The sequence below is a fragment of the Entelurus aequoreus genome, linkage group LG16 (genome assembly GCF_033978785.1).
Source record: "Entelurus aequoreus isolate RoL-2023_Sb linkage group LG16, RoL_Eaeq_v1.1, whole genome shotgun sequence".
Classification (NCBI taxonomy): domain Eukaryota; kingdom Metazoa; phylum Chordata; class Actinopteri; order Syngnathiformes; family Syngnathidae; genus Entelurus; species Entelurus aequoreus.
In genome coordinates this window covers 35,180,663-35,252,751 of record NC_084746.1, presented here as the reverse complement: position 1 = coordinate 35,252,751, position 72,089 = coordinate 35,180,663, and positions in this window count along the sequence as shown.

Below are 72,089 nucleotides of genomic sequence, written 5' to 3'. Positions count from 1 at the left end.
CCAGGGACATAGTTCCTGAGTTTATAAACATAATATACATTAAAAAAAAATAAAAAAAATATTTTGTAATGCTAAAAAATATATATATAAACAATCGACTAGATACGCTCCTGTACTTGGTATCATTACAGTGAATGTCAGGTGTAGATCCACCCATGGCATTTGTTTACATTGTGACGGCGGTGAGCTATTGTATCCTCCTACGGTGTGTAGTGAAGCATGTTTAGCTATTCCTCGTCCTGCAGGGATGATACTTGTAAGAAACTTACCTTATTTGTCGCCATGGAGGCGAGGATTAGTGATTTAGAAGTAGCTGGACTTTAGCCGCTTGCTAGATAGCCATGTCTTAAAGCACTTCTTCCTGAGGGCGTTTCAGTGTTATAACTTCACCTTTATCGTTAGTTTTTAGGCCAAAATGCGTCCATTCTCCCTTTTCTGTCTACACACTGTGTCTGCTTGTAAGTACTCCGTGATTGTGCGCTACCGAACATGCTCCTCTGCTCATAAACCCAGCAATGTCATGACGTGACTACGACGGGGGGGTGGGCGACCGGTGTTTTTTAGAGGCGGTATAGTACGGAATATGATTAATTAGTATCGCGGTACTATACTAATATCGGTATACAGTACAACCCTAGTTTACACAAATAAAAATGATGCTTGATTAACACAACCCATCATAATATGCAGTACTTGGACGACACACTAATTGAGACACAGTGTCGATTGGAATGGAGGCCAGGTTTTTGAGTAACTACAGTATTTGACCTTCTAATGCCCAGTGGTCTTTTATGAAAAACCAACAAATCAGCTTTCGAAATTCAAGATTATATTTAACTTTAAATCATTTACCTCTGTCCAAAATATGAACTGCATCAAACGTAAAACAATCGTATTTAAAAAAACATATTTTTGTTGACTTTTAATATTTTTAATTACATCTTCATCTTCATCCGCTTATCCGAAGTCGGTTCGCGGGGGCAGCAGCCTAAGCAGAAAAGCCCAGACTTCCGTCTCGCCAGCTACTTCATTCAGCTCTTTCCGGGGGATCCCAGGCGTTCTGAGGCCAGTTGGAGAGACATTGTTAGGATCCGCTGCTCGGATCACAGTTTGTTTACTTTTTAGTGTCACGTGTGTTTTCAGCACCTTGTTTTTGTTTCTGTTGCCATGACGGCAGATTGTGCTCACCTGCCTCTGGTTAGCGTTCGGGACGCGCACCTGTTCCCCGAGCGCTAATCAGAGGGCTATTTAGTCTTTGCCCGGGCCTCACTCGGCCTGGCTTGCTAATTTGCTTTTACGCAACAGCTAACGACTACTTTGATTCCTGCTAGTTTTCATGCTATGCTATTTTGCTTGCTAGCTCCCACGCTAGTCCCTTTGTTTTTTTGTCTTCCGTGCTATGAGCACGTTTTTGTTTCTTCCCTGCTATGATTTATTTGCTTAAATAAATCATTTTCCTACCTGCACGCTGTGTCCGAAGCCGTCTGCATCCCTGGGAGAACACCTCGCACCACGATGCGACCCAGTCGTTACAATAGCAAGCCAGCAAGAAAAGGTTCTCCCGCAGCGAGCACGATGGAGGAGATGGACGAAGGTGCGTGGATGGAGTTGCGAGCGATGGAGGCGGAGACTCTTCGCTATTCCCCCTCGGAGCGCGAGGACCTGTTATGGGGTCCTAACGGAAAGCTGATCCCAATACACTCCGTTTGGCCCGAGGACATTGCCACACCTCCGCAGTACCGGACGCGTCAGCGAAGACGGAAGCCGCCCAAGAGGTCTTCACTTCGCTGCCAAGACGCGCCACTCCCATAGACTCCTCCACCGGTACCGAAGCACGCTACATGCTGCCCAAGCTTCCCCTCAGATGTTTGGCAACCCTATCGATCACTTCGCCAAACACTTTTCCGACTGGGCTGTCAGTCACATGGACAGCGGCAACAATGACGTCATTCCATTTGCGCCCCCTGATGAGGTAACTCCGCCCACTTCAGATGACGTCAAAATTCAAGATTATTTTTTTCCATCTTCTACTCCTTTTTGTCAGCCGCTTCCCAATGACGTTAATTCTAAAATAAAACATTATCAGGACATTTTTTTACAAACCCGCTCACCAGGTTTGTCAATGTCCTCCAGGACTCAATCTCCACCCCCAGTGACTATTGCTCCGCCCACTGCGCAGAATTTTTTCCCCTGTGTTTCCACCCAATCTCAAGTGGGGTGTGAGAATGGACATTTTGGACATTTTAAAGGGGAGGAGTATACCCCCCTCCTGACCTCCCTCCACCCACCCTTGAAGACGGTTCCAAACCGCAAGGAGCGCGTCTGGTATCCGCTTTTTGAGGGGGGGGGGCTAGTACTGGGAGCTGTGCTAGTGGGGTGTCACAACTACGCTCAGCCAAGCCACAACCTCCTGCCCGGCCACCGCCACCAGTTTTTCGGCGTGCTAAGCCGCAACCTCCTGCCTGGCCACCGCCACCAGTTTTTCGGCGTGCTAAGCCGCAACCTCCTGCTCAGCCACCGCCACCAGTCCTTCGGCGGGCTAAGCCGCAACCTCCTGCTCGGCCACCGCCACCAGTCCTTCGGCGGGCTAAGCCGCAACCTCCTGCTCGGCCACCGCCACCAGTCCGTCTGCGTGCTAAACTGCAACCACCTGCCCGGCCACCACCACCGGTTTTTCGGCCTGCTAAGCCGCAACCGCCTGCTAGGCCACCTGCGCCTAACCTAGCGCCAAGTCTAAGGCTAGCACTAGCTCCACCACGTCAAACTCCACCACAGGTTCCAGTACCTGCACCTCGGCTGGTTCCCACACCAGTACCTGCACCTCGGCTGGTTCCCACACCAGTACCTGCACCTTGGCTGGTTCCCACACCAGTACCTGCACCTCGGCTGGTTCCCACACCAGTACCTGCACCTCGGCTGGTTCTCGCACCAGTACCTGCACCACGACTGGTTCTCGCACCAGTACCTGCACCACGACTGGTTCTCGCACCAGTACAAACTCCTCGGCTGGTTCTCGCACCAGCACCTACTCCAAGTCTGGTTCACGCGCCAGCACCGACTGCCACGACAGCGACTCCTGCTGCCACGACAGTGACTCCGGCTGCCACGACAGCGACTCCGGCTGCCACGACAGCGACTCCGGCTGCCACGACAGCGACGACGACGCCACCTCCTGCTCCGGCTGCCACAGCAACGACGACGCCGCTTCCTGCTTACACGGCGACGGCGACTCTTCCTGCTGCCACGGCGACATCTGCTCTCTCCTCGTCTCCGGTGGGCCTTCCCAGGGCGCCGCCACCTTCCTAGCTCTTATTGTCGTCTCTGCGACCTCGAGTGGTCCAGCTGCGCCCTCGAGGCCAGTGAAGGGACGCCAGTGGCGCAAACAGCAGCGACACCCAAGACTTTGTTGCAGGACTCAGAGGCTGCTGAACTTCTGGCGCCACTCACGCCCACCTTCTCGGCGGCCACGAATGTGGCCTTTCCGTGGTCGCCTGCCTCGCCAGCGGCCACCTGACCCTTCCCCGGTGGATTCGGGGACACGTGGCCTGGCGACCCACCACCAAGTCCTCCCTCCGCCCGCCCTTGACTCGTGAACTATTGCTTGTTTTTTTGGGTTCCAGTTGTTTTTTTGTTTTCAAGGGACATCTGGAAACTGTCCTTTTAGGGGGGGGGATGCTATGCTATTTTGCTTGCTAGCTCCCAGGCTAGTCCCTTTGTTTTTTTGTCTTCCGTGCTATGAGCACATTTTTGTTTTTTCCCTGCTATGATTTATTTGCTTAAATAAATCATTTTCCTACCTGCACGCTGTGTCCGAAGCCGTCTGCATCCCTGGGAGAACACCTCGCACCACGATGCGACCCAGTCGTTACAGACATAGTCTCTCCAACGTGTCCTAGATCTTCCTTGTGCACTGTAAAAACTCATTCAGTTATAATTCTTTAAACTTAATATTGTGCAATTTTTTTTGTATCGCAAATTAAAAAGTAGATTTTTTTTTGTGACTATTTGTTTCATAAAGTCAAAATATGTTTGGTTATTCATTTATTTTTTACTGATTTTTGGCTCTTTTCAACATTCATTTGACAACACAACAGTGTTTTTCTTCCATCGCTGCATAAATTAATTTGAACAAACTAAATGTTATTGCCTAAAAATGTGTCAAGGCCTTGTGATAAGAACTTGTGACGCCATCACGTCAAAGAAGACGAAACACACGGCGCAAGTTTGATTAACACACACACACACACACACACACACACACACACACACACACACACACACACACACACACACACACACACACACACACACACACACACACACACATACACAACCTCAACGGAGCGTTCCTGTGGCGAGGAAAATCGACAATAAATGTTTTGTCCACTTAAATGATCAATTCACACTGTCTGTGTTGTGTAACTGTGTTACCTAATAAAATATTACGTTTATAAGTTATTCTCAATTAAATGTATTTAAGCTACAGAGTATTGTAGCAAGCTATCAAAGCTACATCTAACGGCATTCTATCTTGGTCTTGTCTTGTCTGGAGAACGACTTGCCATGGCTTTGGATCTGAGATTTCCATAAGGTCCCCTTTTCTTGGTGCAGTTCTGCTCGCTATTTTCGAGTCTGTGGCTCAACAGTAACCAGAAGCCATTACACATGTCCCCAAACTACAGGACGGGGCAGAGGGTAATAAACATTATTCGCACGTTAAAAAAATGATCGCTTTTAAAGGAACTTATAGTTAACGCGTAATTATCGTGTTAACTTTGACAGCCCCCCTTCTTTTCTTTTTTTTAAACAGGGTAACAAAGGATAGCCGGTACAGCTTTGCTAGAGTATAAAACCCAAAACCACTGAAGTTGGCACGTTGTGTAATTCGTAAATAAAAACAGAATACAATGATTTACAAATCCTTTTCGACTTACATTCAATTGAATCGACTGCAAACACAAGATATTGAATGTTTGAACTGAGAAACTTAATTTTTTTTGGAAATAATCATTAACTTGAGAATTTAATGGCAGCAACACATTGCAAAAAAGTTGTCACAAGGGCATTTTTACCACTGTGTTACATGGCCTTTCCTTTTAACAACACTCAGTAAACGTTTGGGAACCGAGGAGACCATTTTTGAAGCTTTTCAGGTGGAATTATTTCCCATTCTTGCTTGATGTACAGTTGTTCAACAGTCCGGGGTCTCCGTTGTGGTATTTTAGGCTTCATAATGTGCCACACATTTTCAATGGGAGACAGGTCTGGACTACAGGCAGGCCAGTCCAGTACCCGCACTCTGTCTTGCTGAAATAAGCAGGGGCGTCCATGATAACGTTGCTAGGATGGCAACATATGTTGCTCCAAAACCTGTATGTACTTTTCAGTATTAATGGTGCCTTCACAAATGGGTAAGTTACCCATGCCTTGGGCACTAATACACCCCCATACCATCAAAGATGCTCCGCTTTTGAACTGTGCGCCTATAACAATCCGGAGGGTTCTTTTCCTCTTTTTTCAATCCATTTTAGATGAGCTCGGGCCCAGCAAAGCCGGTGGCGTTTCTGGGTGTTGTTGATAAGTGGCTTTCTTTTTGCATAGTAGAGTTTTAACTTACACTTACAGATTTAGTGACAAACTGTAGTTACTGACAGTGGTTTTCTGAAGTGTTCCTGAGCCCATATTGTGATATACTTTACACACTGATGTCGCTTTTTGATGCAGTACCGCCTGAGGCAGGGAAAGTCCGTAATATCATCGCTGACGTGCAGTGAATTCTCCAGATTCTCCGAACCTTTTGATGATATTACGGAGCGTAGATGGTGAAATCCCTAAATTCCTTGCAATTGCTCGTTGAGAAATGTTGTTCTTAAACTGTGGTGACCCTCGCCCCACCCTTGTTTGTGAATGACTGAGCATTTCATGTAAGCTGCTTTTATACCCAACCATGGCACCCACCTGTTCCCAATTAGCCTGTTCACCTGTGGGATGTTCCAGATAAGTGTTTGATGAACATTCCTCAACATTCTCAGTCTTTTTTGCCACTTGTGCCAGCTTTTTTGAAACATGTTGCAAGCATCAAATTCTAAATGAGCTAATATTTTCAAAAAATAACAAAGTTTTCCAGTTCGAACGTTAAGTATCTTGTCTTTGCAGTCTATTCAATAGAATATAGGCCCAAAAGGATTTGCAAATCATTGTATTCTGTTTTTATTTACCATTTACACAACTTGCCAACTTCACTGGTTTTGGGTTTTGTGTGTTGAGTACGTAAAGCCGATGCCTTAAGGGATGGTCAATGAGCTGACAGCTTGGGCTTTTAGTTCCCTCAATCCGTTCACCTTCCCAGAAGGGTTACATGAGCATAAACAAAAGATGTCAGCATGTTTCACCAAAGCTTTACCAACGGAGGTTATTTGAAGACATTTCAACAAACGCGTTGATTGAAATAAGTTGAGTCATCGGGCTGCCACGTCCCAGACTGAGGGAAAATATGACTCCCACACTATTTGTTGTCCTTTATTCCCGCGACGTGCATAAGAAAGGGGACGAGCCAACGACGTGATATCTCTTCATGAAGGAACCCCCCCCCCATATCGGCCCCCCCACCCTCTTAAGAAAGTTTAAAGCGTCTCGCTCAGCTGGGTTCCCCCTTTGTACATCCAACGTTCAAAGTGTTACACCGCCACTAATCATCCGTGTTACAACATCTCGAGCAGCGAGGGTTCTCGCTCGCAGCGTCATGGTGCCACGGCCTTGAAGGAACGCTCCACTTTGATGTCCTCCTCTGAGAGCCGTGGAGACATCCTTCAGTCTCTCCGCACCCCTCCTCCATCACCACGCTCCCTCTGGTGAGAGACTTTAAACAGTAGGCTGGAGGCGGTTATTTTGGGAGGGATGAAGAATAATATGTTGTACTCCAAGACCCCCGGCCCATCAAACCAGTAACAAATGTGGTTAGACGGCCATGAGGGACGGAGAAGAAGGACGAGCGGGCAACACTTTTTTGACACAGTTTCTCTTCTTCTCGCTCAAGTCGCATTTAAACTTTCCTTTAAAGACGGACAGGGACAGTGATATGTGTCTTATGCACATATTGATATGATATATGCACAAATCATGCATACCGTATTTTTCGGACTATAAGGCGCACTTAAAATCCTTTCATTTTTTAAAAAAATCGACTGTGCGCCTTATAGCCCGGTGCGCCTAATGTGCGGCATGATTCTGGTTGTGCTTACCGACCTCGAGGCAATTTTATTTGGTACATGGTGTAATGATAAGTATGACCAGTAGATGGCAGTCACACCTAAGAGATATGTGTAGACTGCGATATGACTCAAGTAAACAACACCAACATTTTATATGTTCCATTAAAAATAAAGAACATTACACACGGCGCTCAAAAATCTGTCAAAATGAGGACCGCAGAATGGCAACTATTAGCAGACATATTATCTGGTGTTTTGTTTCACAATATTATGCAAACCCAACTTTTCTTAACTTCTGGTACCTGCTGATGTGTATTTGGAATCTGCATAAGTCCTGAAAATTTGCGCACGCCCGCCTTTGTAGTCCGTGCCGATACCGTAGTCGATAAGCTTCTTCTTTTTCTCTATCTTCTTGTTATGGGACATTCATCCTCCGCTGTTGCCATTTGTAATATAAAGTAGTGTAAAGTTCTTACTTATATCTGTCAGTAAACTCGCCATGAAAGCGCTAAAAACTACCGGTGTAGTGAGTTCACATTATTTACCCAAAGAACTTTAATTAGAGAGTTACGGTCGGACGGTTTTTCACGGGAAACATTTCCGGCGTTGTTGTTGCACTAGTGAGCCACGGATGAGGAGATGCTGCTTCGTTATTGATTGAAGTAAAGTCTGAATGTCATTAAAATAGTTAGCTCCTTCTTACTTCTTCCACTCCCGTCCTTGCACGCTACACCGCTACAACAAAGATGACGGGGAGAAGACGCTGTCGAAGGTGAGCCACGTAAATAAGACCGCCCACAAAACGGCGCATCCTGAAGCGACTGTCAGAAAGTGAAATGAAGATGATCTGTAAAACATAATCTATGCAACATTTTGACCAAAGAACCACCATTACATGTTATGTAGACCACAAAGCAGTGTTTTACATTTAGAAAAAAATCATAATATGACCCCTTTAATGCGCCTTATAATCCGGTGCACCTTTTGTATGAAAAAAGACCTGAATAGACCCGCTCACCAGCCGTGCGCCTTATAATCCGGTGCGCCCTGTGGTCCGGAAAAATACGGAACATATTGATCCGATATGATATATGCACAAATCATGCATACTTAATTTTTGTACTGTGGAATGTTGGAAACAGAACTCAAACAGAGAACACTAGCAGGTATGAAAGTCACTAACCTAAATAAAGTTATGAGCCGAGTTTTATGAAAATTTCAGGAAATGTCCTGAATGGGAAAAGGAAAAACTGATTTTAGACCTGATCCGAATCATTCTAATACGGTACTTTACCTTACATGTATGTTTCTGCATGTGTGTGTGTGTGTGTGTATGCTGGCGGGCCCCCAGAGACAAAGACAGTGGATGATTGACAGGAGGGTTTACTCAGTTATATCAGGCATTATTAGACACATTGCATGTTTGGTTTAGGAGTTATGTTTGACTAAATGTTTTTCAGGATTCTAAGAAAATTACTGTCATATTGAGTAAATAACACATTTTTGTGTTTGCAAACCTTACAAAAGCACATGTTTCTAGTAAAACTCACAAATATACATATATTTTTCATTTTGCTATACTGTGGATAGTTAAAAAAATGATGGGCACATTTTGATTACACTATGATCAAATGTCAAAAATTGGATAAGGAACAATTGATTACATTTTGGAGGTGATTCAGATCATCGCCTGGATTGAGGACTTTTTTACGATTAGGAGGTCGAGGTTGGTTCTCGCTGAATGTTTTCCGAGCTATTAGTTTTTTAGTAATGTCTTCTTTTTGTTGCCGTATGCCTTGTTTTCTTGTCTAATCATGCTTTTAGAATGCAGCACTGTACTGATTGCAAATAACCCATGAGCTGCGCATTTAACGCCCCTGGTGTAATAAATCTGCACAATATGATGTTATATTTGTGTACTGTAAGTTTCTGTAAGTTAATATGTTTGCCCTTAGTAGGGCCAGTAACAACATTTGGTTATATAGACCTGAGTTGAACAACAGCCCATACACTCTACCTTTAGGCAGTAGAACCACATGATTCCTCCAAGCCAATCAGTGAAGAAAGGTAATGATAACTTTATAAATACAGTATAGTAAAAACAAGCATATTTTAGTCTTGTAGTAGTAAAACATGTTAAATCTTACTTCAGTAAAACGTTGTATAACATACTTTTTTTCAGTTGCTGTGATTTTGACCTGAATTGAGTTGAAGACATTTTAAGTATTTCAAATCAAGTTTTGGTGTAGAGGACAATGACAACAAATATATTTTATTGTTTCTATTTAAATTTAATTTAGCAAATTTCTGTGAATTATGTTATTTAAGAAAAATACAGATTGCATACTTCACCTTCCATTGCTCAATAGTCCTAGCACATTCTTATTTGTAATATAAACCATGACATGACATTGAGCTATTGAAAACAAAATATATCTGTGTGTGTGTGTGTGTGTGTGTGTGTGTGTGTGTGTGTGTGTGTGTGTGTGTGTGTGTATATTACAAAAACATTCAATGTTGTTGTGATGTATATATATATATATATATATATATATATATATATATATATATATATATATATATATATATATATATATATATTATATATGTATTATTTTTTTAATATATAGATATGTATGTTTTCTATATTTTTTTACATATATTATTGTTATATATATATATATATTATATATGTATTATTTTTTTAATATATAGATATGTATGTTTTCTATATTTTTTTACATATATATATATATATATATATATATATATATATATATATATATATATATATATATATATATATATATATATTTATATACCTATATATATATATATATATATATATAACATTCCCAGTAAACCCTGCATAGTGTAATATTGCTTGTTTATTTCAAAACAGTTTTAATGTATTTTTTAATCCTTCCATCCATCCATCCATCCATCCATTTCCTACCGCTTGTCCCTTTTGGGGTCGCGGGGGGTGCTGGAGCCTATCTCAGCTGCATTCGGGCGGAAGGCGGAGTACACCCTGGACAAGTCGCCACCTCATCGCAGGGCCAACACAGATAGACAGACAACATTCACACTCACATTCACACACTAGGGCCAATTTAGTGTTGCCAATCAACCTATCCCCAGGTGCATGTCTTTGGAGGTGGGAGGAAGCCGGAGTACCCGGAGGGAACCCACGCAGTCACGGGGAGAACATGCAAACTTTAAATTGAAATAAAATATTAAACATAATACATAGATTTTGCTTGTTCTGTATTATATTAAATTGAAAACATACCATTAAAATAAAAACATATTTCACAAAGTATAAGTAATGGTGTGTAAGTATGTAAGAGTATGAGTAAATGAGTATAAAGAGCATAAAGCAAATGTAAACAGTTGTGGTCAAACTTTTGTAAATATTTAATTGTTAATATAGTTATGTACTTTGTGCAAAACTTGTAGGATTCTGCGAAAAATGTCCAAGGAGATGATAAAATCTCATGAAATTCGTGCATAATCTTAATTTATTGTAAATTGTGTTTTGTTGCTTAGAAAAATAGATTGCAATTATAATCTGTGTATAAAACCAGTGCTTGAATTATTTGCCATCATGGCACTGCTGTGCATTTTTTTTTTTTTTTACAGTTAGTCCTTGTTTTTGTTTTTTTAATATTACTAATGACAGATCAAGTTTTTGTGCAACGTCAGTTGCTGCTCAATCTCATTTTCAGCAGCATGTGGATGCCACTAACTTTATTACAAGCACAAAATGTGTTATTCCAGCCTACAGGTGTCAAACTAAAGCCAGTTCTCATTTTATGTGGCCCACGAAAGCCTGTAAAAAATAGGTTTCAATAAAATACTTATTATTAAATTTTTTTTACTAATTCTTTCAATTTTGACAGAAAAAAAATGAATATTTTAAACTTTAATATTATCTGATCATGCCAATTATGTTTGGCATGATCAGATAATATACTATATTGCAAAACTATTTTTGTGAGATAAAAACAAATAGTTAAATATCTGCTTGTCAACTTTATTTATGATTCAAAGCAAGTTATACATTAAAAAAATGTAATAATCAAATGCTTATGCTTTTCGATTAATCATGATTAATCACAGGTTATTACCCGCATGCATAATGTAAATACATTTTAAAAAGTAGACCTCAGAAAGCAGCCATTACTGCGATGTGGCCCTCAATGAAAATACGTTTGACACCCCTGTTCTAGGAATAATTCTGGTTGCGTGTACTGACCTTGAAGCAATTTTATTTGGTACATGGTGTAATGATAAGTATGGCAGTCACACATTAGAGATACCTGTAGACTGCAATATGATGGCAGTAAACAACACCAAAACTTTAAATGTTCCATTGAGAATATAGAACATTACACACGGCACTCAAAAATGTGTCAAAATGTTTTAGTATGACTTTGAAGCCGCCACACCGCTTGATGGATTGTCGGCCCATTACGGCTACAAGAGATACAAGTGTTACTATACTGTTCTAGCCCAACCACATGTTTATTTTCAATGCACTATTTATTCATATTAGCCTTAGTCCATGGTCATATTTTACATGTGTAATGTTTACTTGTGTTTTATTTTGCAGTAGACTGAGTTGTAATGTTGTTTTGTTCTGATCTCCCAAAGCCAATAAATGCATTTAAATGAAGTTTAATGAACGATTCACGTTTCAACTCTTCTGCCATTTTTCCAAACCTCATCTTTAATGACTCTTTTACTCTTTCTATGTGACCCGACTCGACCCCCCCTGTCCCGTCTAACCCTGCTCAGCTGATGAAGTACAGTTCACTGACCAGCCAGATTCAGCTGATTGATTCGCAGCCAGATAGGCGCCTGTGTCGTTCCACTGAGGGCAGCAGGGAGGATGGCCGGGCGCAGAGCATCCCATCTCACTAATTTAACTTGTTACCTCCCACTTTCCCCAGACCGTTTGACTGCACTAAATCACTGAACTCAAACAATATCAGTGAACCTTCTGTGCATTTACACAGAATAACATATAATAGACCGAGTATGTGAAATGAAATGTTATTTAAAGGAGCCGGATGGCTTTTTCTGCGTGTTTGTGGTGTTGAAGCTGAGCCACACTGTCTAGGATGAGTGCAATAAACTCCATATGTACATGACATGGACATGCGCTCTCTCCAACCACAACATTAGGGACACTGACAACCTCTAAAAATACATTTTCTACCTAAAGATAATAACACAGTGTTTTGAATGACACTGCCAGAGAAGTAATTAAATGCTTGTAAGTTTGCAGTTACTACTAAATAAAGTAGCCAACGCATTATAATCATGCTTTTTATTAATAATAGGGGACAATGATGTATATTTTCTGAATTTTACACACAGCAAATAATCAATAAATACTGTAACCGTCAAATAAAGTGCAAACTAGTGTCCATTTTTGCTTCAACACAGATCTATTACAAAACTCAAGTCCAGTGAAGTTGGCACGTTGTGTAAATGGTAAATAAAAACAGAATACAATGATTTGCAAATCCTTTTCAACCTATCTTCAATTGAATAGACTGCAAAAACAAGATATTTAATGTTTGACTTGAGAAACTTTATGTTTTGCAAATAATCATTAACGTATAATTTAATGGCAGCAACACATTGCAAAAAAGTTGTCACAGGGGCATTTTTACCACTGTGTTACATGGCCTTTCCTTTTTTTTTTTTGACTTCAAGCAGCATGCAAAATTAATTACCGAATGAACAAATGAATGAAGGGTCTGTTCACCGAGATATTTTACACATTCGTAAACGGAAAAGGCAAATAGAGGCATTCGTAAATCGACGTCCCTCTGCACAGAATATATGACAGAACAAAGAAGGACACCATAATGAATACGGTAAATACAAAACCTAAAACCAGTGAAGTTGGCACGTTGTGTAAATGGTAAATAAAAACAGAATACAATGATTTGCAAATCCTTCTCAACTTATATTCAATTGAATAGACTGCAAATACAAGATATTTAATGTTCCAACGAAAAGCTTCATTTTTTTTGTGCAAATAATCATTAACTTAGAATTTAATGGCAGCAACACATTGCAAACAAGTTGTCACAGGGGCATTTTTACCACTGTGTTACATGGCCTTTCCTTTTAACAACACTGGAATTATTTCCCATTCTTGCTTGATGTACAGCTTAAGTTGTTCAACAGTCCGGGGGTCTCCGTTGTGGTATTTTAGGCTTCATAATGCACCACACATTTTCAATGGGAGACAGGTCTGGACTACAGGCAGGCCAGTCTAGTACCCGCACTCTTTTACTATGAAGCCATGCTGTTGTAACTTGTGCAGAATGTGGCTTGGCATTGTCTTGCTAAAAATAAGCAGGGGCGTTCATGAAAAAGACGTTGCTTGGATGGCAACATATGTTGATCCAAAACTTGTATGTACCTTTCAGCATTAATGGTGCCTTCACAGATGTGTAAGTTACCCATGCCTTGGGCACTAATACACCCCCATACCATCATAGATGCTGGCTTTTCAACTTTGCGCCTAGAACAGTCCAGATGGTTCTTTTCCTCTTTGGTCCGGAGGACACAACGTCCACAGTTTCCAAAAACAATTTTAAATGTGGACTCGTCAGAACACAGAACACTTTTCCACTTTGCATCAGTCCATCTTAGATGAGCTCGGGCCCTGCGAAGCCGGCTGCGTTTCTGGGTGTTGTTGATAAATGGTTTTGGCTTTGCATAGTAGAGTTTTAACTTGCACTTACAGATGTAGCGACAAACTGTAGTTACTGACAGTGGTATTCTGAAGTGTTCCTGAGCCCATATGGTGATATCCTTTACACACTGATGTCGCTTTTTTGATGCAGTACCGCCTGAAGGATCGAAGGTCATAGGCATTGCCGCTTACGTGCAGTGATTGCTCCAGATTCTCCGAACCTTTTGATGATATTACGGACCGTAGATGGTGAAATCCCTAAATTCCTTGCAATAGCTGGTTGAGAAATGTTGTTCTTAAACTGTTGGACAATTTGCTCACGCATTTGTTCACAAAGTGGTGTCCCTCGCCCCATCCATGTTTGTGAATGACTGAGCATTTCATGGAAGCTGCTTTTATACCCAATCATGGCACCCACTTGTTCCCAATTAGCCTGTTCACCTGTGGGATGTTCCAAATAAGTCTCAGTCTTTTTTGCCATTTGTGCCAGGTTTTTGGAAACATGTTGTAGGCATCAAATTCCAAATGAGCTAATATTTGCAAAAAATAACAACATTTCTCAGTTCGAACATTAAATGTTTTGTCTTTGCAGTCTATTCAATTGAATATAGGTTGAATAGGATTTTCAAATCATTGTATTCTGTTTTTATTTACCATTTACACGACGTGCCAACTTCACTGGTTTTGGGTTTTGTATTTTTATTGTTTAGTTAAAAAACGCTCATTATTAATTTAGTTTATTTATTTTAGCACAACATAATTGTATGCAAATTCATTTTCTGTCAGTTATTTTTAAGCCCCTAATTTGCAGTATATCTGTTTAGTACTCATTCTTCTAATCGCCCTGACCTAACCCTAAGGTTTATGTGTTAACCAAATAATAATCTTTGCAACTATGCAACTATGCAACCATGGTTTCATATCATTTGACAGGGTCATAAACTGTGAGTAGGTTAGATATAATTATTGAACACGCTTAAAAATCAAGAGTGAGTCATAATTCAGTGTTAATATTTTGAGAGGGGCCCCAGGGCACTCTGTAGTGGAAAAGTTGGGTTCCGAGGTCAAGAAGGTTGAGAACCCCTGTGGTGAATGATTATATTTGCATCTTCTCCTCCCTATTGTGTGTGTTCTGATAATCAGCATATAATCTGCATATACATGAATGCAAACACACTAAATGGATTGTGCTCTCTATCATTTAAGACAGATCTGGGCAAAATACGGCCCAGCTAAATGTGTATACCGGTATATCATTTATACACACATACACATTGGCCCCCCCAGACACATTTTTTCTCTCAATTTGGCCCCCCCGAGACAAAATACTTGCCCAGCTCTGATTTAAGAAATGCAATTTTTTTGTGTGCGAGTTTAGTGAATCAGTTCTTCGTATCAAGTTGGCACGTCTTTTAATACACACAGACATTTCGTAGACCTGGCCCCTAGTGTATTATAAATGTTTCTGCAAATATAATGATAGTAACACGATGACAAACAGAAATGTGCATTCACCATCCATCATTTGATAGCATTTGGTCCGAAAATTTAAAATTTCTGTGATTTTTACTTAAGAATGATAATATTGAAAATATATGTACAGTTGTGGTCAAAAGTTGACATACACTTGTAAAGAACATAATGTCATGGCTGTCTTGAGTTTCCAATAATTTCTACAACTCTTATTTTTTTGTGATAGAGTGATTGGAGCACACACTTGTTGGTCACAAAAAACATTCATGAAGTTTGGTTCTTTTATGAATTTATTATGGGTCTACTGAAAATGTGACCAAATCTGCTGGGTCAAAAGTATACATACAACAATGTTAATATTTGGTTACATGTCCCTTGGCAAGTTTCACTGCAATAAGGCGCTTTTGGTAGCCATCCACAAGCTTCCGTGGACCGGATCATGTTTTGTTTAGTCATGTTCTGTTTAGTTTTGGACTCCCTTAGTTCCTGTTTTGTGCACCCCTGGGTTTGTTTTGGTTACCAAGGGTGCTGATTGGTCTCACCTGCCTCTGATTAGTGTTCGGCATGCTCACCTGCTGCCGGGCACTAATCAAAAAGCTATTTATTTAAGTTGTGCGCCACACTCGGTCTGGCTTCATTGTTTGCTGTATGCAACAGCCATGTAGGTTTATTTCTTGTTTCCTGGCTGAAGATTCCTGCGCTACGTTTTTGTCTTAGCTTCCGCGTGTGATCGGCACGCACCCCTTTTGTTTGTTCCCTGTATTTTGTATTTCATCGAAGGATTTATGGACAATAAATGCTTCGTCCGGAGTTCCGTCTGCATCAACAACCAACACAGTAAAATGCGACCCCGACGTGACACTGGCAAGCTTTTGGTCTTATTTTTGACCACTCCTCTTGACAAAATGTGTTGGTTTTCTGACATGGACTTGTTTCTTCAGCATTGTCCACACGTTTAAGTCAGGACTTTGGGGAGGCCATTCTAAAACCTTAATTCTAGCCGGATTTAGCCATTCCTTTACCACTTTTGACGTGTGTTTGGGGTCATTGTCCTGTTGGAGCACCCAACTGCGCCCAAGACCCAACCTCCGGGCTGATGATTTTTGGATGTCCTGAAGAATTTGGAGGTAATCCTCATTTTTCATTGTCCCATTTACTCTCTGTAAAGCACCAGTTCCATTGGCAGCAAAACATGCCCAGATCATAATACTGCCACCACCATGCTTGACGGTAGGCATGGTGTTCCTGGGTTTAAAGGCCTCACCTTTTCTCCTCCAAACATATTGCTCGGTATCGTGGTCAAACAGCTCAATGTTTGTTTCATCTGACCACAGAACTTTCCTCCATAAGGTCTTATCTTTGTCCATGTGATGTCTGTATAAATAAATAATCATTCATTATCAATCTTTATTTGGCCTGATGACAGGTGAGGCTTTTCCTCCCCATGCCTCTCCTAACCGCACTTTACACATAAGTTGTTGTGACCTATGATCATGTGTAATGATGTTATGCTATCACATGTCCACAACATGGGCAAGGCTTAGGCACAAAAACAGTTGGTTGGATGTGGTTTGGGTCTACACTTTTCTAGGGATGGTTGTGGTTTTACAAAAAAAACCCACACTACTTTCCAGAAATATTGTACTGTTCCAGCCTTATCAAGCCGCCTCAAACTGACAACATCTGATTCCCTTCCTCTGACACTTGAGGAAATGTGAGCGCTCCAAAGCGCCAGCAGAAACGTATACGTCCGCTTCCTCCCTGGAAAACAAATCAAAATGAAAGACTCTACTGTCGGCCCGCCATGTCTCCGCTCGTACGTCACGCCAGCGTCACTCGGACTCGGCGGCCACTTCTTGGCGAGGGAGCGAGGCAGCAAAGCGTTGTGCGGTGCAAGCACAGGCGTGACCCCGCTCTAAATCACGCTCTGAGTGGACTTATCAGCCCGGCCTGCTATTGCCATTATTTACAGTGGCTCCACTCGGCTTGAAGGGTGCAAAGTGCTTCTAATAAACGGTTTAGGGTTTCCTCATCTGCTTGGCAGCCACTTTACAATAGGCGCTCTTTACTACTGATTGTTTATGAGTGAGGAGTGAGGGGGGGCTAGACACTTCTTCTTGCATTAACTCTGACTGGAGGGTGTTGTCTATAAAACACCTGTGCTATCTAATGAGGGGCAATAAACACTTCATCATAAATATGCCTTTACGTCCATGATAATACTCACTTTTAAGGTGTCCATTTAGAAGGGAAGTGCACTTTCTTGGGAATTTTGCCTATTGTTCACAATCATTATGAGAGACAAGAACACACATGTCTTTTTTTTTTTTTTTAGGATTTTAAAGATGATAAAAAAAAAACACGCTTGCAAGATGCGGCTAATGGGAGCCACCGTATATATATATATATATATATATATATATATATATATATATATATATATATATATATATATATATATATATATATATATATATATATATATATATATATATATATATATATTAGGGGTGTGGGAAAAAATCGATTCAAATTCAAATCGCCATTCTCACGTTGTACGATTCAGTATCGATTCTCATTTTTCAAAAATCTATTTTTTTTATTTTTTTTAAATTAATTTTTTTAAAATTATTATTATTTTTTATTTTTTATTTGTATTTTTATTTTTTATTAAACAATCCAACAAAACAATACACAGCAATACCATAACAATGCAATCCAATTCCATAACCAAACCCGACCCAGCAACACTCAGAACTGCAATAAACAGAGCAATTGAGAGGAGACACAAACACGACACAGAACAAACCAAAAGTAGTGAAACAAAAATGAATATTATCAACAACAGTATCGATATTAGTTACAATTTCAACATAGCAGTGATTAAAAATCCCTCATTGACATTATCATTAGACATTTATAATAAAGAAAAAATCATAATACATAAAAATTAACAATAGTGTCACAGTGGCTTACACTTGCATCACATCTCATAAGCTTGACAACACACTGTGTCCAATATTTTCACAAAGATAAAATAAGTCATATTTTTGGTTCATTTAATAGTTAAAACAAATTTACATTATTGCAATCAGTTGATAAAACATTGTCTTTACAATTATAAAAGCTTTTTACAAAAATCTACTACTCTGCTTGCATGCCAGCAGACTGGGGTAGATCCTGCTGAAATCCTATGTATTGAATGAATAGAGAATCGTTTTTGAATCGGAAAAATATCGTTATCGTTATATATATATATAAGCCCACCTGTGAAGTGAAAAACATTTAATGTGACTACCTCTTGAAGCTTATCGAGAGAATGCCAACAGTGTGCGAAAAAGTAACGGAGCAAAGGGTGGCTATTTTGAAGAAACTAGAATATAAAACATGTTTTCAGTTATTTTACCTTTTTTTGTTAAGTACATAACTCCACATGTGTTCATTCATAGTTTTGATGCCTTCAGTGACAATCTCCAATGTAAATAGTAATGAAAATAAAGAAAACGCATTGAATGAGAAGGTCTGTCCAAACTTTTGGCCTGTACTGTATAAATATATATATATATATATATATATATATATATATATATATATATATATATATATATATATATATATATATATATATATATTAGGGTTGTACGGTATACCGGTACTAGTATAGTATTGCGGTACTAATGAATCAAAAACGGTACTATACTCTGTTAGAAAAGTACAGGTTCCCGGGCATGGCAGCGTGTCGTCACGTCGTGACACATCTGGTTTTACGAGCAGAGGAGCATGTTCGGCAGCGCACAATCACGGAGTACTTACAAGCAGACACAGTGTGTAGACAGAAAAGGGAGAATGGATGCATTTCGGCCTAAAAACTAACGATAAAGATGAAGTTATAACACTGAAACGCCATCAGGAAGAGGTGCTTTAAGACATGGCTAGCTAGCTAGCAGTGAACATCCATTTACAGTCGGCAGTGTTTTAGCTACTTCTAAATCACTAATTCTATACCGTAAACCGTAGTAAGAGTGCCATATTTTCAATAAGTCTAAAACCTTGCACACTATAAAAATGGTCAGCTTTTTAATGCACACTCGGAGAAAATGCACAGGTCGCTCCCTAAATTTCCACATTAACGAATGAGTTTGCACGTAAAATTTAAGACGCGAGCTGCAAATGAATCGTCAAAAACATCCAGTGTCAAATCAGGAAGGAAAAGTGCCAAAGTGCCGCTCAAGCTTAAGCACATAATGATGCCAACCAGGGAAATACGGGTCTTGAGGGAGCGCATTTATGAAAAGTCAGGATATTGTTCACCTGCGTGTAGCCTCGCTGGTGCTGAGGTCACACCCACATGACATCACCGTCTCCAGAAATGGGAGCGAAGGGCACAATAGTGTGCCACACAGTCGCAAGACTTCATGGCCCCCACGAGGAGGAAATGACTTAATGTCCTCGTTTTTTTGCACTGGGCTTACTTACCACTTTTACCCGTGGGAGGCGGGTATAATTATATCAAATGTAAGTTACCAAAAAAAAAGTGGTCTCTTTGGGCTTTTTGTGAGCTCCCTCACAGCCCTCCAGGCACCTGTATTTTCCTTGCAACACCTGGCTGTTTGGGAACTGGAAAAGTTCCACAGAATCTTGTAAAAAATGTACAGCATTTTTCAGAGGCATACGTGTCTTTTAAAAAAAAAAAGTTTGCTAAAGCTGTCGTCTCCCGATCCTGTAAACAAACATTAATGCTGTGCATAAAAAAAATTAAAAAAACACCTCTGAATAATCCAAGCAGAGTTGAAAGGAGGGCAGCTAAACTCTGTGACCTACTACGTCTGTGAGAATTTACAGTATTGTTTATACGGTTGTACGGTATACCGCTACTAGTATAGTACCGCGATACTAATGAATCATATTCGGTACTATACCGCCTCTAAAAAGAAATAATAATAATGGATTAGATTTTATATCGCGCTTTTTTATTATTGGATACTCAAAGCGCTCACAGAGAAGTAGGAACCCATCATTCATTCACACCCGGTGGTGGTAAGCTACATTTGTAGCCACAGCTGCCCTGGGGTAGACTGACGGAAGCAAGGCTACCAGTTTGCGCCTACGGTCCCTCCGACCACCACCTATCATTCATTCATCATTCATTCACCAGTGTGAGCGGCACCGGGGGCAAGGGTGAAGTGTCCTGCCCAAGGACACAACGGCAGCGATTTGGATGTCAAGAGGCGGGGAGCGAACCTGCAACCCTCAGGTTTCTGGCACGGCTGCTCGAACCCATTAAGCCATACCGCCCCTAAAAAGTATATATATACATATATATATATATATATATATATATATATATATATATATATATATATATATATATATATATATATATATACATATATATATATATATATATATATATATATATATATATATATATATATATATATATATATATATATATATATATATATATATATATATATTAAATACTTTTCTAATTAAAGGGTACCACAAAATTTTTTATTATTGGCTTTATTTTAACAAATAATCTTAGGGTACATTAAACATATGTTTATTATTGCAATGTTGTCCTTAAATAAAATAGTGAACATACAAGACAACTTGTCTTTTAGTAGTAAGTAAACAAACAAAGGCTCCTAATTAGTCTGCTGACATATGCAGTAACATATTGTGTCATTTATCATTCTATTTTTTTGTTAACATTATGAGGGACAAGCTGTAAAAATGGATTATTAATCTACTTGTTCATTTACTGTTAATATCTGCTTATTTTCCGTTTCAACATGTTCTATCTACACTTCTGTTAAAATGTAATAATCACTTATTCTTCTGTTGTTTGGATACTTTACATTAGTTTTGGATGATACCACAAATTTAGGTATCGATCCGATATCAAGTAGTTACAGGATCATACATTGGTCATGTTCAAAGTCCTCATGTGTCCAGGGACATATTTCCTGAGTTTATAAACAAAATATGATTTTTTTTTAAACGAAAAAAGATTTTGTGATGCTAAAAAAAATATTGATGTAATCATAGTTATATCGACTAGATACGCTCCTGTACTTGGTATCATTACAGTGGATGTCAGGTGTAGATCCACCCATGGCATTTGTTTACATTGTGACGCCGGTGAGCTATTGTATCCTCCTATGGTGTGTAGTGAAGCATGTTTAGCTATTCCTCGTCCTGCAGGGATGATACTTGTAAGAAACTCACTCTATTTGTCGCCATGAAAGCGAGGATTAGTGATTTAGAAGTAGCTACAACACTGCAGACTGAGGATGGACTTTAGCCACTAGCTAGCCAGCCATGTTTTAAAGCACCTCTTCCTGATGGCGTTTCAGTGTTATAACTTCACCTTTATCTTTAGATTTTAGGCCAAAATGCGTCCATTCTCCCTTTTCTGTCTACACACTGTGTCTGCTTGTAAGTACTCCGTGATTGTGCGCTGCCGAAATGCTCCTCTGCTCGTAAAAAAACGGCAATGTCACGACGTGACGACGACGAGGGCCAGGGGATGGTTGACCGATACTTTTTAGGGGCGGTATAGTACCAAATATGATTCATTAGTATCACGGTACTCTATCAGTACCGGTATACCGTACAACCCTAGTAGGGACAGGAGTGCACAAACGTTAGCAACATGCTAGCTACATGAGAGGCAGTGCTATTATTATCATGCTAGGATAGCCAGAGGATAGTTGAAGAAATGCGAAATGACCAAATTCACACCCACTGACATATAGTTGTAGAACACCAGGGTTTACTTTTAAGACATGTAGCGAAGCCTAGCTCAGGGCTGCTTAAATAAGTAATATTTTCACTGAGGGTGTTGTCGGCCTGCAATGTTGTCTTCTGGCCTGTGGGGAGCTCACAGCAGGGGTGGTCTCAGAAAGCGCCGTCCATCTCAAAAAGACGTACATGTCCGATAAATCGGAATTCCGTGAAGCTTTAGTTTGGCGGCTGACCCAGAGGACTGTAGTGACCTTAAACAAATGAGCTGCGGGGTTGGACCAGGATCTCACAGGCGAGAATGCTTTGAATTCTGACTGTGAGGCCTCTGGACTTTCTCTCATGAGTTGATTTGTGGTTCCGACGGCTTTTTAATCTCCACGATTTCATTCCTGTTCGAAAAGATCCTACATTTCATCGACTGTAAAAGAGCTTGTTTGGGTTCATTTAATCGGGAAAATAAGCAGGGTCTGTATATGCGCGGTGCTGAAATCAGCAGGATCTCAGGTCCAGGGCCCGAGAGTCAACACGGTCACAAGCTATAGACAAATAAAGTCACAAGAGCTCATAAACGCACACAAACACACAAGTTGAGTTCACGTACGGTACATGCCCACTTTTTACCACCCAGCGGGAGCGTGTTTTTCTAGATCATTTGAAGCCCAAATATGTGAGCTGCATGAGTCCGCTTATGAAGTTCTGCCAGGAGGGAACACAGAACTGCTGAGAACTTCGGACAAGGCAAAAATTCCCAGAATCCAGCAGAGCCAAAAAACACCCTTTTTTTTTTTTGTTCTATCCCAGATAGTAATACTGCACACAGGAGACACAAACAGTCCGACTTTACGTCACCAAGTGACTTTTAGGGGTCAGCAACACTTTCTTTTTTCAACTGTGGACGATCGCCCGAAAGTAAAAGTACTCACTTCTGTCATTTACGTTCTCAGGAATACTACTTTAGCATCTCGACAACTTGTTTTGCAAAATAACACTCACCTGAATGGATAACATGTCAAGTAGGAAGCATTTCTCCATTTAGGATACAATAAAGACCTCAACATAACCAAATAATATCATAACAAGTATATATATTTTTTTATTTATTTTTTATTATGGAAAATAATTATATATTTAATTTATATTTATTTTATTGTATTTTTTTATTTTATATTTAACAATTATTTTTTTTAAATAACATCTATATTTATTTGTTTGATTATATGATTTGTTTTTCTGTCATTTTGAAAATATGCTCGATTTATTCCAAATTTTAATGTAACATTTTTTATTATATATTGTATTGGGGGATGAATGACAAATCATATTTTTAAGTCATATTTATATATAGTTATATTGTTATTTCTTTCTGCCGTGTTACAATATATCTGTGCCTAGAGTATATATATATATATATATATATATATATATATATATATATATATATATATATATATATATATATGATTCACTTTATGTACACAACATATTATATATACACAATACGTGTTTATATATATATATATATATATATATATATATATATATATATATATATATATATATATATATATATATATATATATATATATTAATTACACAATATCTATATCATAATGATGTATAAATAATGTATATTAGGTAGAGAGAAATGTGTTATATTTAAGGCACCTACCGTAGTCTAAACTTACACCTTATAATAATATTGATAAATAATCATATTAACAAATACCTATTTGGAAATATGATGAAATAAATGTTAACCACTTTAATTTATTTTGTTTCATACTCCAAAAAGGTGTATTATATACGTGTAACCTCTGAGGTGGCATCATTGTGAAATGGTTTTTAAAATGTCTAACCAATCATGTGCAATCATGTGTCTGGTTGTCACTCATCATAGCTCTTGCAGACCTAATACCAGATCTTCAGTCAGTGGGGACTGTGTGGTTCCTAAGTTTCTAAGTCCACCTTTTCCTTCTTCTAACAGTGAATACTATTATTACACCTTTTTTTAATGCATTTTATTAGTAGATTTAAAAAATTTAAAAAAAGTAAAAATAATATGGTAAGTTGCAATCATTTCACCTCAAATTGTAGTGTATATTACTGTAAATGGAAAAACAGTACTGCTGTTTTTATGGTAAAAAAAAAGGCAGCTCAGTTGCCAGAATTTTACTGTATAATTTACATTTGTGTTTTTACTGTAAATAAAAAAACTGCAATTTTACAGTAACATTTTGGCACCTGAGCTGCCAATTTGTTCGTTTTTTTTTTTTTTTTTTTTTTACCATACCGCAAATCAACAAGTGTAGATTTTTCTGTGTATTACTGTAAATGCCAAAACGGCATCACAGTTTATTACAGTAAAAAAAAGTACTGTTTCAAAGTACATAAATCAAACAAAGCACCAATTTGATTCACTTTAAGAGACTGTTCAAACTACAAGTGTTCACAAAGTACACAGAACAATAATTATGATGAACATCTTGAACCCTTTTTTTTTTCTTTTGAGATAAAGATTATTTATGTATTTAATATTTGTTTACTTACTATGGTAAATTATTTATGTATGTATTATTTATTTATTCACTGTTCTGTTAAAGAGAACAAGGAAATGGGACAAAATTGCTAGGGTATGAAAAGAGGTAGGATTAAATAAGCTCAGCTTCTTTCAAACAACTGGAAATATGTGATGCTTTACATTGTATCGTATGCATGTTCCACATAAACTGAAACTGAACTGAACTGAACTTCTCCAGTTCACCGCTATTACTAATACTTTCTTTCACTTCCTGTATTCAATTGGAAACATTAATACATGAAAATAATGATAGAATCATTCACACCAATAAACGTTATCAAAGAGTTGTTGTACACATAAGCAAATGCATATATAGTTGCATAAGTCTGATTTATTATAAACAACATTTTAAGTTTGAACAAGTTCTTAAAACGGACCATATTAATACGTATGCTTAATCCCTACGTGTGACAATGTCAAGGCCCGCGGGCCAGATCCGGCCCACGAATGAATGATCTATGGCCCCCAGGATGATATTTGATTAGTATAAGAACTGGCCCACCGTTTTGCATGCACCAATACTCCATCAGTGTTGGCGCTAGGAATTTTCTAAACGGAAACGTAAACACATTTTTACGCATATGTAAATGTTTTCAGTTATAAACATTCATTCACTTTCTTCTTTCCTTCATGGATCTAAACATGCGGCCCCTGAGCTAAAATGAGGCTTTATCCATTCCATAATTGAATCCCTACATATGTAGTTACTGTAAATCGGGGGTGTCAAACGTACGGCCCGAGGGCCGGATCAGGCCCGCAAACAGGTGTTATCCGGGCCGCGGGATGAGTTTCTTAAGTATAAAAATTTACCTGACATTTTTTAATGAAAGAAACTGCTGTTCTAAATGTGTCGACTAGATGTTGAAATAGCAATTATTTGTATCTTTGTAGTTGATGCTACATATGTAAAAAATAAACCACATGATGTTAGTACATCAGTGGAGGAACATTCTCAAACTACATAAATAACATTCTGTAATTTGATTTTGATATCATTTTTTTTATCTTCATAGATTGAAAACTAACACCAATGAGTTGACTGATGAACATTATCACATCATTTATTCAGAAAATAGAAATAACGACAAATAAAGATAAAATACTATTAACCGCAACATGTAAGTGTAAAAAAAAAACCCCAACAACATTATGATTTGTACATTTTTAGAATGTGCTTGTTCTATTTTTAAACAAAGAAAAACAATCTGAAGTTGTCTTTATTTTTAAATTATCGTGCCGTGATTTTACCAGTCCGGCCCACTTGGGAGTAGATTTTTCTCCATGTGGCCCCCGATCTAAATTTTTTATGTACATTAATATGTCCATTAATGTGCTTTTTTTCTTTTTCTTTTTTTTTTACTGTGAAATCTTGTTGTTTTATTGTTTTGTTGTTTTTTGTTTTTTAATGTTTTAGTGTCTTACTGTATATGGAAAAAAAACAGTACCAAAGTTGATTTGACTGTAAAAAACTCAGTCAATGGAATTTAACCCTAAAAATCTATTGTCAATTTTACAGTATTCAATTTTATTGATAATTTGTTTTGAAATCACAAGTAAAGCAGATATTTAGGTACAGTATTTATCTTTATTTATTTATTTATTCATTTATTTAATATATTTATTTTAACAAAAAATATTTTTGGAATACGTGATAATATAATATTTTGATTGTGATACTATTGAATTTGAAAAGATATGCAATTGCATGCAGTGCATGATTTTTAATGTCAAAAGGGAAAGAACAGATATATTTAGTAAGAAAAGATTAAGCATTTTATTAACGCATATTATTTCCAGGCTTTCGTGGCCAAATAAAATGAAGTGGCCGGGCCTTGAGTTTGACACCTGTGATTTATGCTATGTGCTTGAAATAGCTGATTTAATTTCTGCAGTAGTGGTTCAATTGTATGATTTATGCTTACAGCGCATATTTACAATGTCGTACAAAGGTCAACATGTCCAAAAAGGAATAAAACGGAACAATTGTTTATTTATTCCGACCTTAAAATATAACCTTAGAGGAAAATGTAATTTAAAACATTTGTACGCACGTACAACACTTGGACAAAGATAAGACCTTATGGAGGAAAGTTCTGTGGTCAGATGAAACAAAAATTGAGCTGTTTGGCCACAATACCCAGCAATATGTTTGGAGGAGAAAAGGTGAGGCCTTTAAACCCAGGAACACCATCCCTGCCGTCAAGCATGGTGGTGGTAGTATTATGCTCTGGGCCTGTTTTGGTGCCAATGGAACTGGTGCTTTACAGAGAGTAAATAGGACAATGAAAAAGGAGGATTACCTCCAAATTCTTCAAGACAACCTAAAATCATCAGCCCCGAGGTTTGGTCTTGGGCGCAGTTGGGTGTTCCAACAGGACAATGACCCCAAACACACGTCAAAAGTGGTAAAGGAAAGGCTAAATCAGGCTAGAATTAAGGTTTTAGAATGGCCTTCCCAAAGTCCTGACTTAAACGTGTGGACAATGCTGAGGAAACAAGCCCATGTCAGAAAACCAACAAATTTAGCTGAACTGCACCAATTTTGTCAAGAAGAGTGGTCAAAAATTCAACCAGAAGCTTGTGGATGGCTACCAAAAGCACCTTATTGCAGTGAAACTTGCCAAGGGACATGTAACCAAATATTTACATTGCTGTATGTATACTTTTGACCCAGCAGATTTGGTCACATTTTCAGTAGACCCATAGTTAATTCATAAAAGAACCAAAATTCATGAATGTTTTTTGTGACAAACAAGTATGTGCTCCGATCACTCTATCACAAAAAAATAAGAGTTGTAGAAATTATTGGAAACTCAAGACAGCCATGACATTATGGTCCTTACAAGTGTATGTAAACTTTTGACCACGACTGTATGTAGTTACTGTAAATGGAAACATCATTTTATTGGAACTGTTGTCATAGCACATAGTGTATGTCTAATATCCTAATACACAACTCAATGTTGCGTTTTCAACAGTAAATAAACAAGTAGATTAATAATTCATTTTCTACCACTTGTCCTTAATAATTTTGACAAAATAATAGAATAGTAAATGACACAATATGTTACTGCATACGTCAGCAGCTAAATCAGGAGCCTTTGTTTGTTTACTTACTACTAAAAGAAAAGTTGTCTTGTATGTTCACTATTTTATTTAAGGACAAACTTGCAATAAGAAACATGTTTAATGTACCCTAAGATTTTTTTTTAAAATAAAGCCAACAATGCAATTTTTTATGGTCCTCTTTATTTAGAAAAGTACCGAAAAATATCAAAAGAATGTTGGTACCGTTACCAGTATAAAAAAAATTGGTATCGGCACAATACTACTCCCTACATGTGTAGATACTGTATATGGAAATATAATTTTATTGGAACTGTTGCCATAACACATAGTGTATGTCTAATATCCTAATACACAACTTAATGATGCGGTTTCAGTACAAAATCATGAGGAAAATAAGTCATGTGCAAGAAAGATGGTGTGAAGAGTTCTACCTAATAATCATGTTGATCTCCATAAGAGGTGAAAATAAACATCTCAGTAAGATGCAGCGCTGCAAAGTCCCAAGCCGGAGCGGTGAAGCCGCCTCGGGTGAAACGTGATCTGTGTTTAAGCTGTCGTGCAGTAAACCTCTGGCCGTAAAGTAAAAGCCTCCCATGTTGATGGGCAGTTAAAACACGTGGGGTCTCAAACGTTTGCTGTCAAACCAGCTTTGTCTCCAAATCCAGCACCTGGACGACAGGAAGGGCCGACAGATAAATCATTCCGATTTTTTTCTCCCCCCCCCCTCTAAAACGGGGTCTTCTTTCCCAGAAGTGCCATACCTGGAATGACTCCATATAGAAGCTCAGAATGTCACCATGTTATTATATATATATATATATATATATGTTTTCTCTCCATTGAGGCCTCCCTTAGTGAAAAGTGCCGTTCTCAGCACCGGCCTGTCTGGCTGGTGCTTCCTGTCCCTCACGTCTCCCGTGCTCCATGTTATTAGGCCCACCAAATGGCCCCGGTGCACTGGTGGTCTCGGCTAATAACGCCCACTGATGGACGGCCTTGGGCTTCACGAGACATTCAGCGTTCGTCGCCGGAGCGCCCGTGCTTAACTGCCCGTAATTTGAGCATGAAATAAACCGTAATGACTTAAAATGCACCCAATTAACAGAAACGACGAGGGGTCCGCCAGTTGCTTTGAGATACTGGGGTGGGTTTCCTTAATGGGCCTGTGGAGGGACGTTAAGGGGGAGAGAAGGTAATCCGATCCGTTGACTTAATCTGGAAGAGTCAAGATGTGTTTACACCCTAAACGAGGCCTGAATTTTCTCCTAGGTGTGCATGTCTTCTACACTGCAGACCCCAACAGCCATACCGTTTAAATGTCACAATTTTCTTAGAAAAATACCCGAACTGAAAAGCTGGACAGGACAAAAACAACAAAAGAACAATTATTCACACAGAAATAATTTGGAAATATTTATTTACATATCTTAATTTTTTTCCAAACGGTTGTCTGTAACGCGGCAGTAAAACGGATGTTCAAACAAAATAGAAGTCATCGTCATGGACCCACTAGGACGGAATCTGGCTCTCCAATTAGCTAAACAGACTCAATAACTCCACGGTGACATTTTGGTGAGTTTACTGGGGAATTTGTGAAACTGAAACAATACCAAAAGAATGACATTGTAAGTTAATAATACCGACACCAACACTTGTGCTTACGGTTAAAAGCACTAAGCAGAAAGAAATATACCTGCTATGAGCGATCCCGTCCTAAAGATGGCGTCACAGCACAAACAATAACACACATTTGTAAAACTGAAACAATACCAAAAGTATGAAATTGTAAGTTAATAATACTAACACAGACACCTGTATCGTGTTTGCATTTTAGCTAATGCTAGCAACGTTAGCTTCATTATATTACAATAGCGCGTACACATATGCATGAATACACTCCAGACATCACACATGGGATGGTTTAGTAAATATGAATAGTTTTAGTTATATTGTAAAACTTACAAACATTGCTTTGAGTGATGAATGAAGGACCCAAATGAGTAGAAACGCTATGGATGATTAGAAGACGCAAAGACACTCGTGCTTCATGTTAAAAGCACTGAACAGAAGGAAATACACCTGCTTTGCGCGATCTCGTCCTAAAGATGGCGTCATAGCACAAACAATAACACACATTTTCACTGTCTTTGCTTGTGTTTTATTTTTTTTCAAAACTGTTTGTATTATTGTCGTCGGCGAAGACAAATCCATAAATTAGCTGCACCATTTTATAAGCCACAGGGTTCAAAGAATAGGTAAAAAGTAGAAAAAAAAAAAAATACTACTATGTAGACTTATACAACATTGGTGGCACCACATATGGTTTTTGCTCACAATGCTTTGAAGGACATGCTAGCACACGTGTCAAACTCAAGGCCAAATCCGGCCTGCCACTGCATTTAAAGTGGCCTGTGAAAGCCTTGAAAAAAACATGCGTCAATCAAATATTTTATATTTCGGTACTAAATGTATTCGTTCTGTCCGTTTTAACAGAAAATAATACATGTATCGAATGCAATTGCATATCTTTGAAACTTTATTATTACCTAATATTATATCATCATATATTTCCAACTTTTTTTTTTAGTTAAAATAAAAAATAATAATGAATAACGGCTTGACTTATAATTTCAAAGGAGGTTATCCGTGAAATTCTACACTGTAAAAATGACAATAGATTTCACCAAGAAAAACTGGCTGCCTAGTTTTCAGAAATATACTGTAAAAAACTATAGTACCGTTTTTCCATTTACAGTAATGTGCTGCAAAAACCACAGTAAGTTTCAAAGTACATTTGTGGCGACTGAGCTGCCAGTTTTGTTTTTTAACTGAAAAATTTTTTTGGGTTTGTTTTTACAGTGTATGTAAAAAATATCATAATCAATTGCATAGGAAATTGCATAATATTATCATAAGGGTTAATCCTCTACATTTATAATCATAAATTATTCACGGTTATAATGAGGGCAGCCAAAACTGTGGTCTGGCCTTTAGTGAAAATGAGTTTGACACGTTTGTGCTAGCGTGTGATATCGATATTCTCAAAGTTTTATAGTCGTTGGACAAATGTTGCATAACTTTTTCGAAGAGATATGTGATACTACGCATTTTTGGTGTCAGCCCGATACCAAGTAATAACAGGGTATCACCAAAACATACCAGGGGCATAATGAGGTTGGTTATCACAGTGGTCCCCAACACCGGGCCATGGCCCGGTACCGGTCCGCGGACCAATTGGTACCGGGCCGCAGACCGATTGGTACTGGGCCGCGCAAGAAATAAGAAAAAAAATTAAAAAAAATAAATGTTTTTTTTTTTTTTTTTTTTAAATTAAATCAACATAAAAAACACAATATATACATTATATATCAATATAGATCAATACAGTCTGCAGGGATACAGTCCGTAAGCACACATGATTGTATTTCTTTATGAAAAAAAAAAAAAAAAAAATCCTCATAAATTCATATTTACTAAACAGTCCCATGTGTGATGTCTGGAGTGCATTCATGCATATTTATACGCAATATCGGAATGTAATGAAGCCAGCGGTGTTAGCATTAGCTAAAATGCTAACTTATATACAAGTGTCTGTGTTAGTATTATTAACTTACAATGTCATTCTTTTTGTATTGTTTCAGATTTACAAATTCCTTTGTAAATTCACCAAAACGTCACTGTGGTTTTATTGAGTCTGTTTAGCTGATTGGAGAGCTCGATTCCGAAGCTAGTTGGTCCATGACGATGACTTCTGTTTTGTTTGATCAGCCGTTTTACTGCCGTGTTACAGACACCGTTTGGAAACAAGGTATGTAAATAAATATTTATAAAATATTTCTGTGTAAATAACTCATTTCACAACGTATTAATTTGTGGTTTATAGTCCGGTGCAGCTAAAATATGGAAAGAAAAATGTTTTTTCTTCAAAAATGTAGTGGGTGCTCTCAATAGTCCGGAAAATGCGGAATGTATTTATTTAATTCAGATAAAACAAACCAAAAATACGCTCCATCTACACCATCGGTGTCAAACGTACAGCCCGAGGGCCGGAACAGGCCCGCGAACAGGTTTTATCCGGCCCGTGGGATGAGTTTGCTAAGTATAAAAATGAGCCAAAATGTTTGAATGAAAGAAACTGCTGTTCTAAATGTGTCCACTAGATGTCGCAATAGCAAGTCTTTGTATATTTGTAGATCATTCTGTCATGTCTGTGTGATCATGTTTTGTTTAAGTTATGTTCTGCTTGGTTTTGGACTCTTTTTAGTTCCTGCTTTTCACTCCCTTGTCTTGTTTCCATGGTTACCCATTAGTTTCACCTGTTCCACGTTTGGACTCATTGTGCACTCTTGTTTGTCACCATTGCAACCCATTAGTTTTCACCTGTCCTCACGACTCACGCACCTGTCTTTAATCATGTCTTCACTATTTAACCCTGTAGTTGCCAGGCAGTCAGCCTGGCGACATCACACTCCTGACACTCTGTTTCATGTCCATCGTTCATGCTGCTCCTTTCGTCCGCAAGTAAGTTATTGTTTATTAAGGCCATAGTTAGCAAGTTTTGTTTTCTGTCCATAGTTTACGCCAAAGTGGTAGTTTTGTTTTTCATAGCCAAGTTTTCTACCTCCGCTGTGAGCGCCTTTTGTTTATTGTTCCTTTTGAGTGTTAAAATTAAATATGTCTTCAACTTCACGCCATGTCCGCTGCAACTTTTATTGCATCTCGGAAAAACAAACCCGCCATAGTCCACAGCATGACAGATGCTACATATTAAAACAATTAAACCACATGATGCTAGTGCACCAGTTGAGGAAAATGAGCAAACCACATAAATAACATCCTGTAATTTGATTTTGATATTATTTTTTCATCTTGATAGATTGAAAATGAACACCAATGAGTTGACTGATGAACATTATCACATCATTTATTTAGAAAGTATGAATAAGGACAAATAGAGGAGGGATACTATTAACCGCAACATGTAAGTGTAAAAAACACCAACAACATTATGATTTGTACAATTTCAGAATATGCTTGTTGTATTTTTAAACTAAGAAAACAATCTGAAGTTATCTTTATTTTTAAGTTATCGCGCCGTGATTTTACCAGTCCGGTCCACTTGGGAGTAGATTTTTCTCCATGTGGCCCCCCATCTGTAATGAGTTTGACACCCCTGATCTACACGGTTCAAAGAAAGAAATAGCATCTCCAATACAATATCAGGATTTGTGTTGGGTTATCAACTTATCACATACACTCATATTTATAAGGGCAGAAATGTCTTAAGTGCAATATTTGTTTTTATCTGCCACACGTGGAAAGCCGGTCCGTGAAAATAGTGCATACATTAAACCGGTCCCTAGTGAAAAAAAGGTTGGGGACCCCTGCATTAAAGGACAGCCATGGACTCCTACTGTTATAAAGTCTTGGATGATAGACATGAATACTCAGCACAATATTTGCTCAAACACGTGATACCCTTTATTGGACACCTTTTAAAAATGGATCCTTAAAATTCCCCCTCAGGATCTTTTTACGTGTCTATTTGCTGCTGCCGCCCAACCGGAGAATGAAAAAAAACCCTCTTTTTTTTGTCTGTTTCTATTTATAAAAAAGCGCATTCCTTCCAGTATTAGGGATTGTGTGTGTATGAACAGAGGTCTTGCTGAAAAATATGTTCTTAGGGGTGCAGGCTGAATTCCCCAATTCCCATGGGTGCACTGAAAGTGGCCGTCTCTGGCCTCCGAGAGAGAGGGAAGGGAGATATGAGGCTGCACTGTGCCTTCACAAACAGCCGGGCCCATTCCACTCGTCTTGGCAAGAACTTCCACTCTCTGTTTCCCCTCTGGCGAGCATGAAGTGCTTGCGGGGAGATCTGGGACAAGTTGAACCCCCCCTACACTCCTGGCTTTGAGAGCAAATTCATCATGCAGTAATTCAGGCTGCGGTCACTGGGTTGTATAGTTTCTTCTCTCATCTGTGACCTCGTCAGGTTCTGACACTCAGCGAGACATCAGCAGTTTTTGGCTGGGGGGGGGGGGGGGGGGGGGGTACTGTCACAGTCCTTCCCGCTCTCGGAGGGGCGATATCTTCTGTTGAACATGAAGTTAATTGTACTTTAAATCGCTGTTTGTTGCTGTCGTGAACTCACAAATCTTTCATGCACGTTTGCATAATTCTGAAGATAAATGAAAAGTTTCTGTCCGCAAATATTCCAATTCCTTCACCAATTCTCTTGCCACCGATTTTTACAAGCTTTGACATGCAGTGCTTGCAAAAAAGAAATATCTAACGGCTTCATGTTCCTAATGAATGATGGGTTCTCAGTTCTCACTGTAGAGCGCTTTGAGTGTCTAAAAAAGTGCTATATTTGAAATCTAATCCATTATTAATATTCCTCCAAACAAGCGATTTGAAATTTGCCCCATTTTTGACGTTTTTTCCCATTGGATATATCCACATATGGTAAAGTTTTACCCGAAGAGCTTTGCGGGGGTCCGCCATTGTAGTCAATGCGTTCCTTCTTTTTCTCTACCTTCTTGTTGTGGGGCAGACTGGCTCGTACATGCACGTGCATCCTCTGCTGTTGCCATTTCTAATACAAAGTAGCGTGTAGTTCTAACTTATATCTGTCAGTTAGACTCGCTATTGAAGCGCTAAAAACTCCAACGTGGCTGACGGGAAGAAGACGCAGTCGAAGTGGAGGCACGTAAAAATGGCCGCCCACACAACGCTTCAGAAAGCGGTTTGAAGATGGTCTGTAAAATATCCTACCCTAATACCCTACTGTGCAATATTACCCTTCGAGTGCAATACATCCGACACTGATTGTTATTACTCCGGTACTCTTGTCTTGTTCTGTATATTGTACAGTATTTTGTATATTGTTTTGTATATTGTACAGGATTGCTTATTATTTTTTATTGGATAGTAGTCTATTTATTACAATTCTTAGTTTTATCTTTATTACTTTTTGTGTAATTTATTTTTATCCCATATTTGTTCCGCACCTTAAGTTGGAGTCCTTAATCTCGTTATATGCAAATATAATGACAATACAGTCCATTCTCTTCTATTTTATTCTAAATCAAATTCCATGCAAAATTTTGACCAAAGAACTACCATTACATGTTATGTCCTATGTGTCAAAGTCAAGGCCCGCGGGCCAGAACCGGCCCACGAATGAATGATCTATGGCCCCCGAGATGATATTTGATTAGTATTAGAACCGGCCCGCAGTGTTGGCGCTAGGAATTTTCAAAGTCATAAAAATGGGGTCCCACAGTAAATTTTTGGGGTCCCACTTTTTTGTAACCGTTTTGAAAACAAATGATATATGTATCAATTATCATGTTATATCTCACATTCTATATTGTGTTTTGGAAAAAGGTCATAAACATTACTTAATTCATAAAAAAAAAAGTACAAAATAAACTATTTTTTTATGCATATGTAAATGTATTCAGTTATGAACATTCATTCACTTTCTTCTTTCCTTCATGGATCTAAACTTTACCGCTGGCGGTATCTTTTTCTATATTTTTATTGTAATATTTTCAGAATGTATTTGTTCTATTTTTGGCCAAAGTAAGACAAAGAAAACAATCTGAAGTTGTCTTTATTTTTTAGTTTCAATGCCACGATTTTAATAGTCCGGCCCACGTGTGCACAGATTTTCCTCCATGCGGCCCCTGAGCTAAAATGAGCTTGACACCTCTGATTTACACACTGATGTTAGTTTTTGATGCAGTACCACCTGAAGGATTGAAGGTCACGGCCTTGCCGCTTACGTGCAGTGATTTCTCCAGATTCTCTGAACCTTTTGATGATATTACGGACCATACATGGTGAAATCCCTAAATTCCTTGCAATAGCTGGTTGAGAAATGTTGTTCTTAAACTGTTGGACAATTTGCTCACGCATTTGTTCACAAAGCGGTGACCCTCGCCCCATCCTTGTTTGTGAATGACTGAGCATTTCATGGAAGCTGCTTTTATACCCAATCATGGCACCCACCTGTTCCCAATTAGCCTGTTCACCTGTGGGATGTTCCAAATAAGTGTTTGATGAGCAATCCTCAACTTTCTCAGTCTTTTTTGCCCCTTGTGCTAGCTTTTTTGAAACATGTTGCAGGCATCAAATTCCAAATGAGGTAATATTTGCAAAAAATAACAAAGTTTTCCAGTTTGAACGTTAAATATCTTGTTTTTGCAGTCTATTCAATTGAATATCGGTTGAAAAGGATTTGCAAATCATTGTATTCTGTTTTTATTTACCATTTACACAACGTGAGCTAATCTGTCCGCCCCTTTAATTTGCACCCACGGCTAAATTTCATGAGTTGGCCCTGAATAAGTTGATGGGCTCATCAATAACCCAACAAGGTTGTAGGAGTTGGCGTGAACACGCATCATTTTTCTCACTGGTGGAGGGAGTGAAAAGCAACAAAAGCTAAAATGGAAAGTGTGGGAGGGGGACCTGGTAGGTGGTGGTGGTAGTCCTGTAACAACAATGATGTTTCCTTGCGCCCCGAGGTATTTTGGGAATTGACGTCTAGACGATAGCGCTAAAAAGGTCCATTAATCACAGCGGACTGCTGCATTTAGCGACACACTACCAGCACAGGCCCCAGCCGCATGAATAGCAAGAAGCAGTATATTACGTACAGTATGACACGGAATATTGTGACTCTTGGTGATTAAATATGTGACTTTTTTTTTTTTTTTTTACAATACAGGGTAAGCGCATTATGCGTTCGTACGACGCAAGATGTTTGGTGTTCTCATATACATTATATTTACAATTTTCCTTTGTGTAATGCTGCGAAAGCGAAGCGCTCATAAAGCCCTTATCATTAGGAAGCATGTTGAGTGACGGACACTCGTAAAAACCTCATTGAGATCTTTTCCATGGCGCACACAAGGAAGTCACAAGAATGCCTCACTCAGCAAACACACACACACATTCTTGTATTTCTTACCTTTTTGAGACCTCCGAAAAATGCCTACCTCTTTAGGACCACCCTTTCTAGATATATAAAGATTTGTATTTACAACATTAATAATATATACTTATTATGCAAATATGAAAAAGGTAAGCTTTTAGTTATTTTTGGGGGGGGGGGATTTTTTGTTTGTAATTGGTTTTTAATCTTCATTGTTTACTTCAAGTTATTACAGTATGTCTCTATATACATTTTATTTATTTATTTATTTATTTTTATTTCAATTTCAATTTAATTTCAATTTCTTACACACACTTGTTATTACATATGTTGGCCAGAGGGGGAGCACATCATATTTTTACACACACTTGTTATTTCATATGTTGACCAGAGGGGGAGCACTTTTAAAACGGACAATTTGACAATTTGAAAAATCCCTCCTTTTTGGGACCACCCTAATTTTGATACATTTCACCACCAGGGGTGCAAATGAGACATTCTCTATTAGATGCAATGGTTTTCCAGTATTCGGATCAGGATTTATGTCCTATCTTGTTCACACCTCCTCATATGGAAGGCATACTTGCCAACCCTCCCGATTTTCCGGGAGACTCCCGAATTTCAGTGCCCCTCCCGAAAATCTCCCGGGGCAACCATTCTCCCGAATTCCACCCGGACAACAATATTGGGGGCGTGCCTTAAAGGTACTGCCTTTAGCGTCCTCTCTCACCTGAAAAGGAGACTAGACACACAACATCCGCATTCCCATCATGCATTGCTTCAAAACTACGGCAAGTAGTAATGTCCAAAAACATAACAGAGACGAAGCAGAAGAACGAAGAAGAGACATGGTGACGACGAGTAAGAAGAAGAAGTAAGCTAGCAAGTTCCAAAATGATTGTAAAAAATGATTTCAGTTCATCCAGGACAGCTCGAAGGGGAAGGCGTATGCTGCCTGCAAATTTCTCCATTGAACATGGTGGCCGAACGGATATACTCATTCATGAACGGATTTTATATATATATATATATATATATATATATATATATATATATATATATATATATATATATATATATATATATATATATATATATATATATATATATATATATATATATATATATAAATGATAAATAATGATAAATGGGTTATACTTGTATAGCGCTTTTCTACCTTCAAGGTACTCAAAGCGCTTTGACAGTATTTCCACATTCACCCATTCACACACTGATGGCGGGAGCTGCCATGCAAGGCGCTAACCAGCAGCCATCAGGAGCAAGGGTGAAGTGTTTTGCCCAAGGACACAACGGACGTGACTAGGATGGTAGAAGGTGGGGATTGAACCCCAGTAACCAGCAACCCTCCAACTGCTGGCCCGGCCACTCTACCAACTTCGCCACGCCGTCCCAATATATATATATATATATATATATATATATATATATATATATATATATATATATATATATATATATATATATATATATATATATATATAAAGACCTCCCAAAAATGCCTACCTCTTAAGGACCACCCTTTCTAGATATATAAAGATTTGTATTTACAACAGTAATAATATATACATACTATGCAAACATAAAAAAGGTAAGCTTTTAGTTATTTTTTTTAGTTGTTTTTTTTTGTTTGTAATTGGTTTTGTAAATAATTTTGGGCAAAGGGGGCACATTTCAATTTCTTACACACACTTGTTATTACATATGTTGGCCAGAGGGGGAGCACTTTTAAAACCGACACACAGTCAATTTGAAAAATCCCTCCTTTTTGGGACCACCCTCATTTTGATAGATTCCACCACCAGGGGTGCAAATGAGACATTCTCTATTAGATGCAATGGTTTTCCAGTATTGGGACCATGATTTATGTCCTCACTTGTTCACACCTCCTCATATGGAAGGTACTTTTCCTTGTTGATGTCTCAAGAAGGGTAGAAATACAAGAACACACACACACACACACACACACACACACACACACACACACACACACACACACACACACACACACACACACACACACACACACACACACACATGCGTCCCACAATTTGATGCATGTGTTAGATAATAGGAACAGATACAAGAACATCCTCCCAGCTGAGAGGCCTAAGGGAGGAGGCATTTACGTTCCTGTGTTGTGATGAGTTTGTGATGAATGTCGAGAAAAAAGAAAAGTGGAGAAGGACCCCCTCCCCCTCCCCCTCCCTATCCCCCCGCCCCGCCCCCCTGGTGTGAAGAGATAAGATGAGAGAGACTGACAGCAAAATGCCCGGGAGGGGACAATTCCCACCTGATGGAGAGATGTTCTTCATTTCCCTAATCTCTCGGCCTTTTTCCTGCGTCTCATTCATCATTCTTCCCACTCGGAGTGTTTACCAACAGCAATTAGTGGTTCTTCTCCAGCGCAGCCGCAATACTGCGTGTATCAGTCTGCAAAACCCACGTTTCTCCAGTTAGTATGTTTCAACTGTGTTGTGTCAAGATCTCAATGCTTTCTGGTGCATCCCACACGTCGCCTTGAATCAACACTTTGTCAGCCAATAAGCACTTGTGGGAAGTGGAATAATTGAGCAGAACAGCAAACAAGTTTAGTCAGGTGCACACCATATAAACCACATGGACATGACGGCGGTCTCGCGACTAAAGTGCTTTTTGTACGATTCTGTCTTTGTCTGACCTATTGGAACAGATTATTAACCACGACTAAGCTAGCACTGTATAACATATATAATACAAATTTAAAAATCATTCATAGCTCTCCAAGTACCACCGTGTTAAACAACATTGAAATACAGTTTCCAACATAAAATATAAATAATTGATGAATTGATAAAACATATATTAGTGAAAATAACAGAAGTGATAATAGCAATAAATATGAACATTTAATAGCAATTGTATGAAGATAATAGCAATAACTATGAACATATAATAGCAATAACATGAAGCAATAATATGAAGATAATAGCAATAGATATAAACATAGCAAAATAAAAAAATAAGTATTTAAGAAGCGATTAAAATTAACAGTTGAAAAGCTTGATTAAAAAATGTTATTATTTAAAAAAAATATCTCTTGCACCTGTCGAGACACTTCACAAAAAAGTCATCCCTGTATTGTTTTTACATTACGATATTAAACATAATTGACAGTTTTTTAAAAGTATTGTTAATAAATGTTTAGTTTGAGAGACTTGACCTCCGACCCCATTAAACACCTTCAGAATGAAACCGAAAATCTTTTTATTTGTTTATTTTTGCTTTACAATCTACAAAACCCAAAAGCAGTGAAGTTGGCACGTTGTGTAAATGGTAAATAAAAACAGAATACAATGATTTGCAAATCCTTTTCAACCTATATTGAATAGACTGCAAAGACAAGATACTTAACGTTTGAACTGGAAAACTTTGTTATGTTTTGCAAATATTAGCTCATTTGGAATTTGATGCTTGCAACGTGTTTCAAAAAAGCTGGCACAAGTGGCAAAAAAGACTGAGAAAGTTGAGGAATGCTCATCAAACACTTATTTGGAACATCCCACAGGTGAACAGGCTAATTGGGAACAGGTGGGCGCAATGATTGGGTATAAAAGCAGCTTCCATGAAATGATCAGTCATTCACAAACTAGGATGGGGTGAGGGTCACCACTTTGTCAACAAATGCGTGCACAAATTGTCCAACAGTTTAAGAATAACATTTCTCAACCAGCTATTGCAAGAAATGTAGGGATTTCACCATCTACTTTACGTAATATCATCAAAAGGTTCAGAGAATCTGGAGAAACTCAGAGTCATTTGACGAAGTAAAACGGTTCTATTTATGTTTAAATTGTTCATTTTGGCATCAACTACGGCCTACAGCAGTCGGATTCGACTGCTTTGATAACGACTCGAGTCAAGTCATTACAATATTTAATGAAGTGATATTTTTTGGCGTACCACTCAATGGAACTAGTGCTACGGTGTACCACAGTTTGATTATCACTGATTTAAACAAATATAGGGGATTTGGAAAAGGCCCTTTCTTTTCCCTGTACACAAAGCAAGAATGTGAGAGCCGTGACCTCAACCCCCACCAACAAAAATGCAAAAAGAAAAAACAACTGACATTGAAAATGATAAATAATGTTCATCTGTTTTTAACTAAATGTTTGTTAGATTTTTTTTAGAGGGAACACATTTACATAGATTTGCTAAGAATTAAGGGTGCTGAAAGAAATCTATTCACATACAAATGTGTATATATATATATATATATATATATATATATATATATATATATATATATATATATATATATATATATATATATATATATATATATATATACACATACAGTACAGGCCAAAAGTTTGGACACTCCTTCTCATTCAATGCATTTTCTTAATTTTCATGACTATTTACATTGTAGATTGTCACTGAAGGCATCACAACTATGAATGAACACATGTGGAGTTATGTACTTAACAAAAAAAGGTTAAATACCTGAAAACATGTTTTGTATTGTAGTTTCTTCAAAATAGCCACCCTTTGCTCTGATTACTGCTTTGCACACTCTTGGCATTCTCTCTATGAGCTTCAAGAGGTAGTCACCTGAAATGGTTTTCACTTCACAGGTGTGCTTGAAGCTCATTGAGAGAATGCCACAAGTGTGCAACGCAGTATTGAGAGCAAAGGGTGGCTATTTTGAAGAAACTAGAATATGAAACATGTTTTCAGTTATTTTAACTTTTTTTTATTAAGTACATAACTCCACATGTGTTCATTCATAGTTTTGATACTTTCAGTGACAATCTACAATGTAAATAGTCATGAAAATAAAGACAACACATTGAATGAGAAGGTGTATCCAATCTTTTGGCCTGTACTTTATATATAATAGGGCTGTCAAACAATTAGAATATTTAATCGCGATTAATCACATTTTGTTCATAGTTAACTAAAAAATTAATCATGATTGATTGCAAATAGGTTTATTTTTTATCATTAATAAGTGTGCCCGAGACAGATAATTTTTCAGGGGGGGGTGACTTCATATTGCTGCATGACAATGTTTTAACCTTCTCTATTAATTAATACAATGTAATATTGAGCTTGCTAATCATTCTGTAATTGAGGATTCGACCACAACATGTTATGAAAGATTTTACACAATATTTCGGCCAGCTAGAAAAATACAACCCCACCCGCCCCCATATTCCTAAAATGATGTACTAGCATTTCTTTAGGTGCAAATATCACAGACTAACATTACAAAACATCTCTAGCAAAGCATGATCGTAATGTATTTTTTTAATGTTAGGGATTCCCCTAAATTGCCAAAATACCCAAGGCGGTGGGGGCGTGGTTAGGGCGCGTGGTCGATATGACATCGTCACATGATTTGCTATGATGCATATATTCTTTAAAAAGGGATGTCAATATACATTTAAAACAAATCTGTTATTATTAAGTATGGTATTGACATATTTATTTTTGTCACATAAATGGAAATATCAGGTTCAAAGCCTTAATCATTTTTACATTGTTGCTGCTTATTGTACAATGTACTTTGTTGAGAATTGTTTTTTTATGTTGGAGATTTCTGTCATGTCTGTATGATCATGTTTTGTTTTAGTCATGTTCGGTTTTGTTTTTGGACTCTTTGTGTACTTTTGTTTGTTTTGTCACCATAGCAACCCATTAGTTTTCACCTGTCATGTCACGCACCTGTTTCACGTTTCGAGTCACGCACCTGTTTTCACTGATCATGTCACTATTTAAGCCTGTCTGTTTTTGTTGTTCGTCCTGGTGACATTCTCTATCTATCCATCCATGCTACCCATGATATTCCTGCTACCATAGTTCCATTCCAAGTAAGTTTTGTTTATTAATGCCAGAGTTAGTGTTTTTGTTTCATTGTTCATAGTTTCTGCCTTTTGTGCAAGTTTTGTTTCATTAGCCACGTTTTTGTACTTCCGCCTTGTGCACGCTTTTTGTTTATTCCTTTTTGTAGTCATTATTAAATCATGTACCCACCTTCACGCCACGTATGGTCCAAATTATTTGCACCACGGGAGAACAAATCACGCCAAAGTCCTAGTCTTGACAATTTCTCCAATCCTTTTGGTCACTTTTTCCATTGTAAAAAGTACTGGCAACAAATCTAGCATCTTATTTTTGGTGTTATTGGCGACTGTACTCGTATTTAGCGACTCTGTTTAGATTTTGTCGCGCCATGTCCATGACGAAAAGTGAGCTGCAGAGAGCCTGAAGTCACACTTGCGTTGCGTTTCTGGGAGCCTTTCTCTCATTAAAAGCGCCATTGTCATATTAAATTGTGAAGATCGCTGTCCGTGGGTATTTAGTTTAGTTTAGTTTAAGAGACTAGACCCCAAACCCTATTAAACACCTTCAGAATGAAACTGAAAACAAACCTTTTTTTTGTTTGTTTATTTTTGCTTTACAATCTACAAAACCCAAAACCAGTGAAGTTGGCACGTTGTGTAAATGGTAAATAAAAACAGAATACAATGATTTGCAAATCCTTTTCAACCTATATTCAATTGAATAGACTACAATGACAAGATATTTAACGTTTGAACTGAGAAACTTTGTTATTTTTTGCAAATATTAACTCAACTGGGATTTGATGCCTGCAACATGTTTAAAAAAAGCTGGCACAAGTGGCATAAAAGACTGAAAAAGTTGAGGAATACTCATCAAACACATATTTGGAACATCCCACAGGTGAACAGGCTAATTGGGAACAGGTGGGTGCCATGATTGGGTATAAAAGCATCTTCCATGAAATGCTCAGTCATTCACAAACAAGGATGGGGCGAGGGTCACCACTTTGTGAACAAATGCGTGAGCAAATTGTTTTAGAACAACATTTTTCAACCGGCTATTGCGTGGTCCGTAATATCATCAAAAGGTTCAGAGAGTCTGCAGAAATCACTGCACGTAAGCAGCAATGCTGAAAACCAACATTGAATGCCCGTGACCTTCGATCCTTCAGGCGGTACTGCATCAAAAAGTGACATCAGTGTGTAAAGGATATCACCACATGGGCCCAGGAACACTTCAGAATACCACTGTCAGTAACTACAGTTCGTCGCTACATCTGTAAGTGCAAGTTAAAACTCTCCTATGCAAGGCGAAAACCGTTGATCAACAACACCCAGAAATGCCGTCGGCTTCGCTGGGCCTGAGCTGATCTAAGATGGACTGATGCAAAGTGTAAAAGTGTTCTGTGGTCTGACGAGTCCACGTTTCAAATTGTTTTTGGAAACTGTGGACGTCGTGTCCTCTGTACCAAAGAGGAAAAGAACCATCCGGATTGTTCTAGGCGCAAAGTTGAAAAGCCAGCATCCGTGATGGTATGGGGGTGTATTAGTGCCCAAGGCATGGGTAACTTACACATCTGTGAAGGCACCATTAATGCTGAAAGGTACATACAGGTTTTGGAGCAACATATGTTGCCATCCAAGCAACATCTTTTGCATGGATGCCCCTGCTTATTTCAGCAAGACAATGCCAAGCCACGTGTTACATCAACGTGGCTTCATAGGAAAAGAGTGTGGGTACTAGACTGGCCTGCCTGTAGTCCAGACCTGTCTCCCATTGAAAATGTGTGGCGCATTATGAAGCCTAAAATACCACAACGGAGACCCCCGGACTGTTGAACAACTTAAGCTGTACATCAAGCAAGAATGGGAAAGAATTCCACCTGAAAAGCTTCAAAAATTGGTCTCTTCAGTTCCCAAACGTTTACTGAGTGTTGTTAAAAGGAAAGGCCATGTAACACAGTGGTGAACATGCCCCTGTGACAACTTTTTTGCAATGTGTTAAATTCTAAGTTCATCATTATTTGCCAAAAAAAAAAAGGGTGAAAATTAAATATCTTGTCTTTGGAGTCTATTCAAATGAATATAGGTTGAAAAGGATTTGCAAATCATTGTATTCTGTTTTTATTTACCATTTACACAACGTGCCAACTTCACTGGTTTTGGGTTTTGTAATATGAACAGTGCTTAACTAACTTTTACACTTTTAAATTGTTAAAATGTTACCTCAAACTATTGCATAGTTAAAAGTGTTGTATGGTGGACAGAGTTTAACCCTGGAACTGAGTATTTTGACTGACTTTCCATTTGATATGATCAAAATTCGATCGGATCGGACATGTTCGAGCTCCCCGGAACAAATGAACTCTGCCGACCTTTGCTGGCCACGATTGTTAAAGTTGTTGAACCGCGGATAACATTTTCTGTTATCTCTTGGTCTTTTATTTCGGTGGTTTTGTAGAATATGAGTCAAATATGTAAGATGACTAACCCTGGCAGGGAGTTTGACCCCCGTACTCTCGTACTGTATCTCTCTGCTCCCCGTCTCATGATACAGTTTCTATGTCCACACTCCCCGAGTCACCTCCTCCCCTCCTCCGTCTGAAATAAATCAATGCTGGTTGGAGCTCACTTGTAATAAATCAGGCCCTGTCCTGGACTGGAGCCTGCCCAGTCGGCCTGTCACTGCCTGGCCTTCACTCAGGATTAATTAAAGGGCTGATATAAAGCCCAGATGTGCTGAAGCAAAGGGAGCCCTGAACCCCCTTTTTAAGCAGCTTTGGGCTCGTATCCTCGCTCTCTTGTATCGTGCACTGTATACTATCATGCACACTCACAAAGTTGAAAATTCTTACAACTTCAGGGGCAGACTTCCAGTTGCAAACTTGCAAAGCTCTGCGTGTGTTGTTTCATGTCTTGTTACATTTGTTGCACTGCAAGTTAAAAGCGCTAAAAAGTATCAGGACATATAACCTCTCTTCATCAATCAATCAATGGTCCATTCTGGTCCTTTATCCATCACCTCTAACCTCTTACGGGAGAATGGGCAAAAAGTCAACACACTTCCTCATTTTTCCAGGGGAGTGAAAGCTTTTCTGGCCTTTATTACCACTTCCTGTGGGAGGAATGATCATGTATGCCAATACATCAACACTAGTGTCAATACAGGGAAATAGATTGGAAATGTGAAATGTATTATTCGGATTAAGGGACTCACCAACGTTCATAAAACAAAAGTTGTATTAAGTTTAATAGTCTACACAGGGCCGCCCCTACTTATGCGTCCCGTTTTGCAAAGAACAAACGTCAATTAATGAATGACAAGGCACTCTACATCAGTGGTCCCCAACCACCGGGCCGATTGGTACCGGGCCGCACAAGAAAGAAAAATAAAAAAATATTTGTATATGTTTTATTTTTTATTAAATCAACATAAAAAACACACTATATACAATATATATCAATATAGACCAGTCTGCAGGGATACAGTCCGTAAGCACACATGATTGTATTTCTTTATGAAAAAACATTTAAAAAAATAAAAAATAAAAAAAAAAGGTTGGGGACCACTGCTCTATATGACATTGTTACTGCAAATGTTATTCAGGCCCCTTCCTGCTCCGTCACCAATGAGATTAAGTGCAAATTTAGCCTAAAATGTTAAAAATTTTGACATATGTATTTCTCATTAATTGGTGTTCATACAAAGCGTGCACCAAATTAAATTCAAGTTTGATTGAAAAACAAATACAAATTGTTTCACATGAATAAAGCCAAACTGTTTTCCTCAAAAGGTCGCATACTGAAAAACCAAAAGAATGCGGGGACAATTTTGACATTCCATCCTTCATAATTACATATACATACATATATACATACATATACTGTGTGTGTATATATATATATATATATATATATATATATATATATATATATATATATATATATATATATATATATATATATATATATATATACATACATACATACATATATACATTCATATACTGTGTATATATATATATATATATATATATATATATATATATATATATATATATATATATATATATATATATATATATATATATATATATATATATATATACAAACTTTTGTACATCTCTTAATCAATCAATCAATAATAATAAATGATGAATAGATTATACTTTTATAGCGCTTTTCTACCTTCAAGGTACTCAAAGCGCTTTGACAGTATTTCCACATTCACCCATTCACACACACATTCACACACTGATGGCGGGAGCTGCCATGTATGGCGCTAACCAGCAGCCATCAGGAGCAAGGGTGAAGTGTCTTGCCCAAGGACACAACGGACGTGACTAGGATGGTAGAAAGTGGGGATTGAACCCCAGTAACCAGCAACCCTCCGATTGCTGGCACGGCCACTCTACCAACTTTGCCACGCCGTCCATTCTGGTCCTTTATCCATCACCACTAACCTCTTCCGGGAGAATGGACAAAAAGTCAACACACTTCCTCATTTTTCCAGGGGAGTGAAAGCTTTTCTGGCCTTTATTTCCACTTCCTGTGGGAGGAATGATCATGTATGCCAATACATCAACACTAGTGTCAATACTAGCAAATAGATTGGAAATGTAAGATTCAGATTAAAGGACTCACCAATGTTCATAAAAAAAAAAAAAGTGTTAAGTTTAATAGTTTACACAGGGCCGCCCCTCCTTATACGCCCCATTTTGCAAATAACAAATTAATGAATGACAATACAAATGTTTTACTGTAAATGTTATGCTAGCCCCTTCCTACTCCGTCACCAATAAGAATAAGTGCAAATTTAGACTAAAATGTTAAAAATGTTTACCCTTTCGAATTTGAAATATGTGTAAATACTGTGATTGATTACCGCACTTTAAACGGCTCACAGTGATAATGCTTATTTCCTGGAGAAGCCGGCTAATCGCTAGCGAGCTTCAACACTAAAATTAACACATTAACATTTATCCCTATTACACAAAACACCTGTTTTGACTTTAATATCAAGAACACTCTTTACAAATTAAAAGATAGAAGATAAACATGTTTAAAAACACTCAAATAAAAAGAATATGGCTCTTAAATAAGCCAGAATAATTGCTATTGTTTGTTTCTGCCAAATAAGTATATTGTATGTTGCATATTTATTTCTTTGAATATTGTGCTGTTATTTTTTTAATGTATTTATTTGAATTACTTTAGATACAATTTGGTTTAAAAAAAATTAAATGCATGTACACATACTGTCCGAGCACATTCTGTGTTAATAATGATAACTGTCATATTTTTGGCCATAAAAACCGGGATATGACATTTTTCACATTGTTGCACTCTTAATGTACAGTATGTAGTGTAAAACAGGCTAAACATATATATATATATATATATATATATATATATATATATATATATATATATATATATATATATATATATATATATATATATATATATATATATATATATATATATATATATATATATATATGCAATTTTGTGTTATTTCTAATTATTCGTATCAACATTTTGTTTTTTCATCTTTAATTCACTCTGAATTTCTGCTTTATTTTTCCATTTTTCCGTCAATTTTTTTTAATTTCATTTCTACAATTTGCCGTGGGACGAAACAAAGTGATATTAATGGTTCCAGAGTGACACCCTTGACCTATGAATCAAATTTTGATAATTATTCATTTGTGACCATTTTTTTATTTGTAGTTTGTATAATTATTTATTGTTTAAGAACTTGTGCTGTCAAGCAAATATACATTTTAATCCCGATTAATCACTTTTTTTTCCATATTTAACTCGCATCTTTTTTAGGTTTTTCAGTTTTTATTTATATATATATATATATATATATATATATATATATATATATATATATATATATATATATATATATATATATATATATATATATATATATATATATATATATATATATATATATATATATATATATATATATATATATATATCAGTCGTTTACCAAGCAAAGGTAACACGCAAGGACATTAACACATCCGACACATATGTAGGATTAACTGAGGGAGCATTCAAAACCAGATGGAACAATCACAAAGCCTTTTTCAGAAGCAAAAGCTTGCGGAATACTACAGAACTCAGTAAACACATTTGGAATCTCAAAGACAATAATGTTGAATATTCGATAACATGGCAAATTCTTGCATTCAGCACACCTTACAACAGTGGTAATAAAAGATGCAACCTATGCTTAAAAGAGAAACTGTTTATTATATACATTCCAGACTTGTCATCCCTCAACAAGCGCAGCAAAATTGTATCAGCATGCCTTCACAGAAGGAAACACCTCCTAGGTAACACATGAGCCAATCACCACACCCCTACGCCTGCCTGTACCCACCCGCTCTGTGCCCTATACAAACCATGGTATGTGAATGCTTCCATTAAAATCTCCTGATGATTGAGGAAACCCTCATGAAACAGGCCTGTAGAGATGAAATAGTCTTGTGATTTTTTCCCACACACACACACATATATATATATATATATATATATATATATATATATATATATATATATATATATATATATATATATATATATATATATATATATATATATATATATATATATATATATATATATATATATATATATATATATATAATACACAATTATATATATATATATATATATATATATATATATATATATATATATATATATATATATATATATATAGGGTTGTACGGTATACTGGTACTGGTATAGTATCGCGGTACTAATGATTTAAAAACGGTACTATATTCTGTTTGAAAAGTACTAGTTCACCATATTTGTTTTTACAGGCATGACGGTGCATCGTCGTCACGTCGTGACATTGCTGGTTTTACGAGCAGAGGAGCATGTTCGGCAGCGCACAATCACGGAGTACTTACAAGCAGACACAGTGTGTAGACAGAAAAGGGAGAACGGACGCATTTTGGCCTAAAAACTAACGATAAAGGTGAAGTTATAACACTGAAACGCCCGCAGGAAGAGGTGCTTTAAGACATGGCTAGCTAGCTAGCGGAGAATGTCCATCAGCAATCAGCAGTGTTTTAGCTACTTCTAAATCACTAATCCTCGCCTCCATGGCGACAAATAAAGTAAGTTTCTTACAGGTATCATCCCTGCAGAACGAGGAATAGCTAAACATGCTTCACTACACACCGTAGGAGGATACAATAGCTCACTGGCTTCACAATGTAAACAAATGCCATGGGTGGATCTACACCTGACATCCACTGTAATGATACCAAATACAAGAGTGTATATAGTCGATACTACTATGATTACATCGATATTTTTTTATCGTCACAAAATCTTTTTCTTTTTAAAAAAACATTCATAATATGTTTATAAACTCAGGAAATATGACCCTGTAACTACCTGGTATCGGATCGATACCTACATTTGTGGTATCTTCCAAAACTAATGTAATGTATGAAACAACAGAAGAATGAGTGATTATTACATTTTAACAAAAGTGTAGATAGAACATGTTAAAACTGAAAATAGGCAGATATTAGCAGTAAATAAACAAGTGGATTAATAATCCAATTTTTACAGTTTGTCCTTCATAATGTTGACAAAATAATAGAATGATAAATGACACAATATGTTACTGCATACATCAGCAGACTAATTAGGAGCTTTTGTTTGTTTACTTACTAATAATGACAAGTTGTCTAGTAGGTTCACTATTTTATTTTAGGACAGAATTGCAATATGAAACTTTATTTTCATATTGCAATTTTTTTGTTTAAATAAAGCCAATAATGCCATTTTTTGTGGTCCCCTTTATTTAGAAAAGTATTGAAATGCATTTTGGTACCGGTACCGGTACTAAAATATTGGTATTGGGACAACCATATATATACTGTATATATAGATATTTAGATTGATGTTATCATAAAGCAGACATCTTTGCCTGCTTTAAACAAATGATCGTTGATTAGCTGAATCAGAGGGAGAACTTGTTTTTTTCCAGAATGTTCTCTGCACATTAAAACCTTCCCCTGCATTAGAATATATCCTGATAGTCCAACTGTGCAAATTTAGGCTCAGCAAACACAAATTTGAGTTAAAAACAATATGAATATGAATACAAAAACAATGTTTGTGAACATTTGAAGATACTTTCATTCTGCTGCGGCTGAGCTGAAATAAAAAAAAACACACTTTGGGAGTTCAGCATGGGGGGATGGGGGGTTTGGATTCAAGCTCCAAGAAGGTTTGTCGGCGTTAGAATTGTGCAACCGACTTTGAAAGTTGGCAGTTACAATGTTTCAGGGGCTGCTAATTGCCGTTCTAACTTATTTGACTCGCCTCTTCTTTACAAGTCCCTGGGCAAAAGGACTGGGAGTGTTGCTGGCGGGTTGTGTGTTGGAGGGGAGGCGGAGGGGAGGGCTGTCGGGTCTCAGGGTTATAGGTCACGAGGCATACTTTATTGCATGATGACTGAGGGGGATTAGATGAGTAAGATATCACTCTGCTCTCTGGTCATGGCTGAGCGAGGTTAAACCACAGCGGCCCTGAGAGGGAAGGAGAGAGGGGGTCCGGAGGGGGTGAGAGAGGGTACCGTCGGGGCAGGGGTGGCTCGGGGGACATTTGGGCTGATTTTTGATAGCTGCAAAAGGGGCTCTGGCCTTTTCCACGTCTATAGAGCAAATGCTCACACAGGAAATTGGAGGTCTGGCCTTCCCTTTTTTCACATGAGCTCCTCTTGCATGCCGACGCTTTTTTTTCATTTGTGCAGAAGAGAAACTTCTGAGCGACTTAGCACAGTAGTTTAGTTTAGTCTTTATTTGAAGGGACAATGCACACAAACACTAAGCTCAAAGACAGATATGTTCTGCACCAGATTATAGCTAAATATCTCATTGTAGTCCCTGGCTACCTAAATTAAAGAGATACAAAAATCATGCAATAAAATTATAACAATAAAATTATACTATAGCATGGAATCAAATTAAGAAAAGTCATAAAATACCCTTTCATTGACACATACTTATTATACAATACAACTACCCCTCCTTTACGTCATAACTAGACATTACATGCTCTCGTTCACATCTGTCATCACTTGTAAAAACAACCATGATTTTAACAGACACAACTCACAGTTTACAACAAAATGTCCTCATGCATAAATATAATTCACATTAAGTTGACATGTGGTTCAAACATGGTGCCCACCTCAGTGACCGTGTGAGCAGCTTTGATTGCTCCAAAGCCTACTTTTTAACTTCAATTGTGAATGAAGAGTAATCTGTTTGACTTTTCAAGTTGGTTGTGAGGTCGTTCCATTCCTTTATCGCTTTATATGAAAAGTAAGAAACAAATAAAAGGTATGTGGAGAGTTAACATTTCTCCTCTGTTGACACAATTATTGACACAAGTTTTTCTTTTTAAATCTGTCAAAAATAGTTGTTTTTAATGCTAAAGAAGTACTTTATTAAAATTTGTTGAAAATAGTTTAACTCAAAACTCGATTTTAGTTACACATTCCTGCATTAGAAGCTTGGCCACGCCCCTTGGCCTATTTTAAAGTCAGTAGATTCAACAGTAAAACGGCCTGCATGTTTTCCCCCTGAACAATTCTACAATTCTGAGGTGGGCTCAATGTTTGACCCACATGTCAACTTAATGTGTTTTGTATTAATGCATGAGAGCATTTTGTTGTGAGCTGTGAGGTGTGTCTGTTAAAATCGTGGTTGGTTTTTACAAAACAAACATGTATTGTCTATGTGTTTTGATGTAAATGATAGGTGTGGTTGTAATGCATAAGTATGTGTCAATGACTTCTTTAATTTGATTACATTCTATAGTATTGTTATGATTTTATTGCATGTTTTTGTTTATTTTTAATTTAGGTAACCAGGGACTGCAGATGGAAATGAGCTATTTAGCTATAATCCGGTGCAGAACATATCTGTTTTTGAGCTTAATGTACATTGTCCCTACAAATAAAGACTAAACTGACTAAACTCTGAAGAGCATACAGCAGAAGTGAATGAGTGAATTATATTCATATAGCACTTTTTTTTCCCTCTTGAGACTAGTGAAACCCGTTATTTAAATCTTTAAACTACATTTAAACCAGTGGATGGCACTGGGAGCATGTGGGTAAAGTGCCAAGGACACAACAGCAGTGACTAGGATGCGGACGCGGGAATCAAACCTGAAACCCTGAAGTCGCTGGGCACGCCGCCCTGCAGAACATGTATAATTCAAATGATTCTTCTATTAAAAATATCAAATTGTAAAAAAAATATCTGTACATTTACATAACATCCTTTTAGCGCAGTAGTGTTAAACTTGTTTTCATTGAGGGCCACACTACATTCAAGGCTGCCATCAGAGGGCCGTTTGTAACAGTAAATAGTTAATAAATTTGCCTATGAATTTGATTATTTTACTAATTGATTTTTCATTTGATTAATTCCTTTTTTTTTTTTTACAACATCCATCCATCCATCCGTTTCCTACCGCTTGTCCGTTTTACAAGATATTACTATAAATAGAAAAAAAAATACATTTTTATTTTGGCAACTCAGCTGCCAGTTTTTTTTTACCATAATATAATGTGGTACCGTTATTCCATTTACTATATTATTCCAAACAAAACTGACAGCTCAGTCGACATAATTTTACTGTAAAATATATGGTGTTTTTTAAAAATTATTATTATTATTTTTTTTTTTACAACATATTACTGTAAATAAAAAAAAAAGATAATATATATTTTGGCAACTCAGCCGCCAGTTTTTACCATAATAAAATGTGGTACCGTTATTCCATTTACAGTAATACATCGTAAAAACAACAACCGTGGGTTTTACAGTTAAAAGAACAAAAAAAACTGACAGCTCAGTCGACAGAATTTTACTGTAAAAAAACAAACCTTGATCGTTTTTTTTTTTTCAAATTACAGTAATATGCTGTAAAAACCTCCGTAAATTTTACAGCATAATCTATCGGTCACTTTTATAGTGTACAATTTCATGGATAACTTGCTTCGAAATAATAAGTTAAGAAGATATTTAAGTATTTATTTGAATTTGTAATAAAAAAGTTAGATAATTTAATATTTGTTGCAATATTGGACACAATTTTTTTTCTATCAAAATGGAAAAAACAAAAACAAATAAGAAAGTAAAGAAAGTAAATATAAGGTATTTTATTGACACAAATTATTTCCCGGCTTTTGCGGGCCATATAAAATGACGTGTAACGGTAAATATTTAGAATTTGCCTATGAATTTTATTATTTTACTTTTTTTTAACATACAGTGTAAAAAAAATCTGTGGATTTTACCATTGTTTTTTTACAGGAAAAAACTGGTAGTTTAGTTGCCAGACTTTCACTGTGGTGTTTTTTTGTTATTATTATTATTTTTTTTTTTACAACATTTTACTGTAAATAGACCATTTTTACCATAGTAAAATGTGGTACCATTATTCCACTTACAGTAATACACCGTAAAAAACATTAATCGTTGATTTTACGGTTAAAAAAAACAAACTGACAGCTCAGTCAACAGAATTTTACTGTTAAAAAACAAACCTTGTTTTTTTTTTTTTTCAATTTACAGAAATGTGCTGTAAAAACCTTCGTAAATTTTACAGTAAAATCTATTGGTCATTTTTATAGTGTACGATTTGATGGATAACTTGCTTCAAAATCATAAGTTAAGCAGATATTTAAGTATTTATTTGGATTTTTAATACAAAAGTTAGATAATTTAATATTTGTTGCAATATTGGACACTATTTTTTTCCCCTGTCAAAATGAAAAAAAAAAATTCTTATACCTTTAGTAAGAAAATAAGAAAGTAAAGAAATAAACTATAAGGTATTTTATCGACACAAATTATTCCTAGGTTTTGCAGGCCATATAAAATGACGTGGAGGGCCAGATCTGGCCCGCAGGCCTTGAGTTTGACACCTGTGTTTTAGCGTATATTTTATACATTTTGGGGAAAATTATTGTATAATTGGTTAGAATTAGCATATGACAACAGGGAGAATAATTATGAAAAGGAAACCATATACTAATGTGAGCCAGTTTAAGAAAGCATATAGTGCTTAGAAGGTACATGGAAGAAGAATATCATATACCCTGAAGTGTGTCATTCATCATTGTTTCATAATATATTGCATAGTTTATATCATGAATGTACTTATATAGTATCATGTTTACTTATATAGGGCACATTAGAGAGTTGGTCTCTTACAGTATTTTTAAAATAAATCTAAAATCATGGTTTCCAGCAAGTCAGAGATGTCAGCTTTGTCTGTCTGAATTGTATTTGTATCATTTAGATGATTAGATTCACTGAATAATTGTACTTCTGTTTTGTATCTATACAGTGATTTCTTATGTACACTGAAATGTAATGATAGGATATTGTATATAATTATGTTATTTGCTACTGTAGCTCATCACACTGATGGACTTCTTTAATGATATTTGGTTGTCGAATCATCTTTGCTTGTAGGTTTACCATTTGTAACATCCAGATGTAAAATAGCCTTATGGTTAATTCTGGTACATTTACAGTAATGTCTATCAATGTGCACTGTCCCTGTCAAACAAATGATTAATATATATATATATAGTATCAACTATTTCTGTCAGTTTTTTACTGTGTCATTTTGTTTATGTATTTATTTATAAATTAATTTATGTACATATTTATTTATGCATGAATATTGTGATTTATTCATCTTTAATCTTATATTATTCATTCATAATTGTTTGTTTGATTGTTTTGATGAGTGTTTATTAAATGTTTGCCTCTGTATTATTTAAATAATTAATTCATTTATTTATGTACTAACATTTAATCCACATATGTATTCATCTTTAATTAATGTAGTACATTCAATACATTTTTGGTATTTCTATTTATACTTGATTATTCATTATCTATTCATTTATTCATCTTTAATCAAATTTGTATTCATTTATTTGATTATCTTTTATTTTAATTATTTTTTTAATACTTTCAATATATATTTTGTATTTCTATTTATACTTAATTATGTATTATCTATTAGTTTATTCATCTTTAATCCATTTATTTATTCACTTTTGATGATCTTTTATTAGATTTTTTTTAATACTTTCAATATATTTTTGTATTTCTATTTATACATATCTATTATCTATTCATTCATTCATCTTCAAACAATTTATATATTCACCTTTTATTATCTTTTATTTGATTTTTTTTATATGCTTTCAATATATCTTTATATTTGTAGTTATACTTAATTATTTATTATCTTTTAATTTATTCATCTTTAATCAAATCATTTATTCACCTTTTATAATCTTTTATTCTAACTCTTTCGAATACTTTCAATATATTTTTATATTTCTATTCATCATTTATTTATACTTATTTATTAGCCATTCATTGATTCTTTAATCTTTAATCAATGTATGTATTCACCTTTAATTATTTTTTTATTTGAAATATACTATGTAATATATAATATAATATAGTACATTCAATATATTTTTGGATTTCTATTTATACTTAATTACTTTTTATCCATTCATTTATTCATCTTTAATTAATTTTTTTTATTGACCTTTGATTATCTTTTTTTTTTTTTTTTTTAATACTTTCAATATATTTTTATATTTCGATTTATACTTATTATTTGTTATCTATTAATTTATTCATCTTTACTCAATGTATTTATTCACCTTTGATTATCTATTATTATTATTTTTTTTTTTATACTTTCAATATATTTCTATATTTCTATTTATACTTATTATCTATACATTAATTAATTCATTCATTCATTCATTCATTCATCTTTAAACAATGCATTTATTTTAAATTAATTTCAAATTTGTTATATATATTTTGTATTTTTACTTTTGTTTATAGATCATTTTTATTTTCTTCATTATCCATTCTTTTCATATGAACATTCAAACATTTAAAAGCAGCAAGTGAACCGAAAAAGGGAAACAGTAGAATTAATTATGCTCTGCCTCTTCCAGCTCCTTTTCGGGCCTGTTGAAATGCAGATGCATTAACATGTGATGTTCCACTATGCAACTTTTTAAGCATGTCCAAAACAAATGAAACCATTAGCATATTTGCACTCTTAACACAACATTGTAGTATTATAATTCCTTTAGAGACTAGTGTTTGAATGGCAAGGTAACAGCAATAAAAGAAGCACCAAATAAACAATGTGCTTAACTTTCAACAGAGAAGTATCAGATAATGGACAAATGACTCACTTATTCTCACTTCTTACAGAGCAAGATATCAACAACACCCAGGATGAATGCACCTTGGCATCCAGGCGTTAAAGCAGGAAGAAAAATAAACCTGCAGAGTTAATTGCTGATATGTTCCTAATGTGCCCCCTCACCCTGACCTCCCCCACCGCCCCCCCACCCCCTGCTGATAGGCCACCCGTGATGGCTGTCACACGTGGTGTTGAAGACGGTAGGGTGTATTTTATCTGCTCAGGGCCCACCAGGGGGCTATTCGTCTTCCTGGAGACCGGTGTTGGGAGGGTCAGGGACGGTCCATCTGTTTATCCCCCTGTCCGTCAAGCGTGTGTGCGCACATCCCCGGGTTTGTGAAAGTGAAGTCCACATGTCGGAGTAAGTCACCGGGATTCTGGACGTGGACGTGATGTCAACTGGTCCCATCCCAGGACCCACACTGGGTTAGGCTCCAGCTTTCCCATGACCCTGAGCAGAAGTCAGGATTGGTTCCTTGGCCCAGGGCATACCCTTACTCAAGGTTTTGTTGGGGTGGAACTTTAAGTACAAAACAACTCTTTCACCATATTGAGCATCTTACTGAAAATACCATTGTTCTTAGTTACAGAGCAGGGTTGTCTTGATACCAATATTTTGGTACCAGTACCAACATTTTTTTTTAGATACATTTCGATACTTTTCTAAATAGAGGGGACCGCAAAAATAGCATTACTGGCTTTATTTTAACAAAAAAAATCTTAGGGTACATTAAACATATGTTTATTATTGCAATTTTGTCCTTAAATAAAATAGTGAACTTACTAGACAACTTGTCTTTTAATAGTAAGTAAACAAACAAAGGCTCCTAATTAGTCTACTGACGTATGGAGTAACATATTGTGTCATTTATCATTCTATTATTTTGTCAAAATTATTAAGGACAAGTGGTAGAAAATTAATTATTAATCTACTTGTTTATTTACTGTTGAAAACCCAACATTAAGTTGTGTATTAGGATATTAGACATACACTATGTGCTATGACAACAGTTCCAATACAATTGTGTTTCCATTTACAGTAACTACATACAGGACACACTGTAAAAATGAATTATTAATTCCACTTGTTCATTTACTGTTAATATCTGCTTATTTCCCGTTTCAACATGTTCTATCTACACTTCTGTTAAAATGTAATAATCACTTATTCTTCTGTTGTTTGATACTTTACATTAGTTTTGGATGATACCACAAATGTAGGTATAAATCCGATACCAAGTAGTTACAGGGTCATACATTGGTCATATTCAAAGTCCTCATGTGTCCAGGGACATATTTCCTGAGTTTATGAATATAACATGAATAAAAAAAAAAAAAGAACAAATATTTTGTGACGACAAAAAATATTGATGTAATCATAGTAGTATCGACTAGATACACTCCTGTACTTGGTATCATTACAGTGGATGTCAGGTGTAGATCCACCCATGGTATTTGTTTACATTGTGACGCCGGTGAGCTATTGTATCCTCCTACGGCAGACCTGGGCATTCTGCGGCCCGCGGGCCACATCCAGCCCTTTGTGCGTCCCTGTCCGGCCCGCGTGAGGCCAATCATGAATTACAAAATACATTTTAAAAAGTATCTATGTCACATGTGCAATACAACGGTGCTGCTTTTGTTTTGAAAAGCGTTATTTGTATTACTTCTGTGTGGACGTATGCGCGTGCATGATTGTGAGTGAATGTGAACAGCTGCAATCACAAATTACAAAATAAAGTTGAAAAAACATCTATGTCGTGCGCGCAATACAACTGTGCTGCTTTTATTTTGAAAAGTGTTATTTATGGGCGTATGTCCGTGTGTAACCTGTGAGTGAAGGTGCACAGCGACAAGTGATGCACGGTTTACACCCGAGACGCTAAAAAGAGAAAAGTTGATGACGAATGCCGTGTTTCCAACAAGACATGGACTGCCAACCAACGTTCCTTCCAAGGTGCGCGCCTGCGCAATTGCGCACTGCTCAAGCGTCCTCTGCGCACAGCAAATATATGCCGCGCACCAAATCAAATCCCATCTTCTGAACAAAATAAACACATTTATTCTGTGTAATTTTGCAATGCAACTCTGAGTGACAGTGACAACAAGCGGCCCTAACGGTGTTCGTCAACACCGTTCAATTGAACACCGTTCAATTATTGTAACGTCTATTGAGATGCTTCGAGGCCAGGAATTATATCGATCACTTTATTGAGCAAAACTGTTTATATTCGGCCATAACCACACCAAAAAAATGAGTAAAACTAGTAATTTTCTGCCGTACAAACCAGGCCAAAACCAACTTGTCATCTGTCCCCAACATGCATACCACTAAACCACTGGTGCGTTTATGGCCACACAAAAAGTCGGACAACTCAAACACCACACAAAGTTACACTATGACTCCTCAGTCATACGTGTGCTTATTTTACTGTCATTTATTATTAATGTTAATTTATTTATATTAATCATGGAATGCTGTTACTAGAGAAAGTTACAGGAATGCACACTTCATCCTATGCTTACATTTCATTGTGCAACATGAGGATGTTTAAGGGGAACTAAATGTGATCTCTGAAAGGGGTACAAATGATTTCCAAAGCAGTGCTTTTGGTATAAAGTTAAGTTAGGTTAAATGAAAGTATTATTATTATTATTATTAATTATTATTATTATTATTATTATATATCTTACGGTATATATAAAAAATTATACTGCGCAAAATTTTATTGAAATGTTGTCGATGTAGCCCTCCAGCAGTGCTCGGGTTGCTCATGCGGCCCCCGGTAAAAATTAATTGCCCACCCCTGTCTTACGGTGTGTAGTGAAGCATGTTTAGCTATTCCTTGTCATGGAGAAATGATACTTGTAAGAAACTCACTTTATTTGTCGCCATGGAGGATTAGTGATTTAGAAGTAGCTAAAACTAGACTGACCATATTCTGAAATCCCAAAAAGAGGACACATATATGTGTGCCAAGGCGGGCAGCACGCCAAGGCCGGGACTAGGTGAACATTTGCCAATGATACTCAAACTTGCTTTATAAATAACATATTTAAAGCATTTTTTCTCCTCTGTTGACAGCAGTGTTGGCGCTAGGAATTTTCAAAATGGGGTGCCAGGGACCCCATCAAGTCATAAAAATGGGGTCCCACAGTAAATTTTTGGCGTCCGACTTTTTTGTAAGCGTTTTGAAAACAAATGACAAATATATGCATTATCCTGTTATATCTCACATTCTATATTGTGTTTTGGAAAAAGGTTGTCATAAACGTTAATTCATTAAAAAAGATAATAAACAAAACAAATGTGTATACATATGTAAATAAATAAATAAATAAATAATGATAATAACATATACATATGTAAATGTATTCAGTTATAAACATTCATTCACTTTCTTCTTTCCTTCATGGATCTAAACTTTACCGCTGCTGGTAGTTTTTTCTATGTTTTTATTTAATAAGTTGTAGGTGTATTTATTTCAGTATAAAAGTGTAAAAAGTGTTTTGCTTGGGTCATGAAATGATGATAATGGTGTGCCAGGGCATACATACATTTTATATTTAACGCTTAAATCTCTGGAGTCTACATCAACTTCAGATCTATTCCTCATTTCAAAATGTTTTAGTTTTGTTTATGTTGTTTTTTTTGTTTGTTTGTTTTCCCCCCTTTTTTGTCAAACAAAACTATGTTTTTAATGGCAAACACACAAAATATGCAAAATCTTCCACCAAAAATATTTTTCAAAGTGGAATATTTGATGTGAAGTAATCGGAACTTTGGATAGGTCAATAATTCATAATAACATTGATTTTGATTCAAAATTATGTTTAGAGCAATGACCGTTTGAAAGAAAAAAAAAAACAGCTTTGTTTTATTAGTCAACATTGCAACTTTATCTAAATTACATTTCACCTTTAAGCTTTTTTATTTCACTTTTGTTATGATTTTGTTTATTTTAATGGTATTTTTAGAATGTGCCGTGGGCCTTTAAAACATTAGCTGTGGGCCACAAATGGTAAAAAAATAAAAAAATAAAAAAATAATCTGCGTCTTTTCTGATTTCAATGCGTTAAAAAAACACAAAAAGTGTGTTAACGCCAACACTGGTTGACAGTATAACAAAATAAGTAACACTTATATTCTGTAACATTCACAGTTTTGGAAAAAAAATTGCAGAGGTAGAAATATTCAAAATAACCTCTTGTATATAATGTAAACTTAAATAATGCCTCCAAACAACGACGAGCTCTCGCCCTGCACAGCTGTTTTGTGCTTTGTAGTGTGATATGGGCTTGTAGATCTTTGGCCCCTTTATTTGCCACAGATATATACGTTCCTGCTTTGCACACAGTGCATTCTGCTTTCCATGTGTCACGGCCAGGACAAAAACACGAATACTTTTCCTGCAAATCACCCGAAGGGAATAAGCGGTAGAAAAATGGATGGATGGATGGATGGATGTCTCTCTCCACTCACCAGCTCTCTCGCTCTGTGTCTCTGCCCCTCCCTCATGAATGTTGCTACGTGCGCGCACCTTCAGTTTTTTTTTTTAACCCCTTCTTAACTTAACCCTGAACGTACATTGAAAATACACGCAACCCTAATTCAAAATGCCGGACATTTGAGGCATTTAAGAAACCCCGCCCGGACACCCCCGCAAAAGAGGACATGTCCGGGGAAAAGAGGACGTATGGTCAGCCTACTAAAACACTGCCGACTGCGGATGGACATTAGCTGCTAGTTAGCTAGCCATGTCTTAAAGCACCTCTTCCTGAGGGCATTTGGGACCTGAGCCGAGGATGTCATTGTGGCTTGTGCAGCCCTTTGAGACATTTGTGATTAAGGGCTATATAAGTAAACATTGAAAATGAAAAATGGACACATTTTGGCTTGAAAACGAACAATAAAGTTCAAGCTATAAACACTTAGCTCTTGCTCTTATTAGCGTCCATCCGCAGTCTGCAGTGTTTTAGCTACTTCTAAATCACTAATCCTCGCCTCCATGGCGACGAATAAAGTAAGTTTCTTACAAGTATCATCCCTGCAGGACGAAGAATAACTAAACATGCTTCACTACACACCGTAGGAGGATACAGTAGCACTACAGTACCTCCCAAAACTAATGTAAAGTATCCAACAACAGAAGAATAAGTGATTATTACATTTGAACAGAAGTGTAGATAGAACATGTTGAAACAGAAAATAAGCAGATATTAACAGTAAATGAACAAGTAGATTAATAATCCATTTTTACAGCTTGTCCTTTATAATGTTGACAAAATAATAGAATGGTAAATGACACAATATGTTACTGCATATGTCAGCAGACTAATTAGGAGCTTTTGTTTGCTTACTTAATACTAAAAGAGAAGTTGTCTACACTCTAGATTATGTTTTCTACGCCTGTTTGCTTCGTGTGCACTTCCATGCTGCACTTATTTGTTTTTGTTTACCTGTGTTTCCCCTAAGAAAAGTGCTTCGAAGCTGCACTCCGCCTGCTGTCTTTAAATACTTGGGTTCCGGACACAACTGGAACTGCTGGAACACAATTTCTTGGCAGAAGGGCTTTTTGATTCATGTTGTTATGGCAACGCATGAAACATGTTTTTAGGTTAGAAAACAGACCAAAATCGAACCACGGACACTTAATGGACAAAATGTAAAACAAACAAGCGAACATTACCAGACCAGACACTTGATTATCGTGGTAGAAAATACATACATATATATATATATATATATATATATATATATATATATATATATATATATATATATATATATATATATATATATATATATATATATATATATATATATATATATATATATATATATATATATATATTTTTTTTTTGTTTCCCTTCCGGACCTGATGTTTCCATCACTTTTAATTTTTTTGGTCTTCTAACAAATATTATATTTCATTTAATGATTAAATTAAACACTGATATCAGAATCAGAATCAGAATCAGAATAGTTTTATTGCCATTGTTTGAGAACGGGTTCACAAACTAGAAATTTTTCTTGTTGCAATCGTGCAACATAAAACACATATAACACATATTTGGTAATAAAAAGAGCTGTAACTGAGCTATCAGATAGACTTAGAAGGAATTCAAGGAATTCAAGGAGCTACTGTTAGGAGTTATTGTTCATTTGCCTGATGGCCGAGGGGAAAAAACTACTTCAGTAGTCAGTGTACAGCTTGTATAGCAGTAAATATTTACGATCAACTGAAAATGAGTCAACACAGAGAGCTGGCAACACACGTCAATCATGGTATGGCGGTGGTAGCGTCTTGGTATTGCGCTGTGTGAGTGCTGCCGCTGCCCGAGTGCTGCGGTTCATTTGGTATCTTGGTATCATTTGAAAGCAAACAACATTCCAACATAACAAGTGCATCATTTATCAATGTTGTGATCTAACGTGACAGTTAGGACTTTATAATGACTTTCCTAAGTTACTGTATAATTCCATGTCCAAGGCTCTTATTTTTTGTTTTCCACTTCCTGTTTGCCTCCACCACCTCTCTAGCCTGAGTGCTGGCTCCTTCAGTGATTTGCAAGCGTGATGCTTTTCACACCAGCCTTGTCCTCTGGACTGCGTTGGATTGTTTTGCTTTGCGCTTCATACACATGTTTGCTCTTTGTGCACTTCCTAGCTGCACTTCTTTGTTACCTGCGTTTTCCCTCATAAAAAAAGGCTTTTTTTCTGCATTAGTCTGACGTCGCCGCATCTCGAGGTCCAGACACACAAAACCCACTGAACATCTAGCTTCATATCTTCTCCAGTAGCAGTACATTTTCACATTTACCCTAACCATCTAACACACTGGTGTCAAACTCAAGGCCCGGGGGCCAAATCTGGCCCGCCACATTATTCTATGTGGCCTGCCAAAGCCTGGAAATAATATGCATTCATAAAATGCTTAATATTTGTTCTTTACTTTTTGACATACAACCAGAATTTGTTTTAATATAATACATGAAATTTCATATGTTTTAAACTTTGATATATATACAAATATGCAATTGTTATTGTTGTGAATCTTTGGGCACCTCGCCATTCGATTCCGATTCTTGAAGTGAGGAATTGATTCATAATTGATACTCGATTCAAAATGATTTTTGCCATGTATTATTTGGTATAGTAATAACAACACCTTAACAAAACAGCTTACAGGTTACAAAACCTCCTTTTGGTTGCTGAGGTATGACACATACGTGCACCAAGTAGGCTAAAAAAAAATCAGGATTCGAACGTGATAAAAAACATTTTTTAGCAACCCCAATTATTATATACCGTATGATAGTTTGTAAAAATAGCAATAAATAATACACTATCTGCTTGTCACCTTAACTTAGGATTTCAAATAATGTTATCCATCAATTTGTACGTACAAAAATCAAATAACCAAATGCATAGGCAATAATATAATGGGGCGATTATACTTTTATATTCTTACATTCACTGTTACAAGCGGCCCTTTGAGGGCGGCCATGACTGCCATGTGGCCCTCCATGAAAACAAGTTCGACACCTCTGATTTAAGTGATTACATTTCATGGTAAAGTTAAAATTTATAAGGACAGGCAACACATGTCAAATGTCTTTAGTTTTTCGGGATATGTGATGGTCTATTACAGGGGTCACCAAACTTTTTGACTTGGGGGCCACATTGGTGTACCTAATGTTGTGTCCCTGCAGTCGTTCGCGGCTCCTGCAGCATGAGCATTGTTGTTTTTGCACTTTTTGGCTTCTTGTTAAGTGACTTTTTTTGGGTGGATTCGGTCTTGCACGTGGAGGGTTTGGGTGTGGGCTTTGGTTGGTGTGGCCGCGGTGCTCCCGTCGGGCAGTGCATTCTGCGGCGGAGGTGCTTGGCACCAGGAGGCGGGGTTATGATACGAGCCTCACACAGTGTGTCTCCGCAGCAGATTTATGATCGCTCAGCACTAAAAATACGTTACACACATACAGTTGTTGACAAAATACACTGTACATTGTATACCTCAGCTAACTAAACTATGGAAATGTATAATATAATTCATATAGCAATACTGGCTGCTGATCACCGCACCGTCTCTCCTCAGTATTTGAATGGCAAATGTGAAAATAAAAATAAAAATAATCTAAAACTGGTGAAGTTAAATGGAAAATAACTTTAGTATAATCACTGGATACATAAAACAATTTAATTAATTTCTTTTTCTTTTTCTTTTTTTTTTCTTTCTGTGATGGCAGGTGAGGCCCTGCCTCCCCTGCCTCTAGTGACTGCACGCCACTGATATATATATATTTGTGGAGCGCGATGATGTCACGTTATCGATGGGAAAATGCATTTTTAGACAATATGATTTGCCTGAGTGGCTAGGAGACACCAAGAGTAAAATGTGGTACAAAATGGTTTAGAAAGGACTGATTTAAAAAAAATAATAACTGGAAAATAAAAATAAAAACTTTTTTTTTTTATTTGGGACTTTCCTCAGGCCGGATTTTGGACGCTGGCGGGCCGGATTCGGCTCATGGGCCGTAGTTTGGGGACCCCTGGTCTATTATATTATATCGTATTCAGCAAGCTGTTGTCATGATATTGTCTTATTGTATTTTTTGTTTTTTGTACGTTGTTTTATTTCCTGTCCAGCGCTCTTATTTTTGTTTCCACTTCCTCTTTGCCTCCATTTGCCACCACCGTTCCTCTGGTCTGAGCGTTGGCTGCCTGATAGGCCAACAGGAAGCCTCTTAAGCCAGCCTTGTCAGTTTTCTACTCCTGTTTGCTTCTTGTGCACTTCATTGCTGCACTTTTTTGTTTTTGTTTACGTGTGTTTCCCCTAAGAAAAATGCTTCGTAGCTGCACTTCGCCTGCTTTCTTTACAAACTTGGGTTCCAGACATAACTGGAACTGCTGTAACAAAATTTCTTGGCATAGGGGCCTTTTGATTCATATTGTTATGGCAACGCATGAAACATGTTTTTAGGTTTAAACCAATTTTAGGAAAACAGATCAAAAATCGAACCACGGACACTTAATGGACAAAATGTAAAACAAACAAGCGAACATTACCAGACCAGACACTTGATTATTCAGGTAGAAAATAAATATCATCATTTATTTGGTTTCTATTTATTTTGTTTCTCTACAGGACCTGATGTTACCAACACTTTTAATTTTTTTGGTCTCCAAACAAATGTTATATTTCATTTAACGATCAAATTAAACGCTGATATACAAAACCCCAAATCAGTGAGGTTGGCACATTGTGTAAATCATAAATAAAAACAGAATACAATGATTTGCAAAAAGCGACATCAGTGTGTAAACAATATCACCACATGGGCTCAGACACACTTCAGAAAACCACTGTCAGTACATCTGTAAGTGCAAGTTAAAACTCTACTATGCAAAGCCAAAGCCATTTATCAACAACACCCAGAAACGCCGCCGGCTTCGCTGGGCTTGAGCTGATCTAAGATGGACTGATGCAAAGTGGAAAAGTGTTCCGTGGTCTGACGAGTCCACATTTCAAATTGTTTTTGGAAACTGTGGACGTTGTGTCCTCCGGACCAAAGAGGAAAATAACCATCCAGACTGTTATAGGTGCAAAGTTGAAAAGCCAGCATCTGTGATGGTATGGGGGTGTATTAGTGCCCAAGGCATGGGTAACTTACACATCTGTGAAGGCACCATTAATGCTGAAAGGTACATACAGGTTTTGGAGATACATATGTTGCCATCCAAACAATGTCATTTTCATGGACGCCCCTGCTTATTTCAGCAAGACAATGCCAAGCCACAATCTGCATGTGTTACACGCGCTTCGTATTAAAAGAGTGCGGGTACTAGACTGGCCTGCCTGTAGTCCAGACCTGTCTCCCATTGAAAATGTGTGGCGCATTATGAAGCGTAAAAAACACAACAGAGACAACTTAAGCTGTACATCAAGCAAGATTGGGAAATAATTCCACCTGAAAAGCTTCAAAAATGTGTCTCCTCATTTCCCAAACGTTTACTGAGTGTTGCTAAAAGGAAAGGCCATGTAACACAGTGGTAAAAATGCCCATGTGACAACTTTGTTGCAATGTGTTGCTGCCATTAAATTCTAAGTTAATGATTATTTGCAAAGAAAAAAATTAAGTTTCTCAGTTCGAACATTAAATATCTTGTCTTTGCAGTCAATTCAATTAATTATAAGTTGGAAAGGATTTGCAAATCATTGTATTGTGTTTTTATTTACCATTTAAACAACGCGCCAACTTCACTGGTTTTGGGTTTTTTACTTTAAATGCATGGTTTTAAGTGTATTGATCACATATGCAATCAATCAATGTGCACTTTGCAAAATATTGCACAGTTCATTTGATCGTGCGTTGATACATTTTGGTTTCCTGGCACCGAATTGCTACTTTTTTGCGTGAAAACCACATGAGCCGAGAAACAAGTCCAACCTATTTGCCTTTAAGGTCTAGTTACCTCGCCAAAACACAGCTATCAGCTCACCAGTGGCCGCTCAGAGCACTGTTTACCTACTTGGAAGTGCACTACTGCTTCTGCCTGCACACGTGTGTCTGGGATTGTGGAATATGGCTCCCTTGGGCCGCTGGACCACACATGTGGAGAACTCCAGGCTGCATGACGACAATGTAGAACGTGTAACGTGGATTTAAAATACTTATTTTGGATGCACACGCATCGTTGTCATTAAATTGATGCGTCGTAGCTCCGAGGCGAGGTCATCAACACAGATCTGTCAGGTACTGACTTCAATAATAATTTCCAAGATAATCAAGAGGACGGTGGGAGGGCGTAGAGAAGAAAAAGGGGGCGGGGAGGACCGTGGGTGAGCGCTGGAGTTGAAATCCGACTCACAAGCTTGCACTCTTGTCACTCTCTCTGGGACTCTTCTACTTGGCTCGGACTTAATTGCGTCCCAGATATAAACAAGGGGGTTAGTGTGAGAGCAGACCAGCAGCTGAGGGGCTCAAGGAGAGGGCCAGACTGGGGATTGAGTTCAGAGGGGAAGGACTTAACGCAGAAACCGATAGAAAATATGTCCAGAGCGAGAAGGAGCGCGACATGGGCGCAGGATTAAAGGTAGAAGGGACAAGACGACTGAAATAGCAAAGCAGGTTTTGCATGGTGGTGTATCGGATGGTAATGTTGTGGTAGCACAAGCATCAGACGGTAGCCCCACTGGCTCCGGCCCCTCTGAACATCTCTTTCACAGATGCTCCCTTTGCATCGATTAGTTCCAGACGCCTCACGCGGGACAGCTCGGGATTGGATTCCACTTGAACTGATCCCGGCTCGGGGGGTCTTGAGCCCACCAGTTGCAGGGCAGATGCCTCTAAAAGGTGCACCTCGGGATTAAACTCCTAAACTAACAAAATAACTAAAGGTAAGGGGCCGCGCATTATGTACTTTACAGTAGCTGATCCGTGAACCCCGGGCTGCTATCACGGATGGGGAGCACGTTTAAATTGTCTCTCTTCAGAGTTTCCAATTGTTCCACGATGTTCCACAAACTGGGATTTATGGTTGCTTCCGTCAAATGAACCGCAGCTCCCCAGTGGCGGCAGCACTCGGGCACCCCTAGATATTTGCAGATATTTGTGTTGAGTCTTTTTCATTAGTAAATCTTAACTGTTGTGCAAGCTGCACAGCAGGGTTATTAAACTGCTGGCCCGGGGGCCAAATCCGTCCCGGGAATGACACCATACCGGCCCCCAAGTTCAGTTCAAAACATGGGAGATAAGTTCCTATTAGGGTTGTCCCGATACCAATATTTTGGTACCGGCACCAGCACCAAAATGTATTTTGGTACTTTTCGATGCTTTTCTGAATAAAGGGGACCACAAAAAAATGACATTATTGGCTTTAATTTAACAAAAAAACTTAGGGTACATTAAACATATGTTTATTATTGCAATTTTGCCCTTAAATAAAATAGTGAACATACTAGATAACTTTTTCTTTTGTTAGTAAGTAAACAAACAAAGGCTACTAACTAGTCTGCTGACGTATGCAGTAACATATTGTGTCATTTATCATTCTATTATTTGGTCAACACTATAAAGGACAAGCTGTAAAAATTGATTATTAATCGACTTGTTCATTTACTGTTAATATCTGCTTATTTTCTCTTTCAACATGTTCTATCTACACTTCTGTTAAAATGTAATAATCACTTATTCTTCTGTTGTTGGATACTTTACATTAGTTTTGGATGATACCACAAATCTAGAAATCGATCCGATACCAAGTAGTTACAGGATCATACATTGGTCATATTCAAAGTCTTCATGTGTCCAGGGACGTGTTTCCTGAGCTTATAAACATAATATAAATTAAAAAAAAAACGAAAGAAGATTTTGTGATGCTAAAAAATATTGATGTAATCATAGTAGTATCAACTAGATACGCTCCTGTACTTGGTATCATTACAGTGGATGTCAGGTGTAGATCCACCCATAGCATTTGTTTACATTGTGACTCCGGTGAGCTATTGTATCCTCCTAGGGTGTGTAGTGAAGCATGTTTAGCTATTCCTCGTCCTGCAGTGATAATAATACTTGTAAGAAACTCACTTTATTTGTCGCCATGGAGGCGAGGATTAGTGATTTAGAAGTAGCTAAAACACTGCCGATTGTGGATGGACGTTAGCTACTAGCTAGCTAGGCATGTCTTAAAGCACCTCTTCCTGAGGGCGTTTCAGTGTTATAACTTCACATTTATATTTAGTTTTTAGGCCAAAATGCGTCCATTCTCCCTTTTCTGTGTACACACTGTGTCTGCTTGTAAGTACTCCGTGATTGTGCGCTGCCGAACATGCTCCTCTGCTCGTAAAACCAGCAATGTCACGACGTGACGACGCGCCGTCTTTTCTGGGAACCGGTACTTTTCAAACAGAGTATAGTACCGTTTTTGATTCATTAGTACTGCGATACTATATTAGTACCGGTATACCGTACAACCTTAGTTCCTATAAACACTCAATCACTCCTGTTGGAAAGAGCAGTGGTTCTCAAACTTTTTTCACCAAGTACCACCTCGGAAAACATTTGGCTCTCCAAGTACCATCATAATGACCAGCATTACAATACAGTAGCATAGTAGGCCTAATAATTCATTAAAACAAGGCAGAGTACATTAAAAAAAACTACAGTAGTCTGATTGTAACAACTTCCATTGAAGGCTGATAAACCTTTGAAAATGGTTCGAGTCAAGTCATTGGGGACGGCGTGTTGCAGTTGAGAGAGTGGTCATGCCAGCAACCTGAGGGTTCTTGGTTCGATTCCCACCTTCTACCAACCTCGTCACGTCCGTTGTGTCCTGGAGCAAGACATTTCACCCTTGCTCCTGATGGGTCGTGGTTAGGGCCTTGCATGGCAGCTCCCGCCATCAGTGTGTGAATGTGTGTGTGAATGTGGAAATAGTGTCAAAGCGCTTTGAGCAGTGTTGTTTTTGACAACCATCTTACATTTAGTCTTAGTCTTAGTATTTTGGACTAAAATGCTTATTAGTTTTAGTCACATTTTAGTCACTTTTATATGTGATAGTTTTAGTCGACGAAAACTCAAAAGGGTTTTAGTCTAGTTTTAGTCGATGAAAAGTCAAAAAGGTTTTAATCTAGTTTTAGTCCAAAAAAAAAGAATGAAAAGTATAATATAAGTATATAAGTATAGTCTTTTAACAAATTAATTTAGGTCAATAAGTATTGGAGATTGCTGTTGGGCAGTGTCACACAAGTTGTGAAAATAGCAGCAGATCTATAAGTTCAACCCATTGTAAGCTTGCAGATCTGCTATTTTCACAAATAATAACAATAAAGGAATGGTTTTAGACATATAAGGTTTCCACCCAACAGCAAATTTCTGATCCAAGGATTGTGTATTACACACAGATAAAGTGGTAACAGTGGAATCAAAGTTCATTACTCCAAAAAAGCCAAAAAACAAAAACATTCTACTTCAGCAATTGTGGCTTTATTTCTCAGAATTTGTTAAAGTACAATGAACATAAACATGCCCAAAAAATGAGTGATGGATGAGGAACACATATGCTCAACTTGGCCCTGTCTGCCAGTGCAATTACAACAGATATCATACAACCCCACTCTCTTTCATTTGTGCAAACCATGTAATACAATAATCAATTAACTCCTGATTCCTTAATGGGGCTGCACAACGTCACTTGTGGCTTTTAGGCTAAAGCTAGCAGACTCTACGTATAACAGTAACTCGACCTGTTTAACATATCAAGTTCCGTGCTGACAGAACGTACTCACAAAGAGATAACCACACCGTCACTGAATGTAAACATGCTGCTAAAGTAACACACACATAATGAATTGACGTTAGCGTAACAAAAGCTAACTTTAGCCTGAAGTTAGCAGCCCATTTGCGCCAGGAGTATGTGGAAAACGTACTAATGTATTAGTATACTATGACATTTATCGATTATGTTAACAGCATTTGTAACTTACCTTCGAAAAAATATCCTTGTGGCGAGCCTTAAGGTGCCGCTTAAGGTTGGTCGTATTTTTTCCGCATATTTTGTGGCCACATTTGTCACCGTCTTCCTTCACAATACACTCTGTTTTATTATCTGCTGGGTTATATTTCAAATACACCCATATGTCGTCTCTACGTTTGCGACCACCGAGCCCCTGTGTTGAAACTGCCGCCGCCATCACGGTCCATTGCCTGATGAGTAACAACAGTCTGACGTGTTGAGCACGTTGTGTGCTGCACGCCAGTTGGTGGGCGTGGTTTTAATTGACACACAATAAACAGAAATGTCATGCATTTTAAGCGTCTGACAGATTACCCACTAACATTTTCGTCCGTTCTCGTCTCCTCAACGAAAACTCACACACGTCTCGTCATGTTTTCGTCATCAGAGAGACATGTTTATCTCGTCACCGTCTCGTTATCGTCATGAAAAAAAGTGGCGTCAACGAAATGATTTCGTCATCGTCATCGTTGACGAAAACAACACTGGCTTTGAGTACCTTGAAGGTAGAAAAGCGCTATACAAAGATAACCCAATTACATTTACATTTACATTGCAATATTTAATGAAGTGATTATTTGGTGTACCACTAGTTGTAGACGTACCACAGTTTGGCATAGAGCAGTGGTTCTTATTCTTGTT